This window comes from Martes martes (genome assembly GCF_963455335.1).
Source record: "Martes martes genome assembly, chromosome: 16".
In the NCBI taxonomy this organism is placed as follows: domain Eukaryota; kingdom Metazoa; phylum Chordata; class Mammalia; order Carnivora; family Mustelidae; genus Martes; species Martes martes.
In genome coordinates, this window is record NC_137904.1 from 2,896,924 (window position 1) to 2,964,530 (window position 67,607).

At 54.0% G+C, this 67,607-nt stretch overlaps 5 protein-coding genes across 10 annotated transcripts in view; 4 read left to right on the top strand and 1 right to left on the bottom strand.

The window, feature by feature from the left end:
* PFAS (phosphoribosylformylglycinamidine synthase) overlaps nt 1-4,526 on the top strand; it is an 18,163-nt gene extending 13,637 nt beyond the window's left edge. The window contains exons 21-28 of the mRNA XM_080825697.1: nt 1-140; nt 340-459; nt 790-935; nt 1,044-1,251; nt 1,410-1,501; nt 1,585-1,699; nt 2,476-2,808; nt 2,923-4,526. The exon at nt 1-140 is cut by the window's left edge and continues 16 nt beyond it. Of these exons, the coding sequence (XP_080681823.1) occupies nt 1-140; nt 340-459; nt 790-935; nt 1,044-1,251; nt 1,410-1,501; nt 1,585-1,699; nt 2,476-2,808; nt 2,923-3,233 (1,465 nt within the window). The 3' untranslated portion in view covers nt 3,234-4,526. The remainder of the gene's footprint in view (nt 141-339; nt 460-789; nt 936-1,043; nt 1,252-1,409; nt 1,502-1,584; nt 1,700-2,475; nt 2,809-2,922) is intronic.
* Nucleotides 4,527-15,720: 11,194 nt separating this feature from the next.
* Nucleotides 15,721-17,160, top strand: RANGRF (RAN guanine nucleotide release factor). 4 transcript variants are annotated; one of them, XM_080827285.1, is made up of 5 exons: nt 15,721-15,897; nt 15,988-16,104; nt 16,325-16,481; nt 16,577-16,662; nt 16,887-17,160. In XM_080827285.1, exons 1-5 carry the CDS (start codon nt 15,797-15,799, stop codon nt 17,008-17,010), a joined length of 585 nt encoding a protein of 194 aa, XP_080683411.1. In that variant the 5' UTR covers nt 15,721-15,796; the 3' UTR covers nt 17,011-17,160. The 4 variants fall into 4 exon arrangements, with proteins under 4 accessions (XP_080683411.1, XP_080683412.1, XP_080683413.1 ...); XM_080827286.1 differs by having other exon boundaries at nt 15,724-15,897; nt 16,899-17,159; XM_080827287.1 differs by having other exon boundaries at nt 15,729-15,897; nt 16,325-16,460; nt 16,887-17,159.
* SLC25A35 (solute carrier family 25 member 35) lies at nt 17,129-20,690 on the bottom strand. 2 transcript variants are annotated; one of them, XM_080827283.1, is made up of 5 exons: nt 19,778-20,685; nt 18,874-18,939; nt 18,411-18,563; nt 17,932-18,066; nt 17,131-17,747 (listed from the first exon to the last, which is right to left on the bottom strand). In XM_080827283.1, the coding sequence occupies exons 1-5, from the start codon at nt 20,150-20,152 to the stop codon at nt 17,574-17,576; spliced, it is 903 nt and encodes a 300-aa protein (XP_080683409.1). In that variant the 5' UTR covers nt 20,153-20,685; the 3' UTR covers nt 17,131-17,573. The 2 variants fall into 2 exon arrangements, with proteins under 2 accessions (XP_080683410.1, XP_080683409.1); XM_080827284.1 differs by lacking the exon at nt 18,411-18,563 and having other exon boundaries at nt 17,129-17,747; nt 19,778-20,690.
* Nucleotides 20,691-31,065: 10,375 nt separating this feature from the next.
* Nucleotides 31,066-41,355, top strand: ARHGEF15 (Rho guanine nucleotide exchange factor 15). Of its 2 annotated transcripts, none has more exons than XM_080826515.1 (16): nt 31,066-31,160; nt 33,042-33,694; nt 33,986-34,318; nt 34,526-34,580; nt 35,185-35,243; nt 35,346-35,557; nt 35,655-35,815; nt 35,976-36,128; nt 36,242-36,371; nt 37,601-37,675; nt 37,820-37,912; nt 37,990-38,150; nt 38,268-38,420; nt 38,580-38,662; nt 38,776-38,880; nt 39,730-41,350. In XM_080826515.1, the coding sequence occupies exons 2-16, from the start codon at nt 33,091-33,093 to the stop codon at nt 39,879-39,881; spliced, it is 2,529 nt and encodes an 842-aa protein (XP_080682641.1). In that variant the 5' UTR covers nt 31,066-31,160; nt 33,042-33,090; the 3' UTR covers nt 39,882-41,350. The 2 variants fall into 2 exon arrangements, with proteins under 2 accessions (XP_080682641.1, XP_080682642.1); XM_080826516.1 differs by lacking the exon at nt 31,066-31,160 and adding an exon at nt 32,059-32,172 and having other exon boundaries at nt 38,317-38,420; nt 39,730-41,355.
* Nucleotides 41,356-49,796: 8,441 nt separating this feature from the next.
* Nucleotides 49,797-52,040, top strand: ODF4 (outer dense fiber of sperm tails 4; the record flags this gene model as incomplete). The annotated part of the gene is made up of 4 exons (XM_080825606.1): nt 49,797-50,217; nt 51,066-51,239; nt 51,508-51,642; nt 51,856-52,040. The coding sequence occupies 4 exons, from the start codon at nt 49,797-49,799 to the stop codon at nt 52,038-52,040; spliced, it is 915 nt and encodes a 304-aa protein (XP_080681732.1).
* Nucleotides 52,041-67,607: the final 15,567 nt, after the last annotated feature.

Here is a 67,607-nt window from a genome sequence, read left to right on the forward strand (position 1 = left end):
GCCTCTGAGCCCTGGGCAGCACCGGCTGGGCGGCACGGCTCTGGCCCAGTGCTTCTCGCAGCTGGGCGAGCAGCCTCCCAACCTGGATGTCCCCGAGAACTTGGCGCATGCCTTTAATGTCACCCAGGGCCTGCTGAGAGGTGAGTGAGGCCTTGGGGCAGAGGGCGCATGTGACTGGCACGTGGCAGGCAGTCACCGGCGGAGCAAGTAGCGGGGGCAAGCGGGGTCCGTCACCCTGGTCTCTGGTTCTTGGAGCATGCCCACGTTCGCACATGGGACTTACCCTCTAGAAGGGGGTTTGGGCCCCGAGGCTGCTAAGCATTTTTCTCCTTCCTCCAGACCGCCTCCTCTGCTCAGGCCATGACGTCAGTGATGGGGGTCTCATCACCTGCCTGCTGGAGATGGCCTTTGCTGGGAATTGTGGGCTAGAGGTGGATGTGCCTGCCCCTGGGGTCGACGGTGAGGAGCGGGCGGTTTAGACTCGGGCCTGCGCTGCCTGCCCCACCCTGTGGGCCCCACATCCTGTGAAAAAAATGGAGCGTCCCCAACCCCATTCCCAAGTCCTTGGCTGTCTTCTCTGACCACTCAGCCCAGTGACTCACCCATCTGGACACCCCCTCCAGTAGACCCTGAGGCCGCATCCTTGGTCCCTCTGTCTCAGCCCTCCCCTCACCTCTGATCCCCGTCTCCAGTCCCTCAGCCCGGAGCCACTGCTGGCCAACCCCCGCCCCACGCCCTGCATCCGTGGTGTCCCCCAGTCACCCTTGTGCCCCCACCTTGTTCTCCCAGTGCTGCCTGTGCTGTTCGCCGAGGAGCCGGGCCTCGTGCTGGAGGTGCAGGAGCCAGACCTGGGCCAGGTGCTGGAGCGCTACCAGGCTGCTGGACTCTGCTGCCTGGAGCTGGGCCCCACGGGCGACGCTGGGCCCCACGCCCTGGTGAGGAAGGGCAGGACGGTGCACGGCGGGGAGGCCATGGCCCCCCCTCGCCAGCCCCGGGGGCAGCCTCCCGACTCTTGGCCCTGAGAGACTCGCGCCTCCCTGCAGGTGCGAGTGTCCGTGAACGGGGCGGTGGTCCTGGAGGACACCGTTGGGCAACTGCGCGCCGTCTGGGAAGAGACGAGTTTCCAGCTGGACCGGCTGCAGGCGGAGCCTTGCTGTGTGGCGGAGGAAGAGCAGGGGCTGCGGGAGCGCACGGGGCCCAGCTACTGCCTGCCCCCGACCTTCCCCGAAGCGTCCGTGCCCCGCGAGCCCGGTGAGGGAGCCTGTGCCGTCCCGGCTTCCCCGACCCTCAGCCTGGGGGGGCAGAACGCAAGGCCTGGACGCCTGGGCCTGCCCGGGAAAAGGCATGTGGGGGGACTTTGTGGTAGGGAAGGAGCCCTGTGGCCCAGGGACACTCCTCCTCCCCCCCAGGTGGTCCCGTGCCCCGAGTCGCCATCCTGCGAGAGGAGGGCAGTAACGGAGACCGCGAGATGGCGGATGCCTTCCACTTGGCCGGGTTTGAGGTGAGTGGGGTGGCTGGCAGAGCCGGGGCCAGGGCGGGGCCTCGGGCTGTGTCTGCCCATGCTGCCCCTGCCCGTCCTGCCAGGTGTGGGACGTGACCATGCAGGACCTGTGCTCTGGGGCAATCGGCTTGGACACGTTCCGTGGTGTGGCTTTTGTGGGCGGATTCAGCTACGCGGACGTCCTAGGCTCTGCCAAAGGTAGGTGTCGTGCGTCTGCCCGCTCCCTCCCCTGCACACTCCTGCAGGGGTGCCGTGGCTCCCTTCTTCCTGACCTGGAGCTGGTCTCTCACCCCCGCAGCGCCAGGGACGGGAAGTACATCCGTTCGGGGCCGGATGCCAGCAGCAGGCCCGGGGTGACTGATGTGAGGTGGGGTGGCACGGGGTGGCACAGGCCCCGTCTAAAGGCGTCTACGCCTCGTGCAGATTGTGCTCTCCGAGGGCAGGCCCAGTGTGGCCAGATCTTTCTGGTTTCCAGGAGAAGCCAAGAATCCAGGTTTTTGGGGGGGGTGGTTACTTGAGCAAGCAAAAGGAGCACAAGCAGGGGCCAAGGGAGAAGCAGGCTCCCCACTGATGCGGGGCTCGATCCCAGGACCCTGGGATCATGACCTGAGCCAAAGGCAAATCCCTAACCAAACTGAGCCACCCAGGTGCCCCCAGAATCCAGATTTTTATATGAAATCTTATTTTTAAATGTTAGGGAGTTAAATAAAGAACCTTGAAAGTGCTCTGCTGGTCAGGCGGAAAAACTAAGGGCCATCTCTGGGCCACGAATGGCAACATCTAAGCAGATAAACCTGTTCTCTTTGCATTTGCCCTGTAGAGGGTATGTGCATGTGTGCATCTGTGTGTGTGTGTGTGTGTACATGTGTGTGTGCATGCACGTGTGTTGGGGGCTGGGAGGGTCATGGCAGGGACGAAGAGCAGCCGCCCCCCTCCATGCCAGGCCCCACCCCGACGTCCCTGTTCCCTCCCAGGGTGGGCGGCTGCTGTGACCTTCCACCCGCTGGCCGGGGCCGAGCTGAGGCGCTTCCGGAAGCGGCCCGACACCTTCAGCCTGGGCGTGTGTAACGGCTGTCAGCTGCTGGCGCTGCTGGGCTGGGTGGGAGGCAGCCCCAGCGAGGAGGCCCAGGAGGCCGAGGAGCCAGGCCCCGACTCCTGGCCCGCCCCTCCCGGCCTGGTGCTGCGCCACAACCTGTCCGGCCGCTTCGAGTCTCGCTGGGCCAGCGTGCGTGTGGGGCCCGGGCCGGCCCTGATGCTACGAGGGATGGAGGGCGCCGTGCTGCCCGTGTGGAGCGCTCACGGGGAAGGTCAGGCTCCGGAAGGCGGGGGGGGGAGGTTCGGGGGCGGGGGAGAGCGGGGTGGGTGAAGGGCATGAGGGAGCTTTGCCCTCCCCCCTTTCCTCTTGCTCCCCCCCCCCGCAGGTTACATGGCATTTTCTTCCCCGGAGCTCCAAGCCCAGATCGAAGCCATGGGCCTAGCGCCACTGCACTGGGCAGACGATGCTGGGCAGCCCACGGAACAGTACCCCATGAACCCCAACGGGTCCCCCGGGGGTGTGGCTGGCGTCTGCTCCCTTGATGGCCGCCACCTGGCTCTCATGCCACACCCTGAGCGTGCTGTCAGGCCGTGGCAGTGGGCGTGGCGACCTCCCCCGTTTGACACCCTGACCGCCTCCCCCTGGCTGCAGCTCTTCATCAACGCCCGAAACTGGACCCGGGAAGGGGGCTGCTGAGCGGGCCAGGGGGGGGCTCCCCTGGGCCTGACGGTTTGTGCCTGGGGGTCTGCTGTCCCCAGCTTCAAATTCAGAAGCACCCCGCCTTCCCTCCAAATACGTCTCAGACAGACAAGGGCCAAAATGCCCCCAAAAACCTCCACTGGTTTTATTAATCTGCCTGCTTTTGCCTTACGCCGCTGGATCTGTTTGCGGTTCTGCTGGAACAGGGTTGTCCGTGGGCCTGGGAAGCAGCGTGTGGTGCTGGGGACAGAGCTGCCCTGGGAAGTGAGAATAGTCCGTTGCCCACCCCCCACCACACACAACGCACTCGCTCTACCCAGTGATCCCCGCATTGTGCCCCCCATCGCTCTGGGCTCGGAGGGGTGTTTCATGTGCCCCTTCCTCGTAGAGGGGGTTGAGGGGCTGGGGGTGTAAGACAGCACGCAAGTCAGGACCCACGTGTCCTCATCAGAGAAAGAGCAGAAGCTTTCTGGATTCCGCTTTTTAAAATGCAGTAAAGTAGTTTTGCCGACATTTCTCTGAGCGGGCCTCCCGCTGTGTCCTCGGGCTACCTTGGTCTGGGCCTCCGAACTCAGTATTTCTTCTCGATGCAGCAGCTTTCCAGAAAGAAATGGTCAGCGCCTGCTTCCCTAGACTTAAGCCTTTAGCCAGCCAGCCTGCCTTCCTCCCTCCGTCCCTCCCTCCACCCGGTCCACTCATTCATTGCTTCAGTCATTCCATTAATGTTGGATGATTAGTTACAGTGCCAGGCACTGCCACTGGCCCCAGGGGTTTTACAACCTGATAGAGTTTTAAATAACTGGGGGGTATCCGGCAGGTTCAGTCCGGCAGGTTCAGTCCAAAGAGCATGTGACTCTTGATTTCAGGATGGTGAGTTCGAGCCCCATGAGATTACTTAAATGAATAAATAAACTTAAAAACAACAACATAGCTCTGTATGCAGCTGTCGTGAACCGGGTGTGCACTTGGTATTTCATATGTGTCTAAATTATTTTTCATAAGAATTCAATAAGGTACTTGATAGGTATCCTCCCCCCCTTTTTTTTTTACAAAGGAGCAATTAAGGTGAAAGTTTACATAAATTGCCTAGGGCCACACAGCGTGTCAGGGCAGAGCCCCAGGCCCGCTCTCTCCCTCCTGCTGCTGCTGCCCACCATCCTGCAGGCCCAAATGCTGGGGCCCCACTGTCCCGTCGCTGACAGCCGCCCATGACAGCCTGTGTGTGGAACTTGTGCACAGAGTCCGTTTGTCCCCAAAATAGTTCAACATCATCATTAAAGATATTTCCCCAAGAATGAAAACGAGTCAGATCCTGGAGGGCGTGGAGGCTGGGCACAGGTTCCTGGTGGGACAGCCACAAGAGGAGACGGATTGTATCATGGGAATGATAACAATGTTAAATGATCTTGAAGAAAACCTTTTCAGGCCTCTTAAGGCTTCACAAACTGACCTACCCTGAGCAGCCGGGTGGTGGGGCAGATGGGGGGGCGCTTAGAGGTGAATTTTGGCCTTTGAATATTCCTCCCTGCTGCTGGGAAACCATGTATATAATTAAAAAGAAAACGGGGGTGCCTGGGTAGCTGAGTCCGTTGAGTTTTCGGCTCGATTTGGGCTCGGGTCATAATCTCAGGTCGTGGGATTGAGCCCCACGTCGGGCTCTGTGCTAGGTGGGGAGTCTGCTTAGGGATCTCTCTCTTCCACTGCCCCTCCCCTGCTCATGCTCGCTCGCTCTCAAAATCTTAAAAAAAAAATTGGGTGGAAAAGTAGTTTCCACACTGAAAGATGGCTTTAAAAAAATTCTTGGGGTGGCTCGGTTAAGCATCTGCTGGGGTCAGGATCCTGCAGTCCTGGGGTCGAGCCCTGCATTGGGCTTCCTGCTCAGCGGGGAGTCTGCTCCTTCCGCCCCCTCCTTGCTTGTGCTCTGTCGCTCACTCTCAGATAAAAATTCTTTCCCTATCCCTTTGCCCCTTGCCCCCACCTCTCTCTCCCAGTCTTAAAACAATAGGCCCCAAGTGACATCACTTAGGCCAAGTCCCCCAAAGGGGGCTTAATACCTAATCTCATTGCATTGTCACCCTCTCCCCTAAAATGTAGGCTTTTTTTTTTTTTTTAAGCTTTATTTATCTTAGCGTGAACCGGATGGACAGAGGGAGAGCGAATCACAAGCAGAGTCCGTGCTCAGCTTGGGCCCCACTTCGGAGCTCCGTCCCATGACCCCGACCAAGATTATGACCTGAGCTGAAACCAAGAATCGAATGCTTAACTGCACCACCCATGCACCCCCCAAAATGTAGTCTTAACTGGTCAGTTGAGTTTTCCGATGGGCACCAATGAGTCTGCCACATGGGCCTCTCCATCTTCCAAAGGAAGCTGTATTGTGCATGGTGGGGCCCCCTGTTCTCCCCGCTAAAGGAAAGTGACCTTGCCAGGAACAAATCTTTTACTAATCGCTCTCGCCCCCATCCTCCTTCCACTTGCACAACTGCTCAGAGCCCCCCTACCCTACCTCATCTGCTAGAGGGTTTGCTGCCCAATTCACGAATCATCCGGGAAGGCCAATTAGATCTTCACATGTACTCCACTGAGTTTTTTAACCATTATCTTTTAAACTCATAGATGATCCCAAATGCAGAACATTGGGACTGATACCAAGGCTTAGATGTCAAGTTTACTTAGTGCTCGAGGCAAAAAGGAGGATGTGTGAGGTGACTGGCCGACTGGCTGTGATCAGTTCATGTGTGCACCTGGAGATGGAGAGTTTTGTGCTCCAGATCACCCTGGCCAAACAAGACCCACCCTCAACCACGACCGGGACTGAGGCCATGCAGCTTCCCAGCCCTGTGTTGCCAGCCCCAGACCCAGCCTCTGCCTCTGCCCACTCCTCGCAAAGACCCCCTAGCAAACCGCCGACAGGCTGCCCGTCCTCATTTTCTTTTTTCTTTTTTAAATATTTATTTATTTGACAGAGAGACAGAGATCACAAGTAGGCAGAAAGCCAGGCAGAGAGAAAGGGGGAAGCAGGCTCCCCGCCGAACAAAGAGCCCGATGCGGGGCTCGATCCCAGGACCCTGAGATCGTGACCTGAGCTGAAGGCGGAGGCTTAACCCCCTGAGCCACCCAGGTGCCCCCCCCCGTCCTCATTTTCTTCACAGGAAACCAGTGACTCCCAAGAAGCGACTCCACCCCCCTCTCAAGTGGTGGCTTTCACTCTCAAACTTCACACACCTCCCATGGATTTGGGGTTTGGGTCCTCCCTGTACCACTTCCAGATTATTCTCCACCCCCTTTGAAGAAAATCTTGCCCCATTTTAAGCTCACACCATCCTACTAAATCACTTTCACCCTCTACTTGGTATTCTGAGGGCTTCCCACTCATTCCCTATGGGAGAGACAGCCAATTGTTCCCCAATATCTGATTCCCCCTCTACAAATATAACCTTCAAGTATCTTAGCAGGGGTTGTGTGTGCTCAAAATAAAGATGATGTCTCCTAGCTGCTCTTAACATGTGGGGCTATATTCTGACCAACAGGAGAGAAAATAATGTTTACAACTTCCAAGTGTTCTTAAAGGAAGGGTGGATGCTTCCCTTCAGCTCTTCTTGCTTCCCGCCCTCTGGACTGAAGACGTGATTGCTGGAACTCCAGGAGTCATATTGGACCAGGAGGTAGATTTTGGAATTGGCGTCACGGGGTGCAGAGTAACAAGATAGGAGGAGACTGGGTGTCTTGACCTTGAAGAAGGCGTGGGAGACAAACTTCCATCATGTTTAGCCTCGCTTTGGTGTTTTCTATCACTTGGAGCCAAACCGTATCCTATGCCACCCATGCTAACTCCCTCTCATTCTTCATGGGCATTGGTTCCCAGTTCCTAGCCTTGCTGTCCACCTCAGTCCCTCCCATTGTCCTAGATGCACATCAATGACCACTGAACACTCTAGACCTTTCTCCAATGACTCTCCATTCCACCTTGGCCAACCACTTCCCTTGGGTTTCATCGTCTCCCACATCTGCTGTACCTCCAAGCTCACTGACCCAGCACCCTTCCTGTGACCATAACTTCCCTTCCTTTTAGCTTCTTTCTTTATCTTCAGTTCTCCGAGATCTCAAAGTCATCAGGACCTCCTGCTCAGTAACACCCTCCCCCCCCAATCCACTTCTCTCTTCCGCATTCATCTGGCTTCCAGGCATAACTTATCCGATGCCCTTTAAGTTGACCAAGTATCTTTCCACATTCCCATGTGGCAAAATCCAACCCATCAGCTTTCTCTGAGAAAGCCAGACAACAGGGCTGACTGTCTCCTAAATTCATCCTGACCCACCCATGGGGGAAACAGGGAATGGGATTTAGAGATGAAAGGCAGTAAGCGGACACTCTAGTTGAGTAACAGTAATAATATGCCACAGATGGAGAGGGTACAGCGACAGCTCTCCACTTGAGCTCTAAAAAAAAGCCACCTAGGGGCACCTGGGTGGCTCAGTTGTTAAGCACCTGCCTTCGGCTCGGGTCATCATCCCAGGGTCCTGGGATTGAGCCCCGCATCAGGCTCCCTGCTCAATGGGGAGCCTGCTTCTCCCTCTCCCACCCCCCATTTGTGTTCCCTCTCTTGCTGTGTGTCTCTCTGTGTCAAATAATTCAATACAATCTTTGAAAAAAAAAATAAACAGGTAAAAAGCCACCTAGAGGCGCCTGGCTGGCTCATTCAGTGGAGCATGCAACCCTTGATCTCGGGGTTGTGTGTTTGAGCCCCACACTGGGTGCAGGGATTACTTTAAAAAATTTGTTTTAAGATTTTATGTATTTGTCAGATAGAGGAGAGAGAGTAGAAAGCAGGGGGAGCTGCAGATGGAAGGAGGAGCAGAGTCCCCGCTGAACTGGGAGCCTGATGCAGGGCTCGATCCCAGGACCCTGGGATCATGACTTGAGCCGAAGGCAGAGGCTTAACCCACTGAGCCACCCAGGCATCCCGGGATTACTTTCAAAATGTTAAAAAAAACAAAAACAAAACAAAAAACAAGCCTCTTTTAGGAACACCTGGGTGTTCCTGGGTGGTTCAGTCAGTTGAGCATCCGAATCTTGATTTCTGCTCAGGTCCTGATCTCAGGGTCGTGGAAAGGAGCCTTGTGTCAGGCTCACGCTGAGCGTGCGTGGAACCTGCTTGGGATTCTTTCTCCCTCTCCCTCTGCCTTCCCCCGACCCCCTACCCCAGCCCTAGCTCACACTTGCTTTCTCAAAAGACAGAACAAAACAAAATTTCCATGGCAACATCTAAAGCTAACCATCGAGTCCTGTCCTTTTTTGGGGTTTCATCAGTCAACAGCTCCGTACTGGGAACTCCGCACACCCTTTCCAGCCCCAGTCACTGCTGCGAGGGGCTCCCCGCATCACAGCCATACACTGAGCTGCGTGTCCCTCCGGTGATGGTCTCCTCAGTCCATGACAGCGGGAACCGCATCTCCACCCTCCCCTGTATCCTCCCACCTAGCGTGGCACCTGTCACCCACTAGGAACACAGGAATAAATCCGAATGTTAACATTAGTAAGGACCGATACACTCGGGGTTTTTTGTTTTTATTCTTTAATAGAAGAGTGAACTCAGTCTGGTTTCCGGTGGCTCGGCTTGGCAGGTCCTCTCAAGCATGCCTTCCTTCTACTTCCTTTCTCTAGGAGTTCAAAGTTACAAGCTCTTGTCATCGCATCAAATGAGGGACACTGTGTGTGTGTGTGTGTGTGTGTGTGTGTGTGCGCGTGCGCGCGCACTCAGATGGGGGTGGAGGGATGCCAGGCCACTAAATCTTACCTTTTTCTTAATTTAGCACCTGCCTGGCAGCCAGCAGGCGCCCCCGGGGGCAGGCAAGCCTATTTCCCTACCACCCAGGGTAGAGGGGCGCCTGGGTGGCTCAGTGGGTTAAGCCTCTGCCTTCGGCTCAGGTCATGATTTCAGGGTCCTGGGATCGAGCCCCGCATCGGGCTCTCTGCTCAGCAGGGGAGCCTGCTTCCCCCTCTCTCTCTGCCTGCTGCTCTGCCTACTTGTGATCTCTGTGTGTCAAATAAATAAAATCTTGGGAAAAAAAAAAAAAAAGACCCTGGGTGGAAATCAAAGAAATTTCAGCCTGTCCTTGGACACCTGAGGGCAGCACCCAGCCAGATGGTGGAAGCCCTTCCCTCTACTGTGCCCCCCCCCGACCCCCCCCCCCCACCCCCGGCCCTGCGCTGGGTTGGAGTCCTGTCTCCGGCTTCAAGAAAGACCTTCCTGTGTGAGCAGCGCACTAGGAGTGCCTGCGACCGTGAATCATTTCCTCCGGGGAAGGGGTGGGTTGGTGCAGCTTTGGGTGCCCGGTGGGGCTGGAGGAGCATCTTATGGCCACAGAATGGGATAAAGGATGTGAAACAGCCCTACTGGATCTCTCATTCAGGTAAGAAAAAGCTCAAGGGCCTCCTGCTAGGAGGGAGGGAGACTGTCGAAAGGAGCCATCTCCATGGAGGGTCATTCAGGGGAGGCTCGGGTGCCGTGGGAGCTCCCCGCAGGGACTGGGGACCCAGCTTTCAGGCTCGGGGAGGGGTCCCGGCACTAACTGAGGACTGAGGGAGGAGTTGCAGCTTGTTACAGGGAAGAGGGGAGGACAGCTGAGGAAAGCAGAATGGAAAGCCTCCCGGGCCAGTGACTTAAGGACCTGAACGAAGGTGAGAGTCTGGAACATTACCTGTAGCGGGGAGAGAGGACAGGCACAGTGAAAGACCCAGCAAAGCATGTTGGGGAATCTGGACTCCAACCCAAGAGCAATGGGGAATCTCTCTGGGAGGGGTTGATAGAGGGGTAGAGACACGACCACTCGGGCCGTACAGGAGGACGTGGGGAGTCCGGTAAGAAAGCACAGCCCTCTCCAGGCAGGAAATCCTGGCCAGACTGGGGCGGTGGAAACGTCCATGGGGAGGAATGGAAGGATTCCAGAGATGCTAGGGGCAGGATTGCCAGGACAAGAAGAGAGCAGAGCCAGTAGCGAAGCTTGGATCGCTGGGGAGGGATGATCTCACCAGCTGAGATTGGAACACGGGGAGGGCACACATTTGGGAGGAAGATAACGTGCTCAGCTTCAGACATGTCACGTCTAGTCTGAGGGATTAGTGGGATGCAGGAATGGAGGTATCCAGCAGGCAGACAGGAGAGATCTGGGATGGAGATGACTGGGGAGTCCCTGGGTGTATGTACCGAAAAGGCCATCTAGGAAGGTCCTGCTAATCTGTGTTTAAGGGACTGGCAGAAAAACAGGAGGCTGAGGGGCTGGTTTCCCATGGCCCGAGTCACTGGAGTATCCCGGGTCACCCCTGGGAAGGAATCCAGGGCAACAGAAGGAGCCAGGGAGCCAGCCCAAGTCCTTCACCGTGGAGTCCTCGCTTTGCTGACCTCCTTTTCACCCCGAGGCAAACTCTTCTGGCCCCCAGATCCTCTTCCCACAGAGTGCACGCAGCCCTCCCCACTCCCAAACACTTTCCCTGTGGCTGGTTACAAGGAAATGATCTTAGCCAAATAAACAGATGAAAAGAACGAAGTTTTATGTGGCACTTTGGGGGCTGGGGCCCCGTGGACTCCCAAGGGCACCTCCTAGGAGAATGTAGTGTACCCTCGCTCCCTGTGAGGGTCCCCCAGATTCCGAAGAGCTGTGACTAGGGGACCCCTCCCCACTCCCGCCTCCCTCAGATGCAGGCCAGGCCACCGGGGGGGTGTCTGCCACGGTGTCCCAGTTCCCCGCGTCCAGACGGCCTCCTCCTCCCGCTTCTGGAATACACGATGTGAGGTTCAGGGGGGCAAGGGTCCACGGAGAGGTCAAAAGTGAGGATTTCGCCAGGACCGAGCTGGGAGAACACGGAACTCATTCTGAGGCTGCGCGCCCTTTGCCAACTCTAGGCAGAGAGAAGGTCCTCGGGAAGGAACGTCACCGAGCACGGTCACAAGGCGCTATTGTCTCTGGGTCACTGGCTTGGACAATCCCACGCCCAGAAGCGGGGAGGACAGGAACGGCGACGCCGGACTCCACCACTGGGAAGCGTCAGGAGGTAAGAACCCAGTCTGGTGACTCAGGGCCAAGGACAGAGCCTCTCTCTCCTCTCTGCCCCACCCACAACCAACCCCTTGCCACCCTCTTTGGTCATTGGTGTTGCCACTGTTCTTGACCCGGCTTCCATCGGGGACACCGCGCTTACTTTCCGGATCACCCAGATTATGGCTTCTTACTTTATTGCTTTTCTGGCTCCATTGCTTCCTCTCCTGTCTCTTTCAGCTTTGCCCAGACCCTCATCCCCTTGAACGTGGGATATTACAGACTTCTTCTGTTGCCCCCTACCTACCTGGTCTAACATCGGCTGGAGGAACATTGGACACCATGAATTACCGGCTGTTTTCCACAAGACCACCCTCATTGCAGATGCCAGCCGTAAATCTCACGGGTCCGCGAGTCACCCACATTTCTGGCCAAGTGGCTCTAAATTCCAGGGTCCCTGCCATGCCCAGACGTTCAGTAAGTCACCGGGACAACTCGCAGAACTCGGGAGAGTGCCAGACTTGGGATTTCTGTTTCACTGTAAGGACAGGCAAAGGTAAGTTCTGGAAGGTCCTAGAAGCAGAGCTTCCAAGCCCAGTCCCCCAGGAGACAGGGTGTGTCACCTCCAGGCACATGGGTGTGTTTACCATCCAAGAAGCTCCCCTAAGCCTCAACGCTCAGCATTTTTACTGGGGCTTGGGGTTTTATTGGATTGATATCTAGTGGCTCGAAGCACCAACGCTCTCAGTCTCACAGTTGGTCTCTACAGTGTGGCCGACCCTCATCCGGATTCTTCCCTTGGCATCAACAATCAGTCATCTCATTACTGTAAACTATCAGGGCCCACCAAGAATAACAAAGAACTCCTGTCACTTGGAAAATCCCAAGGATTTAGAGTTTCCCTCCTAGGAACCAGGAACGAGGGCCAGTCAAATTCTTCCTGGTGCAACATCTCTTGACTGGTCTCGACGGGTAAGTAACCTCTTGTGTCTTAAGCAATATCCACTCAAGAAATATTTATAGGCAGCCCTCCCCTCCCCTCCTGCACAACTCAGGGGAAAGCTAAACGTGAATGATGGGTACGGTCCCTGTCCTCCTGGTGCTCAGAATCCAATGGAGATTAGAGCATTACCACACAGGGGGGAGCCTGCGGTCGGGACAGGAAGGCCGAGCCACGGGCACCCTCAGAAGGAGCAGTGAACCGCGGCAATGAGTTAGCCAGGCAGAAAGAAAGTTCTAGGTGGATGGCACAGGTGTCAAAGCTGAGAGGCACAAAGGAAGCTGGCCCAGTCAAAGGGCTGAAGGAATTTCAGAGTACTTTGCATCTAGAGCACAAGGGGAGAATGGGGAGATACAGGGCTGGAAAGTTCTGTGGGAGGTGCTGGGTGACAGCTATGGGCTCAACCCCAGTACAAGGACACACTGTGTTTTCCTCAAACACCGCATTCATGATGCCAGGCCTTTGTTTAGAAACCTACTGTGGTTACCCCCGAGCTTCTCCTGCGGCTTGGTGCTGGGCCAGGGCTCATAATTCATAGCTGGGTTTCTTAAGTTCCAATCAATCAGCTTGGATGGGAAACGGTTGCACTTGTTTCCAGTGAGCTCTTGTTTGAAATTTTGCGTCTCCTGTAAGCGCGACTGTAGATCCGAGAACCCAGCAGTATGAGCAGTAACAGAGCGTCTGTGTTACGCGTTATACTCACCAGACCTGCTGCTAGACCTCGCTAACAGGATGACAAAGAAGCACATTTTTATTCAAACAAAAATCTGGAGTTTTAATTTTGATTATTGTATTTAAATATTTTCATTTCCTGGGGCGCCTGGTGGGGCTCAGTCGATTAAGTGTCTGCCTCCGGGTCTGGTCATAATCCTGGGGTCCCAGGATCGAGTCCCGCATCAGGCTCCCTGCTCAGCGGGAAGCCCGCTTTCCTCCCTCCCTCTGCCGCTCCCCCTGCTTGGGCTCTCTCGCTCTCTCTCAAACAAATAAATAAAATCTTTAAAAAAATATTTTCATTTCCTTTGTATCCCTACATATTTTATGAATTGGAATAAACATCATCCCGAGTCGGGGGCTGTGGGTCTCGCCAAGCTGCCGAGGGGATGCATGGGAGAAACAGAGGTTCAGAACCTCCGCTTAATAGAAACATGTGTCGCCCCAAACTGATGCTTGAGTTTGGGTGTACTGAGCCATCTCCCTGGTGCAAGTGCATCCCTTCCACCTCCTGGTGCCCTCAAGGTGCTCTGGGACACGTGTCCCCAGAGAAACCAGTGACATCAACTGCAGGCGGGGCACCAGATAGGGAGTGTCCTTCAGATAAGGGGACAGAATCCATCAGCTGCAGGTCTAGTTCAACCAGTGAGCTGAGACGGGGACAAATTCTCACCCCCCTCCCCCGAGAAAAATGGCCTGGGCCACCTCAGTCTACTGAGGTTTGTCCCATCATCCTAGCCACAGCCAGCTGGACTGGGGGGGGGGGGTGTCTGGGAAGACGCCAGGCAGGAGAGCTGTCCAAACAGGTCCTTGGATTCTGTCTCTTGGGAGTTGGAATTTGAAGATACAAGAGAATCAGCAGTTGGGAGGGCCCAGAGACGTGACAGACACCAAGACAGAAGTGAAGGATGAGAGGGAGAGAAGTGAAGTCCGAGTGGAAATTTGCCAGGTTAGGGCGGCTTTCCACCCCACTCTCCCAGAGGAGGTCTGGCCCCGTGCCTGTGTCACTTCGTGGAGATCAGTTTCTTACCACTTGGAAGAGCTCAAGAACTCAAGTGCGCCAGGAGTCCCCGGCTGCACAAGGCTCATCCAAGAGCGCGGCTCCTGGCATGCCAGAGACCCCAAATCAGGAAGTGGTGGGTTTTCCTCCTCAGTCTCCCTAATCCTGTGCGACCTCCTTCTGGCTCAATAGGCCCCCAACCCTCGTGCCCGGTGCCAGGGCCCTGTTAACTGCGTCCTTGAAAGTCCCTTTCCAAGAGTTCCCTATCTGCTTGAATGCTCACAAGGCAGCTAGAGCCGGTACTGCCCTGGGGGGTTGGGGTGGGGGTGGGAGTCCCGGGCAGGCAGGCGGAAACAGGGAGGGAGGGGCAGACACCGCATCCCAGAGAGGCAGGGCACAGCCGACTTCTCTGTTCTAGCTCCCTTGGTTTCCCTTGTCTGGGCTACTTCTCTCCCTCTAGTGTCTGCAACACTCCCTCTCTAGCATTCCTCGAGGATCAAATCTAGTCCACTCTCCTTGCCCAGAAACAGACGCAGCTACATCCCCAGCTCCTTCAATCCCAACAATGTTTTAGAGATGAGGACATAAGGACCAGAGAAGTCTGAGGTTGGCAGTAAGAAGGCAACAGCCCAAGCTCTTTAGGATGCTCTGTAAAAACCCTACACAAAACCATCTCTCCAGCAGCACCGCTCATGGGTCCCACCGGACCCCCACTGCGCCCTTGCAGAGCCGATACACTTGCATTTCCCAAATCACCTTTCGGCTCCAAGTCTGTTTCCGGATGTTCTCCTGCCTAACACACTCCTAGGATGCCCTGGTGAGTTTTGGGCCAAACTTTACAACTCAAAGTGTACTCATCTGTTCCCGGTGAGGCAGGGATCCCGCCGTAATTGCCCTTGTACCCCCAGCTTTGGTATGGGGCCAAAAATTAGGTGTCCCCTGGCCCCAGTGTCCTGAAATTATTAGGGTCTGTAAAGTAGAGTCAGCACTTGGAACCCCGTGGGTGGGGTTTATTCAATCGTTCAACAATACATAATGGGTCTGTTATGTCCTGAACACGGCCGGGTGCCGGGGATCAAACATGAACGGAGAAATAAGCTGGGAGGATGTAACTGAGCCGAAACTTGAAGAAATTCTAAAAATCTATGAAAGAGCAACAACAGAGGGTTTAATCCGTGTTTTCCTCCAGGTGCGTGTGGGGGCGGCCCCCCTCGCCACCCCCAAAGCCCGCTGCGTTCTCAAGGCAAGATTTGAGGCGGATTAAAAACCTAATCCCCGGGTTGGGTCTGGCCTGAAGGAAGGCGAGAGGCCTGAATCCTAACCCGGACCCACACCTGGCCCCTGTTCCCCGAACTCCCCGCTGCCATCAAGACGCCCCAAGGGGGAGCTGAGAGACCCTCAAAGGATTCTCCCCGGACTCGGGAGACCCCACCTGGACCCCACCTCGCTCGGGCAAGGGCCCCCGAGGAGGGTCTCAGGCGACAGTCTCAGAAGATACGACCCCTTTAAAGAGGGGTCTTCTTCTCTTAAAGAGAAAAGACGGGGGCGCGACCCAGCGCGCACGACGGCGTCACAAACCCCACGCGCGAGGTCTGAACTCGCAGCCGACCCCCCAGGTCCCGCCCCGCGCCCCCGGGAGAGCCAGGCTTCCGGGCCCCGCCCCGCTGGGCCCCGCTCCCACGGCGCAGGCGCCGATTGGCCAGCGCGGCCGCAGGGCGTGGCCCATCCTTAAAGGGGCGGGAGCTAAGGGGGACCGGAGGCGGCGGCGGTGACGCCGCGTGGCCGCGCGTGGGCTTCTTCTACATCTCTCTAATGCCCGCACCTGGCCCCAAGCCCATGGAGCCCACGCGAGACCACCCGCTGTTCGGGGGCGCCTTCTCCGCCGTTCTCCCTCCCGGGGCCCTTGACGTGAGGTGAGAAGGCGTGGGCGCCGCGGGCCGGCCGGGTGGGATGCCGGCAGAAGCCGGCGGGGCTCAGCCGGGGTCCGCCTCGCCTCCCTCCAGCGACCTCCGACCGGTCCCGGACAACCAGGAAGTTTTCTGCCACCGCGTGACGGACCAGAGCCTGATCGTGGAACTTCTGGAGCTGCAGGCCCACGTGCAGGGAGAGGAGGCTGCGCGGTGAGGGAGGCGGCCGCCCGCGCGGCGGGCCAATGGGAGGGCCGGAGCCGAGGAGGTGGGCGGGGCCTGCGGCTGCACGTTTAATCAGGGCGATGAGAACCCCAAGGGCATCACCTTATCACCGGAAGTGAGCGGAGCTCAAGGGACTCAAAGATGCTGGGGGGAGAGGGGAGTTGGGGGGGGTGAGACGGCCCTCCCTGACCCTCATCCCCTACTCTAGGTACCACTTTGAGGACGTGGGCGGGGTGCAGGGGGCTAGGGCTGTGCAGGTGGACAGTGTGCAGCCCCTCCTTTTGGAGAACCTGGCTCTGAGAAGCTGCTGTCAAGAAGCCTGGGTCCTGTCTGGCAAGCAGCAGGTAGCTAAAGAAAACCACCAGGTGAGGGCAGGGGAGTGTGAGATTCCCAGACCGGTGAAGAGAGTGGCCCTGGGCAGGGGCGGGTCAGGTAAGCATCTCCACTCTGATCCCTTTAGGTAGCAAAGGATGTGACAGTGCACCAGGCTTTGCTGCGGCTGCCCCAGTACCAGACTGATCTCCTGCTGACCTTCAATGATCCCCCGTAAGGAGGACAGGAAGGACGCGTGGCTCATGACTGGGTCCCCAGGAGGATATGCTGGGAGGGGCAGAGCTGGGAGACTGGCTGGTGGGGTCCTCCAAGTAAGAGGGAGAGGGCCAGAGGTTTTGGGTCACAGATACCCAGGTCCTCCGGGGCACAGGAAGTGGGAACTTCCCCACCCGCGGCCTGGATGATGTTCTCTCTCCCTCTGTTCCCCCACCCCCAAGCCCTGACCATAGGTTATCTCTTGGTCCTGAAAATCTGTCACTTCCGCCCTGGAGCCTGGGTGACTTTGAACAGCTGGTGACCGGTCTGACCCTTCGCGACACCAACATCTTTGGTCCCCAGTAAAGATGCTGAAACACTGCGTGAAATTGCTCAAGCACACGGGCACCTCATTCTTCAAGGGAAACAAGGGGTTGGATACATACCCCTAATTCCTTCCCTGTGCATAAACATGAGACACCTCCTGTCTGCAGAAATAAACTCACTTTATAACCAAGATAGTATCTCGTGCCTTTGCATCTAACAAAACACCTTTCATCCCCTCAGTTCCCTTTGGTCTTGGAGCGGGGAGTTAAAGAAGTTTGTGCATAGGATCAGAAGGGACCCAAGGCTGTCCAAACAAAAGGAGGGAAAACTTTGGAGTGATTGGTTCAGCCCTGAGGAAGGGGAGGAGGGGTGTGATGTGTCCAGGAGGAGGGGGAGGAAAGGTTTAAAGGGACACCCGAGGAAAGGAGGGAGACTGTCCCTTGTAGTGATTCAACCCTGAGAAAAATCAGACGGGGAGTGGAGTTGGCTGTCCGCCTTGGAGGGACAAAGGGTCACCTGGTCAGAAGTTGCCAGGACACAGGAGTGGAGGCGGAAGTGTCCAAGGAGTGCTGATTTGGTGGTGTGTGAAAGAGTGCCTGGTGTCATTTGGTGTACGTGTTGTAGAGGGTGCGTAACTGGTCCCAGAAGAAGAGGGAAAGGATGGTGTGGGGGCCAAGGCGGAAGTAGGAGGCACCTATACCCTTGTACATGCCAAAGACGCCCTCTGTCCGAGCGGTCTGTAGAAGGGCATCCAGTATCCCCCGGTACATCAGGCCCTGAGAGCAGGTTGAGAGGGGGGGAGAGCACAGGGAAGGCGTTTGTCAGAGCCCGCCAGGGGACTCCTCTCAGCGGGCTGCATTCTAGGCTGTCCCCACCGGCACCCACCATTTGCTTTCACCCATCACCTGCTCTGGTCTGCCCAGCCAGCCAGCCGGCCGGCCCTTCAGAACGTTCCCTTACCTTGCCCCGGGCATCAGTCGGCTGGTTGTAGAGCCTCGTGCTGACCACATCAAAGGGTGTCATGGCCAGGACCACTGCGATGCCACTCACCATGGCAGCCACCAGAGCCACCTTCCAGCTCTGGGGCGGAAATATCTAAGGGTGGAGGGGGGAGAGGTGTGTCAGCTCATCACTGGACCCCTCGGAAAGGACAGGCCCTGCCCTGGGGAGAGAGTAGAGAGCGGGTAACTCAGGGAGTTTCCATGCAGCCGGTTAGAAGACCGTGAAGGAGGAAGGGCAGGATGCACCATCTGGGAGGAAGTGACAAGAGGACCGTGGGGAGGGTGTAAAGTCAGTGACCCCTAAGGCTTCCTGCTGTTCCTTGATGTTGACCATGAGCACGGTCCCTCTGGGGTCCCCTTCAGTGTGTCCACCCCTTGCCGGAAGTCCAAGGGAGGCCCCGCCCTCTCCCCCCACCCACCCCCGCCCCGGGGTAGTACCTCCCACTGAGTGATGAGGTCCTTGGTGGATGAGAAGGTGCACAGCTGGGTGGAGGAACCGATGATAACTCGGGGCAGGCCGCCCAGGGCCCCACGCCACAACCCCACCAGCCCATGTTTCTGGCCAATCTCGCTTAGCGCCTGAAACATGCCCTGGTAGGGGGAAGACCATGGGCGCGGGCTTCAGTCCCCCCAGCATCAGGGGCTGCCACCTCACACTGCCAATGATGGGTCCTCCGCGGGCACCCGGAGTCGGGACAACCGGTTCCGTGTGGACTTAGAATCGGAATGGGTCTACTACCCGCCATTGTTCCCTTCCTCCCTGCTCCAGAAGAGGGGCGGGGGGGGGGATGGTGGGGCTGGGTTGGAGCTGTAGGGGGCAGGCAGGGAGCTGGGGAGGGGAGGCAGTGCGGGGGATGGGAAAGAATGGGCAGGGACTCCAGCAGGGTTGGAGAACCCTCACCTGATGCTTATACTGGTGACCCACGGCGATTTCTGAGGCTGCCTGTGCCTGTAGGTGTGTCTTCACCTGGGAACAAAAGAGTATCACAGCCTGTGGCCCAGGGGCCAGCCTCCCACCTCAAAGACCCAAAGGCCTGACCCCGTAATACTTCCGCTAGGGTGTTCAGCAAGGAATATCCTTTTAATCTGATAATTATTGTTGTTCCCATTAACACACTGGTCATGAGACTCTGCGTCCCTTGGCTCCAGTCCCAGGGGATGGATCTCCTAGCACTGGGAGACACCCCCACCCCCTCTCCATCCTCCTTCCCTTGGTGGTTGGGGTGGGGGATGGGGAGGTTAGAGCATGGCAACATTTCCTAAGATTGTTCCCGCAACTCTCGGGTGTCTGGCCTTCCCAGACTGGATCTCCAGTCACCCCCGTGACCAGGCTCAGCCATCCGACCCTGGGGAGTGTTGCAAGGGGTATCTGTCAGCCAAGCTCCGGGGAGGCATGTGGAGGCTGACTCTGGGGGGTCACTGTCCCTGAGTGTCCCACGCAGGGAGTGAGACCACACTGCCTGTCTTACAGAACTGCCTGCCTCCCAGTTTCTTCCAGGAGGAGCACTAAACAGGACCTAGTCCTAGCAACAAGTAGCTGTGTGACTTTGGGCTGGTCACTTCCCGTCTCTGGCCCTCTGACCCTTCACCTATTCTAGAAGACTCTAAGGAGGAGACCTTGGGATTCTAATTTTGTGGTGCCCAGGACTTTCCCTGAACCCCACACCTGCCGATGTACGGGACTCGAATTCCTCTTCGACTCCAACACAAACCCGCTCCCAGTCTCAGGATCAGGTCCTGAAGGCCCAGGCCCCACCCTACACCACGGTCTGCTGGAAGGTCCCAGGCAAGACCCTTCCTCTCACCATGTAGATGGGGCTCCCCAAGTAGGCTCCCATGACCCCAGCCAGGGCCCCAGCTGCGGCGCTGCGGGGACGGCTGAGGGCGCCTTCGGCCGTGTGCAGGTAGCCCCCAGCCTCAGCCAGCCCGTAGGTGCCCAACCGGATGCCATTCATCAGGAACTGGTATAAGAGAGCAGGCGCCAGTCCCTTCTGCAGCGCAGCGGGGCCATCCACCTTGCCGATGGTGATGAAGGCATGGAAGACGTTTCGGTAGTGCCGCTGGTAGGTGCCGGGGGCCCGCAGTTCCCCCTGCAACTGCATCCTGGTCTTTACCACTTCCAGGGGGTTGGTGAACAAGCAGGCCCCGCAGGCCGCCAGGCCACTCATCAAGAAGTCCATGGTGGGGTAGCGGTAACAGGAAGTGGCCCAGGAATCAGAAAGTGAAAAACAAGCTTCAGAAACGGGGGGCAGAACTCGGGGGCAGGCCTCCGTGTCAGCAGTCCTCACCGCTGCAGGAGATAGCCATTGAGAAGGTCGGGGTCGGAGGTCAAGGGGTCAAGGGTAGCTGGAATTTGGAGTGGGGAGCTGGCAGAGAGAGGAGGAAAAGGAATTTAGGAGAGTCTGGTGAGGTTATGACGGGGCTCCGTGGGTCACGGGACCTGAGGTCAAGGAAGGGCAAGAAGCCAGGAGGATGGCAGGTGGATGCTGGGGATGCTCGGCTCCGGGGGGCCCTGGAGCAGGGGAGGGAAGCGCGGATTCGGGAGATGGGAGCCGGGAGGAAGGAAAAAGGAAAGCAGCAGGTTACGGAGGAAGAGGATCCGGGAGAAGATCGGCGGCGTCTGTATCGGGGAAGGAGGTCGGAGCTCCGGCCCAGGAGCAGCGTCCCCCGGCAGCCGCCCCGCGAACCCGCAGCAGCTAGTCCGGCCCCGCGCAGCCTGCGGAGGCCGGGCCGCCACACTCCAGCCACCGGAGGGCGGCGCCCAATCGGGAGCCGAGGCGAGCCGGAGCCCGCAGCGCCAGCCAATCAGCGCCGAGCCGGCTCCGCGGCCAATGGGAGGTGCTCTCGGCGACCCGGCCCCCGGACTCCGCGGGGCGGGGGCGGTTGGGATTAACCCTCCGCGCGCCGGCGCCGGCGCCGGCGCCGCAGACTCGGGGCTCGGGAGCGGCGCCCCGGGAGCGGAGCTCGTATCTCTCGCCGGGAGGGAGCTTGGGCGCGGGGCTGCAGGGCGGGCGCGGAGGCCGAGCGCGGAGGCAGCCGCTCCCTACGGGATGGGCCAGGGAGTGGGGTTGGCGCGGCTCCCGGGGCGGGCGGAGGGCGCCCCTCCCTTCACCTCCTGTCCGGGTTCGCGGCGGACGGGGACTGCCAAGCAGCAGATCCGCTCCCCCGCGGGCTCTGGCGCCAGGTGAGCCCGGGAGCTGGGGCTCCGCCCGCAGGTGCGGAGGGGACACACCTGCTGGACCGGACGGATCTCCCGAGGCTGAGGGCGGGATTCGTAGGTCCCAGCGCCGGGGTGTGGCTGGCTGCGGGCCCCGAAGGACGGCGTGGGAGTTCAGCCGCGGCCCCGAGCTCTTGATCCTCGCGGCAATCCAGAGAAGGGCGGGCGGGGAGAGGCAGGGGGGTGGATCGCAGGGCTTAGCTTTCCACGGTCAGCTAGTGGTGGGAGAGCGCCTGGGTTTTTGCTCATGAGTCTGCTAACGGTTAATCACGGGAGACCTGAGAAAAGAGACTGGGAAAGCTAGCAACCTCGGGAAGGGGTTGAAGGAGAAAGAAGGTTTGGAGAAAGAAAGCAGGATGGGGGATGTCAGCTGGGGCGGGTGCGGAGGGGAGGAGGAGGAGACAGGCTGCCCGCCTGCGTGTGAGGCAGCCTCCAGATTTAGACTCACAGCGGCTTTGGAGCTCCAGCGTGTAACTCGCTTACCAGCAGGATGACCTTAGGGAAGTTACTTAACGTTTCAGGGCTTCTTTTGGGCAACGGGAATGCTAATTATCTAGTGCACTTACCTGAGTGAAAAGTGTTGGACTCCTACCAAGTGTCCAGTTATCAGGGTTCCAGAAAAGTCAAGAGCTGTCGACCCCTGTGCCCTCCTGTATCCTGTTCTCACTGCTGGGAATGCCCTTCCCCCTTCTTTTGGTGATTCCCAAATCATTCCTCACCTTGAGCTTTATCACTCCTGACCCTTGAAGCTTTCTAAGGTTTTCCATGTTGCTTTGCTCCTCAAGCAGTGAATTAGCAGTTGTTTACTCTCTGGCTCCCTTCACTACCCTGGGAGTTCTTGGATGCCCCACCGGGAGTGTGTCTGAGCCATCTCTCTGTCGCCCTCCTCCTACTGCCATCCCACTGAGCCTTAGGGAGGCAGGAGGGCTGGAAGGCGAAGTAGAGCAGACAGTGGGTTTCTCCCCCAGTTCTCAAGACTGGCTCTTAAAGAGTACCCTGAAAATTTCCAGTGGATGCTCCCAGATTTCTCCACCTGGTGGATGGGATGAGAATTAATCAGTATTTTAATCATTTTAATCCTAGAGTTAACACCAGTTGTTCTCAAAGTGGGGTCCCTGGAGGAGCACCAGCAGCACGGGGCGAGGTGGGGGGGGGGGAGAAATGCAAATTCTCTAGTCCTGCCCTAGGCTTCCTTCATCAGGAGGTAAGCAGGAGGTGAAAGATTGACTGAACAAACCCTCCAGGTTATTATGGTGTGTGCGTAGGTTTTGGAACCATTGGAAGAGCGCAAGTGGGGGGAGAGGGGGAAGCAGACTCCCCACTGAGCCAGGAGCCCCACGCAAGGCTCGATCCCAGGACCCTGGGATCTTGAGTTGAAATCAAGCGTCAGCCATTTAACAGATGGAGTTACCTAGGTGCCCCTGGCTTAAGCCATTTATCTTTACTATCTAGATGCCCTAGAAAGAGACTATTTTAAAACATTTTTGTTTTAAGATTTTATTTATTTATTTGACAGACAGAGAAGCAGTCAGAGAGAGAGGAGGAAGCAGGCTCCCCGCTGAGCAGAGAGCCTGATGCGGGGCTCGATCCCAGGACCTGGGGATCATGACCTGAGCCGAAGGCAGAGGCTTTAACCCACTGAGCCACCCAGGCGCCCAGGCGCCCCTAAAAACATGATTTTAAAGATTTATTTATTTGGGGGGAGGGATCAAGCCTGAGATCATGACCTGAGCCAAAACCAAAAGTCAGACTGCAGCTGACTCAGGCCACCCAGACGCCTACCCCGTTCTTTGAAAGGAAGTGACTATGCTCAGCCCACACTTAGGAGTGGACAGTTAGACTCTGCCTCCTCGAGGGAGAAGTATCCGCACAACTTATTTGGAATTCTTTTTCTTTTTCTTTTTTAAAAGATTTTATTTATTTATTTGGCACAGAGAGAGAGAGAAAGAGATCACAAGTAGGCAGAGCAGCAGGTGGTGGGGGGTGGTGGGGAGCAGGCCAGAGGGGCTCAATCCCAGGACCCTGAGATCAAGACCGGAGCTGAAGGCAGAGGTGTAACCCATTGAACCACCCAGGCGCCGCCTTATTTGGAATTCTTCATGGGAAGTTTGTCTCCCTCATTTATTTGTTTATTCACCTATGGATTTCTATCAGTATGGACTGAACAGATATTTATTCTATACTTTGGGTTGTAATCTGGTATACTTTATTTTGTTGCCCCAAGTGCTCCAACTTTAGCCCTGGGAGCTCTTTTACTTGCTTTCTGTATTTCCTTGACACATCACCATCAAAAAAAAATTTTTTTTAATTCAAACATTTTTTAAAAGCATTTCTCTATTTTCTGACCCAATATGATGCTCCCGGCTGTCTTGTATATTCCCTGTCCCAGTGCTAGAATCAGCCATTTCTCCAAGAAGCTCTAGTTCCTTCTATTGAAGAATGTATCAAAAACCAATGTCTGGGCCCCACCCTGGTTGTAGAGATTGCTTTTAAAAAATCTTTAAAAAGGAAGGAAAGGAAAAGACCAAAATCTGGGCACTGAGTGTGCTTGTTGCCAATGGGGTATCCTGGGAGAGCAAGTAAATGTTCGTGTAGAGTAAGTGGTGTATGTATTTCTGTGTTTAACAATCTGTATCTCCTTTAAGCTGAATGTGAGTTCGTACTGATGTCTCCAGCGCTAATCCATTCCTACAGGGATCATTGTAACCTCCTCTGGGTGCTTCTCTGTGAACCTCTCACTCCAACAGTGAGCAACCTGACTCCTCTCTCTCTCTCTCTCTCTCTTTTTTTTTAAAGATTTTATTTATTGGGGCACCCGGGTGGCTCAGTGGGTTAAAGCCTCTGCCTTCCACTTGGGTCGTGGTCCTGGGGTCCTGGGGTCCTGGAGTCCTGGGATCGAGCCCCCCATTGGGCTCTCTGCTCAGCGGGGAGCCTGCTTCCCCACCCTCCCCCCTGCCTGCCTCTCTGCCTACTTGTGATCTCTCTCTGTCAAATAAATAAATAAAATCATTTTATTTATTTATTTGACAGAGAGACACAGCAAGAGAGGGAACACAAGCAGGGGGAGTGGGAGAGGGAGAAGCAGGCTCCCCGCTGAGCAGGGAGCCCAATGCAGGACTCGATCCCAGGACCCTGGGGTCACAACCAGGGCCGAAGGCAGACGCTTGATGACTGAGCCACCCAGGCACCCCAACCCGACTCCTTTCTTATCACCATCCACTTACTTAATTGTTCAGTTCCAGTGTACGTGTGCAGGACTTGTCAGAACTGTGAACCCACAGCCCCATGGGAATCCACCTGATCGACTCCAGTACAGGGCAGTTTCCTTCTGCCTGTCATCACAGAGACTCCACTCATTTCTGAAGTGACCGGGTCGGCACCTCCCCCGCTCGCCCGCCCTGTTTGGTTAAGTTGTAGCATACACTTGTCCTACAGTTAGGTTCAGTTACATTCTGTATTCCTCCCTGGGAGCCCTTGGCTTCCTAAGGGATTAAAAAAAAATATTTTTCTTTCTAAGATTGATTTATTTGAGAGAGAGAGAAAACACAGGGTGGGAGGAGCAGAGGGAGGGGGAGAGACAGTCCTTATCAGGCTCTACACTTAGCGGACGTGGGGCTTGATCCCAGGACCCTGAGACTACAACCTGGGCTGAAACCAAGAGTCAGACACTCAACCGACTATGCCCCCCAGACACCCCAATTTGTGTCTGTTCTTTTGCTAATGCCATGTCATCTTGGTTACTGTCAACTGTTACCACCTTCTTCTGAGTACAAATGTCCCGAAACAGATTTGAGAGGAGGGGAGGGAGAACTCAAATGTGGGCCCCAGGTGTCTGAGAGAAGGGGAGGGGGGAGGATGCTGGGGGTGGAGGGCACTGGGCTGTGCTTCTGCTGGGGTGAGCCGGATGCTGATGGGTTCATTTTGGCAGCCAGGTCCGGCGCCTGAAGGGCTCAGGCTCCCCCTGGTGACAGTGGGACAGGATCCTCTGTCCTCACTGAGAGCAGAACCTGTGTGGATTCCCAGAACTGGCAGTCCTTTCCTCACTGCCCACTTCTGATTCATCCCATACCCGGGGGAGTCTGGACTCCCAGAAGATTCTACTGGAGTTCAAGGTCTTGGCCCGCTCAGAGATCAGTCAGACTCAACATTTCTTTCATTGTCAGCTCCTCTCCCCTCATAAGGGGCTGTCTTTTGGGTCGCAAGTGACAGACACCCAACCCAAACCAGCTTGCAGAATGGGAATTTACTGACCCACCTAACCGAGAAGGGGAAACACAGCTACGATTTCAGGCCAGCGACATCAGGGACTCCAGTTGGTGTCTCTCCGCCTCTCCCTTGCGTTGGTGTTATTCTCAGGTCACCTCACTAATGGCCCCCAGCAGCTCGAGCCCTGTGTCCCCCCAGCCTCGCAGACCCAGTGGAAAGACAGCGCTTTGCTCGTCCAGAGCTGCGTCATGAATCAACCCCAAGTTGAGTGGCTTGAGACACAAACCATTTCACTGCTCATGAACCTGTGGATCAAGAATTGGAACCAAAGGGGGGAAAAAAAAAAAAAAGAAAGAAAGAATTTGGCCAGGGCTCAGTGTGGATGCCCTTGCGTGGCATCAGATGGGCTGGAGTTGGAGGAGCCAAGATGGGCTTGTCACGTGTCCTAAGACCACCCTCCCAGCCGGTGTCTGGAGCATCCTGGTTCTTTGAGTGGCTTCTCCCTCCGTGTGCCCTCCCAGCACCCAGTGGAGTCTACATTTCTGCACCCCATGGCCGGCTCCCAAGAGGACAAAGCAGAAGCTACCGTCCTCTTCTGGCGCTAAACAGGCACAGCGTGGGTTTGTCCCCAATTCTCTAGATCAAAGCAAGCCACCGCGGTGCCAGCCCAGGTTGACTTGGAGGGAAAATCAAGTCTTCCTCTTGATGAGAGGGGTGGCGGTCACACTGCAAGAGGGCATTTGGGATGGGAGGGATTGCGGCAGCTGTCTTTGGGAATGAGCTACCAGCGGGACTCGAGTCCCTTCTTCAATGAGTGGAGCCCGGATCCTGCGTGGGTTAGGCTTTGGCCCAGCTGGTGTCCCACGCTCAGCCCCAGAACCCATCTCAGCAGCTAGAGGAGGCAGAATGTGTTGACTCGCTGCTTCTGGGCCATGCATCACCCCCAGGATGGGCCATCTGGACGAGAATGATGGGAGCAGGAAGCGGTGGGGGAAACAGTTCCCCAAAGGAAAACCAGGTACCAGAAGGGGGGGACCGGGCATGGTACCAATTAAAATTATTGCTGTCCACTTCCCTCATCCCGGCTCAACCTTCAGTGCCTGTTCTGTCCCATCTGGTTGCCCACCATGTGGCTTCTCCTTCCTTCAGCATCCTATCCCTCTTTCCATTTTGAAAAGCTAAGATTCCCTTTAAAAAAAAAAAAAAGATTTTATTTATTTGAGAGAGGGAGAGAGAGCACAAGCAGGGGAAGGGGAGAGGCGATGGAGAGAATGTTAAGCAGTTCTCCACACTCAGTGGGGAGCCTGATGCAGGGCCCGATCCCAGGACCCTGAGATCATGACCGGAGCCAAAACCAAGAGTCAGGTGCTTAACCAACTGAGCCACCCGGGTGCCCCTAAGCTTCCCGTTCACTGTTCTCCAGATAGGCCCATTTCCTCTTCACTATGTCTATGCTTCCGTGGTCTCCCCAGATGGGCACCCGTCCTGGCCAAGCCCTACCTGATTTTCAAGGAACACTCGAGGCTGCCTGATGTGGGGGTGAAGAGCTGGGAGATGAGACCCGAGGGCTCCTGGGTCCTTCCAGAAAAGAAGCTTCAAGCAGAATCGAAACCGATCACATGGAAACTCCTTGATTACTTCGTTAATCATATTTCAAATTGAAAGCGTTTTGGACCAAAAAAAAAAAAAAAAAAAGTCCATTGCAGCGCTCATCGTAATGGCAAAACCTGAAATGCTACCCACAAGGCTTGCACGCGGAAATGGGTTGTTATCATTGATTCTTTCAGCAATAAGGCACGGAAACCCAGCTCCCCACTAACCCAACCACAAAAGGGAATTCAGTGGCTCAGGAAATGGGGCCATCCAAGGGACTCCCTTGAGTTGTCAGGCCCCCTCCAACCCTTGGCTCTGCTTCCCTTGGGTATGGGGCTCATTTTCTCCCACTATTGACTAGTTTCCTCCATCGCAGGGGGGTGGGGGGGGTGGAAGGGAGGCCGGGTCTGATGGCTCTGGACTTACATTGTTCCTGCTTTCGTGACCTTGGAGGAAAGAGAAAGCAACTCTTTCCCAGGGGCCCAGAGAAGGAGGCTGTCCCGGCTGGGGTGACTTGTGCATTCCTGGGCCAGTCGCTGTGGCCAGAGGAATGGGAACCCGCGACTGACCAAACCTGGGTCGGGTGGCCAGGAGGAGGCTCTTGTGGTTGGTCGGAACCAGATGGAGTGGGGAGGGTTGCGGGGGGAGGCGACAAATTTCCTAGAAGGTTGTTACTGCTCTTACCAAGACGGTAAAACCTAGTTGATGGGATATTATAGTCCAGGAAAAGGTAGGGACAAAAACCATGTAGCAACATGATCAGTGGTCATTAAGCATTGCTAAGAGAAGGAGGCAGAATACAGACTTGAAACCATGCCGGTCCCTTTGGAATGCGGTATCACAGAAAGCCTTTACCTCGCGGGGGTGGTGGGAGACTGTATGACTGCATTCAAAACGCTCACTTGTACAACACAATATGTGTGTGCGAAAGAAAATAATCTGGCGTGTATCGCATGATCGGATTTTCAGAGCTCAGTTTCCTTTTGGAAGGAGATGGGGCAGATGTACAAAGAAACAGACGGTGATTTTTATAGCTCTGCAAAGTCTCACGGTCTGGGTCTTTGGGGTTGCTTTGAGCAGTGAGCCTGGTAGATCCTCTTTGTCGGGAATGTAAGAACATTCGGAGCATTGTTTCAAGGAACTTCCATTCCCCTAAAACATGCTGTCCTGCCTCTGGGAGTGGGAAATGTGTCTCGCCAACAGTCAGGCCGATGAGAAGCCTCCAGGTGGGTCTGTCGGGACAGAGAGAGGAAAGAGGAAGTTCGGGGAGCCCAGGGTGGTCCAGGTGACTCCAGTCCTCTGCTGCCTACTTTCCCACTCACACTGCCTGGCATGGTTTATGGGACGCCAGATGCCACTCATGCTCGCAGCTAATAACCTTCACTTTGGGGATACCTTGTCTTTGTTTTTGAAAAAAAATTTTAAGATTTTATTTTTTTATTTGACAGACAGAAATCACAAGTAGGCAGAGAGGCTGCCAGAGAGAGGAGGAAGCAGGCTCCCCGCTGAGCAGAGAGCCTGATGCGGGGCTCGATCCCAGCACCCCGGGATCATGACCTGAGCTGAAGGCAGAGGGTTTAACCCACTGAGCCACCCAGGGGCCCCTGAAAATTTTTTTAAAGTAATCTCTACACCCAGCTGGGCCTTGAGCTCACAACCCCAAGTTCAAGAGTCACACGCTCTACTGACTGAGCCAGCCAAACACCCCTTGGGTTATTTTTTTAATGTTATTTTTTAGAAAAGATTATTTGAGAGAGGGAGAGAGAGCACAAGCAGAGGTGGAGATCAGAGGGAGAGAGAGAAGCAGGCGTCCCACCGAGCAGGGAGCCCGATGCCGGGCTCGATCCCAGGACCCCGGGATCATGACCTGAGCTGAAGGCAGAGGCTTAACCTTGGTCACTTGGGTGACTGAGCCACCCAAGTGCCCCTAACGTTTATTTTTATAAGTAGCAAAATGAATAAGATATTCCTATTTCAAAACAAAGCAGGATTCGTTTGGCTACATATGTCTATCTGGCTTTCTTGAGTGGGTCTGTGAGGTGATCTTGGAGAGATTTCCTCTTTCAGAAAGCCCAAAAGGATCTAGGGGTGAGGGCTGGGAGGTTGGATTTCTGGTCCTGGTGTGTGTGTGTGTGTGTGTGAGAGAGAGAGAGAGAGAGAGAGAGAGATGGAAAACCGGTGGGATCAACAGAGTTGTGGAAATTGTCTGTAGGGAAGGTGAGTCAGGGGACTAGTGGGCTATGTGGGGGGGATTCAATTCAATTTGGTTTCATTTTTAAAATATTAAACACCTATTATATGCCTGACCCTGTTCCAGAATTTTAGGATACATCAGGGAACAAAACATAAAGATTCTGCCACCAGGAATCTTACTTTTTTTTTTTTTAAGATTTTATTTATTTATTTGACAGAGATCACAACTAGGCAGAGAGGCAGGGAGAGAGAGAGAGAGGAGGAAGCAGGCTCCCCGCTGAGCAGAGAGCCTGATGCGGGATTTGATCCCAGGACCACGGGATGGTGACCCGAGCCAAAGGCAGAGGGTTTAACCCACTGAGCCACCCAGGCGCCCCGGAAGCTTACTTTTTAACATGAAAACATAATTAACTATAAACATAATCTATCAATTTAATAGTAAACGCTGTGGGTTTTTTTGTTTTTATTTTTGTTTTTTTAAAAGATTTATTTATTCTGGGATGCCTGGGTGGCTCAGTGGGTTAAGCCTCTGCCTTCAGCTCAGGTCATGATCTGGGGGTCCTTATGATGTGGGAAACAAAGGCAGAAGAATTGTCAAATTTCCTTACTACCTACAGCCCATTGACTGGTCCCTGAAACATGCAGAGTGACTTTCCTCTAGGGACTCAACTGCCTCAGTGTTAACACTTTGCTAAGGGCAAACGGCAATCCTAGCCTGAGCCCCCCACATCCCCCCTTCCTGTAAGTCTACTTTAGCGTATAAAAATTCCTTTGGAAACTTCCTTGATGTCTAACCACCCCCCCAGATACATTTTGGCAATCATCCCCCAAGCATATAACCCACCGATTTACCTCTGAAGGGTCTCATATCTCAGGTTTGATTACACAGTAATAAATGACATTTTCCCAACCACAGCTAGCCCCCTCAAGGTCCTGGAAACCTTGCTTCCAAAATTTCTTAGAGACTTACACTCTCCCTAGCCCCCTCCCGACTTGGAAGTATATAATGGGCCACGGCTAATGACCCCAGTCAGCTCTTCCTGCCCACGGGACCTGTCCCTGTGCTTTAATAAAATCACCTTTTTGCACCAAAGACGTCTCAAGAATTCTTTCTTGGCCGTGGGCTTTGAATCCTAACGTCTTTCCTACATCACTTGGATGGAGCCCCAGGCTCAGTGGGGAGCCTGCTTCTCCCTCTCCCTCTGCCCCTGGCCACCCCCCTCCCCTGCGAGCAGAGGGCAGGGCGGAGGGTAGATCCTGTAGTACCTGGTTGATCACTGAGAAAAATTTGCCTTTCATTTGCAGGAGAAAGGGGTTCAAACATTTCTATCCCAGTTTTCTGGCTTTTCTTTCCAGTGTCTCGTTTGGGGGGGTGTGTGCACGCACGGATCTAGAAAGAGACGCACCTGGGCATGGGCAGAGGCCCCGGGATTTCAAAACTGCCCTTGTATCTTCCTCCCCGACACCTGCAGCCAGGCCTCTCAGCTGTTTTTACGGCGCACCCCCTGCCCTCTGGACTCAGCTCCCTAAGCACAGAGCAAACTGGAGGTGAGAGGGTCCCCTGCCCACCCAGCCCCAGGGGTGCTGACTGTCCAGCGCGCATGCACACCAAAGCCTCCCACTGGGAGAGGGAGAGTCAGGGCCTGGACCCAGAGAGAGGCAGACTGAGAACCGGGGGCAGGCAGGGGTCCCAGCAAATGTCTGGCACCCACCTGGAGGAGACGGTCTCAGCTCTCCTGCCAGTCCTGGGCCCTCTCCCCCTGCTTCCCTCCCCGCCCCCCCCCCATATACACATGCACACACGCTTGACACAATGGCCGGGTGGGGCTGAGGAACTGGCTTCCTCTGTGGAGATCTCAATCTGGGCCCTCGGTTCCCGTCCCAGAAACACAAGCATTCAGAGACTGGGCCCCACATTCCTCACTCCAAGGGGTCGGCAGGACCCGCTGAAAGTAGACACTGCTTCCAGAAAGATAAAGGTAAGTTCAGGGGGCACTATCACAGAGTTGGGGGGCAGAATCCTGGATGGGGTGCCTTGGTGTGAATAATAGACTGTAGCACCCCGTGGGACAGGTTAGCAGTTAAAGGGACAGGCTATGGTGTGAGGTGCGGCACAGAGGCTCAGACAGTAGTGGAGGGACTCACACACCATCCCTTAGCTGACAGAGAGGAGTTTAGACCCTGGACCCTCCCTCCGGCCCAGCCCTGTGCTACTGCTACCCTGTCCTCACCGCAGCCCCTGGGAGACCCCAGTCTACACAGCAGGGCAAACCGAACGGTTGGTACAGCAGAGACCACCCTCTGGGCCTGAGATTCAGCCTTTCCCGGGACCCTCGGGATCCTGGGTCCCTCGCATCTTCCAGACCCTAGTGTGCGCATGTGGAGTGCGGGGTGGTTGGGGGGGGGTTGTCCGGTTGGGAGGAGGATCCGATTCCTGTTTCCTGCCCCTACTCACTCAGCCCTGGGAGGTGACAGAGGGGACAGGACTGAAGGGTGAGTGCGTGGGGCCCGAGTACCTGGGTCCTGCCAGAGGCCCGAGTGGGGGGGGGGCGGGAAAGGAAGTAAACGCAGGTACCTGGGGGTGGGGAGGGATCCCTGAGAGGGCCAAGGCTGGGGAGGAGCCGGCGGGCTAGTGAGGCCACTGGCCAGGCCACCTAAGGAACTTCCTGCCAGAACACAGAGGCCATTGAGCTGTAAGACTACAGCCTCCCGCCCGCAGCCGCCACCCGGCATCATTTCTCCAGAACCCAGCCTGGGGCTTGGAGGGCTCTGACTCTCCTACCGACTCCTGTCCGGAGTTTGGGGGCACCGCCCTAGCCCCCCGCAGCCTGCTCAGGATTGCTGCCGCCTGCACGCAGGAGGAGGTGAAGCCCAGATGCGGGTATCCCGGCCCCACTGGTCCTCATCTTCAGTCTGGTCTCCTGCCCACCCACCAGGCCTCCTGGCAGGACCCAGGCTGCCGCCGGGGCCTCTCGGACCAGACTGGAGGGGGTAGGTGGGGGGGGGGGCAGGGCAGGCAGGGATGGGGACGGGGCAGGACAGACCATGCCCGGGGCCTCCTGGTCTCTTGGGGTCAGAGGCTCCAGGAATCTTCAGGGCAGGAAAAGGAGACTAAAAATAATCCGGAAAGGGAGAGTCCGGAGAGAGGAACTGGGAAATGGGGGGCGGAGGGCCGGCTGGAGCAGGGAAATAGTGATGCATCCCTGGCTGCCCGGGCTCGTGCGGCGCGCCTGCGCACACAGCGGCCCAGGCCCCCCCCAACCCCCCACCCCCGTAGACGGCGCCAGGCACAGGCGACCCCAGCGCACCCCACGTCGCCCCCGCACATGCCCAGCAGCCTCCGCTCGCCGCGCCTGTCAGCACAGAGCGGTGCGCTCTCAGCGTCTCACCGCAGCCGCGTAAATGGCACACGAGCGCGCGCGCACACACACACACACACTGCACACGCAATCACACACGTGCGCACACGTGCACACACACAGAGCTCAGCAGCTGGATGCATCTGGCCACAGGGCAATCCGAGCGTCCCTTACATTTCCAGTTCTCATGTACACCCGCCCCCCCCCCACCGCCCCCGCTGGGTCTCTAACTGGGCGCCCCCAAGCCCGCTCACTGTCTCCTCTGGCCTGACTCTGGCACCAGAAGCCAAAAAAACAGAAATGCAGGCGGGGAGGCAAGGAGAGGTGAGCGGTGAAGACAGGAGACAGCGAGATGAGAAGGAAGCCGAGGGCGGGCACCAGCCTTCCCTCCGGACCCTGACATCCTGCCCCTTTTGTTGGCCCCCAGTTTCTGCTAGAAGGCCTCAGTCTACCCGCGGGCTGGGGGCACTAAGGGTCTCTTTCTCCCTCCCTCTTCCTCAGGGGATGACTCCAGCAGAGCACCCCACTCTTTTGAAGAGCCCAGAGGGAGATGTCAGCCCAGTCTCTTCCCGCAGCAACACCCCCTACCCAGAAGCCCCCTCGGATCATCCGCCCCCGCCCCCCTTCTCGACCCCGGGCTGCCCAGTCCCCAGGGGCCCACCACAACGGCTCATCTCCCCAAGAACCTGCCCTCACCTCCAATGATGCACCAACCCCAGTGTCCACCCCTATCCACTGGGACCCCCCTGCCTCCTCCCTCAAGCCCCCCGCCCTCCTGCCTCCATCAGCTTCTAAAGCCAGCCTGGACTCCCAGACTTCCCCAGACTCGCCTTCTAGCACCCCCAGTCCCGCGTCCAGGCGCTCCATCACCCCAGAGCCTGCTCCCCGGTCTCCTGTCCCCCCACCCAAGCCCTCGGGGTCACACACTCTGCCCCTGCTCCCCACGCCTGGGGTCCCCGCCCAGGGCGGCTCTGCCTCAGCGCCGGGCACTGTGCGGAGACTGGCTGGCAGGTTTGAATGGGGGACTGAGAGCAGGGTCCAGGCTGCGGAGGTCCTGGAGCCGGGTCCCCAAGGGGCAGCGGATGTGAACGGGGAGAGAGAGGCTCCACAGGGCAACCTTGCTGGGAGTGGATCCCAGGAGAACGGCACTCCGGGTAAGTGTGTCGTGGGGCCCCGGGTGGGCTCCTTCTAGCCCATCTTCTTTGATCTCGGTGCTTTAAGACTGGGTGCTTTCAGAGGCTACGGTCTTAAAAATGGATTTCACGTTTGGAAAATCTGGTTTGCATATTTGCTGGGGTCTGAAGACAGGCAGGCGGAGGAGAGAGAGACTTGAGGCTGGACCGTCAATGTCCCCCTGCTGGACGGGTTCAGGGGAGGGGGGGTCCTGGGCAGCGTGGGGCCAGGCCCCAGGGGCCTCCACCTTAGGACACCCGTGTCTCCCACAGATGCTGGCCTGGCCTGCCCTCCTTGCTGCCCGTGTGTCTGTCACATAGGCCGGCCTGGCCTCGAGCTCCGCTGGGTGCCTGTGGGGGGCTACGAGGATGGCCCCAGGGCTTTCTGCCGCACCTCCCCACTGAGGGCCTCCCGCTCTCGCCCCAGCCCTCCAAGCATCGGTCTCCCCCCAGTGGTCCTTACGTCCTACCGCTCCACGGCCGAGCACAAACTCCTCCCGCCCCTCAAAGCCCCCAAACCAACTTGGGTCAGGCAGGACACCACCATCCCCGGGGACCCCCCCAAGCCAGATCTCGATCCGCCCTCCGAAGATGGAATCCATACAGGTACGGGGCCTGGGGGAGGGGGCTTCCGGGCTGGGAAGGGAAGGGACCCAAGTAGAGAGGTCTAAACGCCTACAGACTGCCACCCTCAACAGGCTGTGGGGGCTTTGGTTCCTCCGCCAGTAAGTGTCTCTGCTGGGTCTGGACTCAGGTGTCCTGGGCTGGGGACCTGGAGGTCTGCTCTCTTCACTGTGGGCAATCTCTCTCCAGGGGACAATCCTGATGAAACTCCTCAGAACACTCCTCCAGCAACAACGGAGGGCAGGTACCAAACCCCTGCACCCTTACTCCCTACCCCAGAGCAGACGAGGCATCAGGCCCCGCTCAACCCCCGCCCTGCCCGAATGTGGGGTGAAGCACATCTCGGGCTCTGGAGACAAGCAGCTCTGTCCCTTGCCGTGTGACCTGAGACAAGTCACTTCGACTTTCCAGGTCTCAGGGTCCTCATCTGGGGGCAGGGGTAAGCCCGCCGGCGACCTCACCCAGGCGCTGAGGGTGGTCTTGGGGGTCCGTTTGACGGTCCCCCACCTCCAGCCTCCCTCTGCGGCCACCGGCCACAGATCCGTCTGGCACCGGGAACATCTCTTGTGTGTCCTCCGGGCTTGTCATTCATTTTAGATTCAGGACCCCCAGCTGGCATGAATTCTCCTGGGCGGGTTGCTCGGTTGCATGGGACAGAGCAGGGAGGCATGAGCTTAGGCTGATCGCGCGGAATGTCACTGAGGCACAAACAGGCCATCGCAGACAATGGTTCACCCTGAAACAGCTGAGAGAGACGCTTTACACTAGCGTGTGAATAGCACCTACCCCCCACTCGCAGGTGGGTCCCAGTGGGGGCTCTGGGGCACTCTATCCCTTTCTCTCCACAGAGACAAGGAGGGGCTGGAGGAGCTGAAGGAACAAAACTGGGAGCTGCCCCTGCAGGATGGTGAGGGCCTCTGGATGTGGGGGTCCCTGTTGTGACCAGCAAGCTGCGGGAGAAGGGTCCCGGGGGGCTGGCTTTCCCTGATGTGCTCTGTCTGCTCCGCAGAGCCCCTGTACCAGAACTATCGAGCAGCTGTGCTGTCCGAGGAGCTCTGGGGGGTCAGCGAGGACGGGTGTCCCTCCCCCACAACCCCCGGCGAAGGTCCCACCTTCGCCCGGCCCCCTGGACCTCGCAACACACTGTGGCAGGAGCTTCCGGCCGTCCGGGCCAGCGGCCTCCTGGACACGCTGAGCGCCCAGGAGAGACGCATGCAGGAGGTGGGCACGCCTGGGCTCGGGCAGCGCTGGCGCAGGGGATGGGGGTGTGGGACCTGGGAGCTGGGCTTTGCACTACGGCCCAGTTCTGCCTCCTCAGAGCCTGTTCGAGGTGGTGACATCGGAGGCCTCCTACCTGCGCTCGCTGAGGCTGCTGACGGACACCTTCGTGCTGAGCCAGGCTCTCCGGGACACGCTCACCCCCCGGGACCACCACACCCTCTTCTCCAATGTGCAGCGCGTCCAGGGAGTCAGCGAGCGGTCAGTGGGTTCCCGTCCCCGCAGCCGCAGCAGGCCTCGGGCGGCTGAGCGCTCCCTTAGCTTTCTGCTTGTCCCAGGTCTTCCTTTCCTCGCGCCCACTTAGTGCCCAGCTCTTGCGCAAACACCTGGGAGACTTGGCTCTCTGCCCCCTCCCCTTCAGGTTTCTAGGGACGCTCCTGTCCCGTGTGCGCTCTTCCCCCCACATCAGCGACCTTTGTGATGTGGTGCACGACCACGCCGTGGGTCCCTTCTCCGTGTATGTGGATTACGTTCGGAACCAGCAATACCAGGAGGAGACCTACAGCCGCCTTATGTGAGTGTGCGGGAGGCGGAAAGCGGGGCCGTTGCGCGCGTGGGAGAGGAAGCTGGGGAGCGGGTTTCGGGACCCGGGCCTGGAGGTGGCCTGCAGGTGGCCTGCTTTCGCAGGGACACGAACGTGCGCTTCTCCGCGGAGCTGAGGCGCCTGCAGAGCCTCCCGAAATGTGAGCGGCTGCCCCTGCCGTCCTTCCTGCTGCTGCCTTTCCAGCGTATCACCAGGCTCCGCATGCTGCTGCAGGTGCCTGGGGAGGGGGGAGGGGGAAGGGAGGGCGGAGGGGGGGCCCGGTGGTCAGGAGGGGGCCAGGGGAAGAGGTCCTCTGCTCCTCTGCCCCTCTGCCCTCGCACCGGCCCAGCCCCCTTGGGGAATTCTCCCCAGGCTTCTCTATCCAGGACACACCAAGCTTTCCCTAGAGGTGAAAAGGGCCCCTGGCTAGAGACGTGAGTTCTAGACCTAGCTCTGCTGAGAACTGGCTGAGTGACCTTGGACAGGTCCCTTCCTTTCTCTCGGTTTCAGGGGGAATGGGGGGGGTGGTCTTTGGGATCTCCCACCGCATGCCTTCCCGATGGCAGTGATGTCACTCCCAAAGAGGCAAAAATCAGTTCTTCTGGGGGCAAAATCTTCGCCATGCCAATGTTGGTGGTACTCCCAAGGGCTCGTAAATAGACACACAGTGTATCTGGGGTATTAAAATGTCGTGATGGGTGGGACACTTAGTGAAAAGGTGTCTAAAAAGGCTCCCCCTCGGAGAGAAAGGTAGAGTGGGGAGTGGGGGTGGAATCAGGTTGAGAGAGTAGAAACTTCTCCTAAACCAGGTGATGCGATGGGGGTGCCTGGGTGTGAGGAGTCCCCATCTAGATTATCGGCATTTTCATATCCTGTTCAGCTTTGTGTATCCCCAGTGTAGACAACCTAATAATTGTAACACTGACGTAGCCGCTAAAGGGCTACGGAGTGCCCCGTCCTCAACACGGTTCTAAGTGCTCTGTACCTGTTTACCCTTACCAACAACTGTGGGTAGGAGCTGTTATTGACCCCACTTTATAGATGGGGAAACTGAGGCACAGAAAATAATTGAGAGAGGCAAAAGGTGAATCTGGGCACTCTTAGTCACTCTGCTACATTGTTGGTGCTAAGAGTTGTGGTTGATAATGATTAAAACGGTAGCAACCCTCTCTTTTGCATTTGCCACGTACCCAGGACTATGCTGAGCCCTTTATGTCTTCTTACCTCACTGAATCCTCACGGTGGGGCTATTGGTGGTATGCTAGGTGTGTATTCTCCCCATTTGACAGACGGGGAAAACTGAGGCTCAGGGAGGTAACCCGAGGTGCTCAGGGTTGTGCAGACAGTGAGAGGTGAGGTCTCTTGGCCTGATTGAGGTTGGTTCCCCAACCCTGTGAACCCGGACTAAGCATTTTGTCAAGCCAGGTGGGGTCCTCTTAACTGAAGCTCTGCCTTGTCCCCAGAATATTCTGCGCCAGACAGAGGAGGGGTCCAGCCGCCAGGAGAATGCGCAGAAAGCCCTGGGTGCTGTCAGCAAGGTGGGCAGCGGGATGCTGGGGCGTGTTGGGGGAGCCGGGGCCGGGGATGGGGGGCAGGGGGTGGGCGGGGAGTGCAGGTGCCTTGGCGGTAGGGAGAAGAGGTAGGGGTGCGTAGGGGTGGGTGACACGTCTCCCTAACCCCAGATCATTGAGCGTTGCAGCGCTGAGGTAGGGCGCATGAAGCAGACGGAGGAGCTGATCCGTCTCACCCAGAGGCTGCGCTTTCATAAAGTCAAGGTGGGTCCCTGCCCTGGTTCCCACCTTCCCTTTCCCGACCCCCACCCCCAGTGCTGCAACAAGCCCCCCCCCCCCAGGCCCTGCCCCTGGTGTCCTGGTCCCGGCGCCTGGAGCTGCAGGGGGAGCTGACGGAGCTCGGCTGCCGGAGGGGCGGAGTGCTGTTCACCTCGCGCCCCCGCTTCACCCCCCTCTGCCTGCTGCTGTTCAGCGACCTGCTGCTCATCACTCAGCCCAAGAGGTGGGTCCCAGGGGGACGGAGGGCGCCCGGGCAGGGGCAGGGAGGAGGGGTCCGGCTGGATCTCTGTCCTCCCTCTGAACCGCCTCTCCTCCCCACCCCACCCCCTCCGCCGGGCAGCGGGCAGCGGCTACAAGTTCTGGACTATGCCCATCGCTCCCTGGTCCAGGCCCAGCAGGTTCCAGACCCCTCCGGACCCCCCACATTCCGCCTCTCCCTTCTCAGCAACCACCAGGGCCGCCCCACCCACCGGCTCCTGCAAGCCTCGTCCCTGTGAGTTGTGTCTCCTTCAGAAAACACCCCAGGGACCCTCGCTAGGCTTCTCAGAGCCCACCACCCTCCTCCTCCTCAGTCTCCCTCCTCTGCAGCCCTTGTCTATCCCCAAGAAGGACCTCTTCGTTCAAACGTGACTCCTCCCTCTGTCCCCACCAGATCAGACATGCAGCGATGGCTGGGAGCCTTCCCAACCCCGGGCCCCCTACCCTGCTCCCCGGATACTGTCTATGAGGACTGTGGTGAGTGTCCCCCAGAGGGGAGGAGGGAAGGAAACGTGAGGCTCCAGGGGAAGACGGGGGGGAGAAGCTAAAAAGAGTCTCGATCCCACTATGTGTCACTCGTCCCCAACCAGACTGCTCCCAGGAACTGTGTTCAGAGCCTTCTGCAGTGGCCAGGACGGAGGGACGAAGTCTGGAGTCCAGGGCTCCCCCCAAGCACCCACACAAGAGCCCCGAAGGTGAGACATTCTTGTAGTTATTATTTGTTCAGTGAGTTTTTACTAAGCACCTCCCGGGGTGCTGCTTGCTGTCCCAGGCCCCAAGATTCTTGCCCTGCTGGAATGCACATTCCAGTGGAGGAGAAACAACAAAGAATTAACAAGATATAAAAGTAAATGATACGGGAGCCCCTGATTGGAATATCCGACTCTTGATCTCAGGGTCAAAGTTCGAGCCCTACTCTGGGTGTAGAGATTACAATGCTACAGTGTGTCTGACGGTTATAAGTGCTGTGGGAAAACACAAGTGGAACACAGTCAAGGAGGTCAGGAGTCCCAGGGTGGGGTAGGATTACAATTTAAAATAGGGAGGTCGAGATGTGTCTCCATGAGGAGGCTCGTGTGAGCCGTGACTTGATAGAGGTGAAGAACGTAGGTACATGGTATCTGGAGGAAGAGTGTCGAGGAGCCCGGACCGGAGTCAGCGCAAAGGCCCTGTGGCCAGTGCCTGCGAGCAACAGTAAGGAGGCCAATGTGGTAGAGGGAGTGAGAAAAGGGGAGGGGGCAGATGAGGTCGCAGAGGTAATGGGGACCGGGCCATGGGGGTCCTCTTAGGTTCCCCTGAGAAACCCGGCTCTCCCTCTGAGTGAGATGAGCGGCCATTGCAGGGCTGGACAGCAGGGACTCCCATCCTCTGTTGCTGCTGTGGCCTCCGCCTCTAATGTCATTTCTCGTGATGCTCCAGGCTTCTCCACTAATCCCTGCACTCACTGGGACCCTCGGGCATTAGACCCCGTGGGACCTCTTCCTTTCCTTCCCGACCTCTCCCCTGCCTTGGTTCCACTTGGGCCCCTGTCTCTCTTTCCCCAGGCTGGCTGAAGGGGTTTCCGGGGGCCTTCCCTGCCCAGTTGGTGTGTGAAGTCACAGGGGAACACGAGAGGAGGAAGCACCTTCGCCAGCACCAGAGGCTCCTCGAGGCCGTTGGGCCCTCTTCGGGCTCCCCCAGTGCCCCCCCACCCTAATGCAGGCTGGGCGGCGGCGGTGCACGGGCTGGGACAGCTGGCGGCTGGGCGCGGAGAGGACAAAGCTCATCCATCCATCGGATTCGCTGTCAGTGGAAACGCTACCTCTATTGGCAACCAATAGGGACCGAGCTTCGGGAGGAGGCAGCCAATGAAAACAAGGCCGTCGGAGCCCACCGGCGAAGGATGGCTTGAGTGGGTGGCCAATGGAGACAGAGGCCTGGTGCAGAGCAGCCAATGGGTCCTGAGCTGGCTGAGCCGCTGGCCAATGAGTATCCCTGCTCCGCTCACAGCCAAGCAAGACTGATAAACTAAGTCAATAAAGTTTTTAAAAAGGGCTGCGTTGGAAATGAAGTCCCGGGATGAAATAGCCAACAGCAGTGAGCAGGGACGTCCAGCCACGGAAGACGGTGGTCCGGGCCACAGAGACCTGTGCTGCCCCTGCTTGGTTCTGTAGCAATGACTGTCCTGCCCTTTGAGTGTGGGAAGCGCTTGGTTCCATTCCTGGGGTGCCTCCTGTGCCCTCTGAAGCCACTTCCTCGATTCTAGAAGAATCCAGAGTGGGTGTCTCAGACAATCGGCGCGTGTGTCCCTGTGTCTCTGTGTGTGTCAGGGGAGGTGTCCTAGTGAAGGCGGTGTGTGGGGGGGGTCCCGCCTCCTCCCCGGGGACTGAGCGCTCCATTTCTCCCCTCACCCCCTGCTTTTCCTGTTATTTTCTCCAAGAAGACAGGAGGTCTGGGCTCCCCCGGAGATGATGTGCTGGGTGTGGCTTGGCGGCCAGAGGCCAGAGTGGGGGAGGAGAAGCCTGAGCTCTGGGCCAGGGGTCCATGGCAGCTGGAGGGTGATGCTGGGGCTCCGCCACACAGCCTGGTAGAGGAGCCCGAGGGACTGAAGACGGCCAGTAGCCATGGCCTGAAGCCCCCTGAGGCTTTCTTGCCCCAACCTTGGCTTCCAACCTGAACTGTAACCAGCCATCCATCCAGCCCGGCTTCGGGCTTCACACTGGCTCTGGGCCCCAGATTTGGGGGAAGAAACGGGAGCTGTGGATCTCGGGCCGGTCGGGGAGCCTCTCCAGCTTTCCTGCCTTCATCCTGGACCTCTCATGGAAACTCTGGGCTCACCAGTGGGGAGGGAACAAAGAGCCAGTGTGGCGTCCCAGCCCTACCCCAGCATCTCCTTCCAGGGGAGAAAGTGCCCCGGGGGATGCCAGAAGGAGGTGAGGGATGGAGACAGAGCAGAGCACACAGTTGCTGGTGACTCAGCCTGGCACCAGGCCTTCCCTGAGCTGGGCCCGTCATACTGTCCCTTCAGCTCACATATGGCAGCTGGCCCAGGACGGCAACTACCCCCCAACCGCAGGAGGGGCAAGGACTCTGGGAGGCTGGGAGGGAGAAGGGGACTGGCCTTTGGCCACCCAGGACTTTGCACAGTGCCTGGCTTATGAGAAACCCTCAATAAATGTTGGTGGGCCTGTACTGGGGAGAGCGTGTGCTTAAAGGAACAATAGTCTGCAAATTTGGCTTTGTAAGGGGATGAGGCTGCTTGGAACGAGATTCTTTGAGAGCCGGGGTCAGTTGGGCTGGGACTGGGCCTTGGAGACCCGGAGCATGGCCCGAGTGTGTTGGCCCACTCCTCGTTTCCGAGGGATCTAGGGGTCTAGGTGGCGGTGGGTCTGCAGAGGGAGGCCAGAACAGAGGGCTGGTGTGGGCTGGGGAGGAGCACAGGGCCGGGCCAGGTATGGCTGGGGCTCCAGCAGGGGACGAAGCTCCGAGCGAGGACAGAAAGGACAGTAAGTCAGCAGCAAATGTCCTTTACCGACCAGCCAAGCATCTCTGTTCAATGCAATTCAATTCGCCACGTGTTTATCCAGTGCCTTCTAGAACATAGGGATGCGGAGGTGAAAAAGACAAGGGTTTTGCCCTCTAGGAGCCTACGTTCTGGGAATGATAAGAAGGAAGCAGCCCTGGGACCATCTGGGCAAAGAGCCTTCTAGGGGTGGCCACAGGGGGCCTGAAGTCCAGGAAGAGGAGGTAGTGGTCATGCGAGGGAGCTGGCGCACATGCTCCTTCAAGTTACCTGGTGGGGGAGCCCCTCCCCACCCCCTACTCTACTCCCCTCTTCCTCTGAGATACTGAGACATGCAGAGGCTGACCCAAAGCTACACAGGTACCCTCTATACACTCCCTCCCAGCTCCTCACTCCTTCCCCCATCCCTGTCCCTACAGATGCCTCCATTCTCCAGTTCAGAAGTCCTGATACTGGGATAATGGGGAGATGGGGCAGACAAGAGTCGTTCTGGGGACATAAAGCACATAAAATGCAGCCACATGTCCCTAAAGGGACAGAAAAGGCAGGGAGGGAAGGGGTTGTCATGTTTCTGTTACCTTGGAGGTCTCTTTATGTTGGGGGTGGGGGTGACCTGGGTGTGTCTGTGCAGTCCCGGAGGCGTTTGCCTTCTGCGGGCCTGTGGGTGGGGGGGCGGGGCACGCAGCACCAACCCTAGGGGGAAGAGGTGGGGGCAGGAATGAGGGCCACCGTGCATGCAGAGAGAGTGGATGAGGGAAGGAATGGCACCCGGTAAGGAAGACAGAGGAGGCGGAACAGCGGGGAGGCGGTAGAGGTGGTACTTGGGGGCTGCGGGTCACATGTCCCATATTGCATTCCTTCCCTCCCCCTCCCGCACACGCCCAGGCGTCCATCAGCCTCTCCGTCTTTGTGCAGCTCCTTCCTGCCCCTCTGGGTGCCTTGGGCAACTTTCTTGGAGGTGTGGTAGGAGGGTCCAGGGGAGAAGACGCCTTTCAGGGCTGCCCAGTCTGCCACTCCAGGCACGGCGGTGGGGGTAGCAGGGACGCATGTCCCACTACTCCAATCCTTCCCATTCTGCCATGCTGGGGGGATGGAAGAAACAAATATTGTCACAGGCTTAGGAAAGGTGCAGGAGAGGACAGAGTGGGGAAGCTGGGCCCCTGTTGGGAGTCTCTCTCTGTGAGTCAGTAAGCCCTTTCTCCACCCACAGCCCTGCCCCTCATGTCTGTGGTCTTCGTGTTTGGCGAGTGGATGATCAATGATCATAAAGATGGGACAGGGCACTGAAGGGTCTTTGCACGGGCCCTTTTACGGCTCTGGGTCAACGCCGTCGTGGCGGAGGGGGGTACAGCCGCGACCACAAGCGGCAGGTGGGTGAGAAGAGCTGTCACCCCCTCCTCACAGCCTGCTCGCTAGCTCTCCCCCCTCTCCTAACCCCACTGAGCCCTCCCACCTCCCTGAGATCCTTTCCAGAACCCTTCAGCCTGGCTCTCTGTCCAACCCCGAAAGCTGGTCTCTCTCTCCCCGCCCCCCTTCCTTGCAGGGCTCCCTCTCTCTTCAGGCACAGGGGTATGTGATGGTGATGGTTCCTGCTGTCAGGCTCGGCCGGGTCACCAGGGAGGCACCCCCATCGGGGCAAAAGGTAGTGTCCTCCGAGCGCTCCTCCGCCTACCCGGCGAACCCCGGACCTCGGTCCCCAGCGCGCCCGATCCAAACTGCGGGGTCCCCACCCCGCGGCCCCAGAGCGCCTCTGGCCAGGCCTAGGGAGCGCAGAGGGGCAGAACTCCCCTTTCGACAGCGCGCTGAAGGCAGGCAGCCCCGGGGGCGCGGCGTGGCGGGGACCCTTTGGGCTCCGAGCTCACGGACTAGCCCCGCCCCCAGTCCTGGCCCCGCCCCTCCGCGCCCGGCTCCGCCCCCCTCTCCGCGCCGACCTGCACCTGCGGCGCTGGGAAGGCTGCCTTCCAGCCTCCGGGCCCTGTCGGGTTCTCCCGCCGGGCTCCGGCTCCGGGTTCGCTGCATCTGCCCCAGCGCATGGCAGGGACTGGGAGGTGGCCCGCCCCCGCCGAGGAGCCCCTGAGAGGTTGAGGCGCAAACTGCGGGCGAGTGCGGGTCACCTGATCCCCGGGCTCCCGGGCTGTCCCCAGCGACCGCCCGGCTCTCGCCCCTGCCCTGTGTCCATCTCCCACTGTGGTTCTGGGGCCTGCAAGAAGCTCGACCGGTCAGCTCCTCCTCCATCGCGATCGAGCTCTTGGGCGTGGCTCCCTGCCCCACTCTCCTGCGAAGAACCAGCATCGGTCTTGATGGGAATTAGGCCTCCCGCCCTCCGGAGAGCGCAGAAGTCACTTTTGCTATTTGTAAAATACAGTATTTTTTTCTGCCCTTTAAAAATATATACATATATATTACATAATATATATATTACGTATATATTACATAATATATATTGCATTTTTCATTTTTGTTTATTTACATTTTAATTTCATTTTAGGGGACGCCTGGGTGGCTCAGTGGGTTAAAGCCTCTGCCTTTGGCTCAGGTCATGATCTCAGGGTCCTGGGATAGAGCCCTGCATCGGCTCTCTGCTCCACAGGGAGCCTGCTTCCTCCCTGCCTCTCTGCCTGCCTCCCTGTCTACTTGTGATCTCTGTCTGCCAAATAAATAAATAAAATCTTTCAAAAAAAATAATTTTAGGGGCCTGAGTGGCTCAGTGGGTTAAAGCCTCTGCCTTCAGCTCAGGTCAATGATCCCAGGGTCCTGGGATCAAGCCCCGCATCCGGCTCTCTGCGCAGCAGGGAGCCTGCTTCCTCCTCTTTCCTCTCTGCCTGCCTCTCTGCCTTACTTGTGATCTGTCAAATAAATAAATAAAATCTTTTAAAAATTTTTTAATTTTAGTTAACATACAGCGTTAGTTTCAGGTGTACAATATAGTGATTCAAAAATTCTATACACAGCGTCTATTTTTAGGGTACAACTTACATTCAGAGAAATTCACCCCTTCCAGTGTAAAAGTCAGAGATTTTTGGCAAACAGCTAGTCATGGAACCACCATCACAACTGAGAAACGAAGGACTTCCTTCCATCACACTGGTGAATTCCCCTGTGCCTTTGTAGTGAACCTCTTCCTCAATTCCAGCCTCTGGCAACCCCGATCTGTTTTCTGTCTCCTGTAATTTTGCCTTTCCTGTAAAGTCATGTAAGCGGAATCATAGGGCAGGTAGACTTTCAAGTTCGTAGTCTTTCACTTAGCTTAATGTATTTAGGGTTCATCCATGTACATCGTCACTTTTTACTGTTGAGTAATATTGCGTTGTATGGATATATCAGTTTTAGTGGGGGGGACATTTGGGTTGTTTCTAATTTTTTAAAAAAGATTTTATTTATTTATTTGACAGACAAAGATCACAAGTAGGCAGAGAGGCAGGCAGAGAGAGAGAGGAAGGGAAGCAGGCTCCCCGCTGAGCAGAGAGCCCGATGCGATGCGATGTGGGGCTCGATCCCAGGACCCCGGGATCATGACCTGAGCTGAAGGCAGAGGCTTACTGAGCCACCCAGGCACCCCTGTTTCTAATTTTTTAAAAAAGATTTTCTTTATTTGAGAGAGAGCTTGTGAGCACGAGCAGAGGGAGAGGGAGGGGGAGGAGGGAGGGGGAGGGGGATCCCAGGACTCTGGGGTCACAATCTGAGAAGATGCTTAACTGAGCCACCTAGGAGTCCCTTCTTATGGTTTTAATCTCTGATTCTCTAATAGCTAATGATTCTGGTTTTGTTTTTTTTTTTAAGATTTTATTTATTTACTCGTGAGAGAGAGAGACAGAGAGAACAAGCAGGAGGGGAGCAGCAGGCAGAGGGAGAAGCAGGCTCCCTGCTGAGCAAGGAGCCTGATCCAGGAACCCGGGGATCATGACCTGAGTGTAGGCAGATGCTCAACTGACTGAGCCACACAGGCCTGGGGGTTACTGTCTTATAAGGGACGTCAGGGGCCCACGCCATCAGTGGGACAGTGGCCACTTTCCTTTTTGGAAAACTTCCAGCCTTGTACGCCATTCTGGCTTCCACTCTGTTCGTGTGTCAGCAAGTTATCCTTATTTTTATTTTTTATTTTTTTTAAGTAATGTCTACACCCGCGGGCACTGGGGTGGCTCAGTCGCTTAAGCGTCTGTCTTTGGCTCAAGTCATGATCCTGGGGTCCTGGGATGAGCCCCCGTGGGACTCCCTGCTCAGTAGGGAGCCCGCTTCTCCCTCTACCTCTGCCCCCCTTCCCCATACCTCATGAATAAATAAATAAAATCTTTAAAAAAAAAAGTAATCTCTATATCCAATGTGGGGCTTAGTCTCACAACCCTGAAACCAAGAGTCGAGATTTCCACGGACTGAGCCAGCCAGGCGCCCCCACATTATCATTATTTTTTGAGTGCTCGGCTTCCTTTCTTTTGGGGAACTGTCCCTCTCCAAGTCCGTGTGGCTCTTGGTGGGCTGTTGGTCAGGGCATCCACCTTCCCATCTCAGAGGTGGGCAGGTGACACAGTTGAGGCCATGCAGACTCTGAGATGTGGAATCCTGATCAGAGATAGACAAGGGTAGAGGGGGTTTAGTGGGGAATTCTATGGGGAAGCAGTAAGCGGGGGAGGGGGCAGCTCCTGCCAAGGATTCGCCTGTGCTCCCCTGGCTCCTGCTAGCCTGTTCAGGACATCCGGCTTCCTGTCTGAGTCTGCGTTCGCTCACTACTGCCCCAAGACATTCCTTTTCGCCTAACTTAGCCTGGCTCGGTGCTTGCAACCGGAGAACGCCCACTGATACGCAGTCATGTCATTGGCTGGACCGCTGCTGCTTGTGCCTCTAACCTTGTGGTTAAAAGGCAGCCCCTCTGAATGGACGCTGAGGTGGTTGTCTTGCGGGGAGTGGCACCTTTACGTGATAGTGAACAAAGCACTTCTTCCTGCCACACAGTGGAGCCCCCTTGGAGGGCCCTCAATTATTGAGCAGAGTGCAGACTGGACTTCAGTTCTCACTCACCCCCCCCCCCAACCCCCAGCTGTGTGCTCTTGTGCAGTGCACATCCTGCACATCCTTCTGTGGAGACCCTGTTGTCAGGTCCCCCCACCCTTCCCTTCAGTTCTCTTCTCCTTCCACCTGCCAGTTTACCTCTTCTAAGCGTTTGCTTGGACGGCATCAAGGCTGATAACAGCTATGTTTACTTTTATAGCCATAGTTCAGTCTTCCGTGCTTTGTCCATCTGTTGATTCTGAAAGTTGAAACTCAATTAACAGTGTTTACCTTATATATTGTGACTACATAAATAGCTTTCATTGCAGACCTAGTAATCACTAAGATTGCATTTCCTTTCTTAGACTATTTTTAATTACCTTTCGAAAAACAGGACCTGATACATTCACGGGATCATATGAATTACACATTCGTTATAAGAGATAATTATATAATGAATATCTGTGCACCTATCCTAACTCAGGAACCAATAACCTATTACCAATAACATGTATGTACCAGGGCCATCCTCCTGGTCCTGTTCCCTTGCCTCCCCTGGGGAATAAAATAACCACTATTCTACATTTTGCATTTATCATCCTGTTGATTTTTATTTTTAGTCTTGTTTACATTTTTACTTATTTTAAGTAATCTCCACACCTAATATGGGGCTTGAACTCACAACCCCAAGATCATGAGTTGCACGCCTTTCCAACTGAGCCAGCCAGGTGCCCCTCTGCTGATTTTTAAAAACTTACCATGCCATCATAGTAGTATGTGTGCTTAAATAGTGTTTTGTTTCGCTGTGTTTGTTTACGAGCTCTATAAAAATGGTATCATGTTGGGGCACCTGGGTGGCTCAGTGGGTTAAAGCGTCTGCCTTCGGCTCAGGTCATGATCTCAGGGTCCTGGGATCGAGCCCCATATTAGGCTCTCTGCTTGGTGGGAAGCCTGCTTCCCCCTCTCTCTGCCTGCCTCTCTGCCTACTTGTGATCGCTCTCTGTGTGTCAAATAAATAAAATCTTTAAAAAAAATGGAATCATGTTTACAGCATAGTCTTCTGGGATTTAATGTTTTTCGGGAGATATTATATTTCCAAGATTCTCCCGTATTGTTTTGTGTTACCGTTAGAACTGCTTGTTAGGATGAGAAACTCTTAGAAATTCCAGGAAAATAAAAACGGATCCAAGGAAGGAAATGAAATCCTGGGATCACCAGCTCTGCTCAGCCTCCTGACCTGGATGCCCCTGACCATGGCCGAGGGTTCTAAGGATGGTGCTTGTCCTTGGCAGGGCCAGACCGTGTACAGACTTGGGATGGAGAGGTCTCCACTCTGGTGATTGAAGGAGTAAGACGGACAGCTTGAGGTGTGAGGGTCACGTTTCTCATCGTGTGGACCAGAGGAGAAGAGGAGGTTGGTCTGGTGAGGAGGAGAAGGACGCTCAGGGATGAGCGGGCACAGAGCCAGACTGTCTGTGTCTCCAAAATTCCCGCATTGGCAAGCTGACCCCAAGGTGATGCTTTTAGGAACTGGGGCCTTTGGGAGGGTGATTAGGGGCTTTTGGGAGTCTGTCCTCACAAATGGAATCAGTGTCTTATAAAAAAGACCCCACAGGGCTCCTTGGTCCCACAGGAGCATGACAGCAAGAAGTCCGAGACCTTCAGCGGGCCCTCCCTGGCCCAGGCTGGCACCATGAACTTGGACTTTCAACCTCTGAAAATGCGAGGACTACATTTCTGTCGCTTACAAGCTACCCTGTGTGTGGTGTTTTGTCGTAGCCTCTGGATGGACCAAGAAACCGAAGAAAGAGCTCCCACAGGATTTGAATTCCTAATTCCAACTGTTCCTCGGGTCCGGCGAGCCCATGACCTTGGGATTCACGATGAACTCCCCTTTCTGCTTAGGCTAATTTGGGTTCTCTTGCTATCTCTGTCTCTCTCTCTCTCTCAAATATATAAATCAAATCTTTTAAAAAATTAATAATGTAACAGTCACCACTCTCACTTTCTGGGAATTTACTATGAAGCAATGAATGCTTACTGTTTCTTTACCTTATTCGATATTCAAACCAAGTCTGAGACAAGTCTCATTGTCCCAGTGTTACAGATCAGTAAACTGAGGTACATAGAAGCTAGAGGGTACATGGGGGTTCACAAGCCCGTACTCCTCTCTCAAAGGACCCCAGGCCCCCAAAGCCTGTGTTCTTAAACACACGTATCACTCCCTCCACAGAGTAAACCAGCTCTGGTGGGATTCAAACTCACATCCCAAATCCAAAAGCCTTTTTCCTTGGGGGAGTTCCCAGGGTCTCTCTTCTCCCAGGAGATCAGGTGACTCAGTTCTATTTTCCTGTAACTTAAAAAGGAAGTTAGGAAAAAAAAAAAATCTCAGCTTGTGGGGCTCCTGGCTGACTTAGTGGGTGGGGCGTGCGACGCTTGATCTCGGCCTTATGGGTTCGAGCCCCACGGTGGGTGTAGAGATTACTGAAAAAAATGAAATCTTAAAAAAAAGAAAGATCTCAGGTTGTGCGATGCCCGCCCACGCCTCCTTATCGTTTGTCCCTCCCCTTCTAGTACTGAGGGGAAAAAGAAGGGAAGAAAGTACAGAGAATGGGGAGGCGAATGGCAAGGGTTCACCGGAAGCAAGTGGGGGTGGGAGGGAGGGGAAGAGGGTGGGGGAGGCAGCGAGAGGGTGGGCCACCCCGGCCCCCCTCTTTGGAAGACAGTTCCAAAGAACAATGGAGGGAGGCTGTTTCCCTGAGGACAAGCACCTTCTCCCTCCTGCTCTTCACACAGGACGAGAAGGGGACACCCTCAGAAACCATAGCTCTTAGGAGTGGGGCTGCCCCCTGGGCCCCTCCCCCACTTGATGAACCACCCCCCCCTTCAAGAATATTCCATGGCAGTTAGGGGCCCTGTCTTACTGAATGGGTTGTGCTTTCCCAGACCCCAGGCCCTGTGGTGCAAAGAGCTCTGCTGCATAAAACTATTTACAAGATGAGGGACGACTGAGTCCAACCAAGGAGAGGGGGGATGGGGTGGATGGGAGAGGGGGAGACAGGGGGTGCGCAAGATGCGGGCAGGGGACTTTAGGGATGAGTTCCCTGCGTCGGGGAAAAGAAAGGGATGAACACCGGAAACTTGGAAGGGAAGGGGGGTGCTGAGAAACAGGATGGGGTGGCGGAGAGTCGGGGACAAGAAGCCAGGGGACGGAACTCGTTCTCTGAGCCCAGCGGGAGCAGGCAGGGGCTCGAGGATAAGCGCTCAGAGCCCCGGAGGGTCTCTGTGTTGCCCCTGCGGTGGAGAATTACCCACAGCTCCCGCTGGATAGCGCAGGTGCTGGCCTCCGAGCTCAGCCTGGTCGCCTTCGCCCTGCTGCTGGTCATGGTCTTCTCCAAGAAATGGCTGGACCCCTCTAGAAGCCGCTTCTACCAGCGCTGGCCCACCAACGTCAGTGCCGGAATCCACACGGCCACCCACGTCATGTCCATGGGGCTCCTGCAGATCTGCAGATCCAACGGCTGTTTCCACTCAGGAAACTGGAAAGGTGAGACCCTCCACAGCCCCATCCCACCCCAGGGCTCCAGTCTGTCTTGGTCACTCTGGGTCACCCCGTGCCCTTGTCCCCTCCTCCTGGTCATCCGCAGTGATCTGGCCCGCAAGATGGTTTCACCGGGGGAGACCACCAAGGATCGGTCTTCCCGTCCCCATCTATCCTGGCCACATCACTTTGCCTGACCCAAACCACTGCTTTCGGGAAGGTTCTGAGCCTCGTCTGAGGCTATCATCATGTTGCGAGGGGCACAGATTCTCAGTGCCGGTGAATCACTCCTTAATCACACAACTCTCCCTGTTATATGGGGAGAAGAGCCCCAGGGAGGTGGGGATTGCCTTCCTCTAGGCTTGTGTGCCCCGAGGGTCCAGCTTTGGGAGGAGTCCCCAGGATGCTCTCCCTCCCCGGCCCTGGCCCCAGCCTCTTTTCCCTTCTGTCTCAGGCCCTGCTTGTTCCTTCCTTCCCAGCCTCTCGTAGCCCTTCACTGCCAGTTCCTGTACTTAGAACACCACGTCTCCCTTCACTGTTGCATGTTGCTTTCAAAAAGCGTGATAGTGGGGCGCCTGGGTGGCTCAGTGGGTTAAAGCCTCTGCCTTCGGCTCAGGTCATGATCCCAGGGTCCTGGGATCAAGTCCCGCAGTGGGCTCCTTGCTCTGCAGGGAGCCTGCTTCTCTCTCTGCCTCTGCCTGCTTGTGCTCTCTCTCTCTCTGAATAAATAAATAATAAATAAAATCTTTTTAAAAATGTGCATTTCTTTAGTTAACCTTTTCTCATGTCATTCGATTATATATTTGTTTCCCTTTGTGACTCTTATGTTCATCCTGTTTCGTCATTTTCTCCAGATAGTTATGAGCTGTGGACAAGTCACCCGATCTTCGGGGCGGCCGTGGTAACTTTCTGCCTGACGCTGGTGCTGGGCCTTCTCTTCACCATCTGGTTGCACCTGCCGTACCTACCCGGTCTTCAAAGACTGCCCTGCTTCAGCTGGGTTGGGACTATCATGAGCTTCTTTGAAGGTACCCCGTGGCTCTGGAAATGGTCATTGGTTTCTCCCCAAACACATCTTTCTGGGCACTTCTCCGTCTTTCTTCCTTTGGGGGTAGGGCAGGGGTTTGGCCAAACAGAACTGATCGTCCTTGAGAACCGAGCTCTGCCATTTCCTTGTCCCGGGAGAGGTGGGGTTGGAGGGCGATGGTGGTTTGTGGGTGCATCCCAGCAGGTGAAGGAAAAATCCCTGTGGGGTCCTCGGGTAAGAATAAGGTCTCTCCGGTTCCTGTCTCCTAGTTTTCCTTATTTTCTTCACCATGATGTTGTTCCCTATTAACCTCTGGATCTTTGAGTTGAAGAAGAATTTATCAATCCCCATTGGCTGGAGCTATTTCATAGGCTGGCTGGTGTTTGTCCTCTATGTCACCTGTGGTGAGTGGCCTGAGGGCCCCGGGAAGGAGGGGACACTGGGTGGCTGGGACAGAGGAAGTGTACAAGGAGGCAGTTGGTTGAGGTGGGGGGGAGCGGCTGGCAATTTCCAGGGACAAGTTCTTAAGGATTACCCTTGCCTTTGGCCTCACCTCGCTGGCCACATTCTTCCAGTTCTCCAAATTTCCTCTCCCCCGTCCCTTTGTGATTTCCCAGCGGCCCTGTGCTACTTCAACCATAAACATTTCTGGAGGGTGATTTTGAACCGTCCCTTTGGCACCGTGCTCTGTAGCAACTTCTCCAGCCGCAAACAAAACTTGGAGACGAAGCCGGTTGCCTCACACAGCTCGGTCGACCAGGGGGACGTCCGGGATCCTGAGCAAAAGGAGGCATCTCCGTAAACTTGTCGGAAATACTGGCGCCACGTTCTGCCCATTCATCCGAATCCCTGTCCTCATCCTTTTCTCACAACCTTGGCGGGGGGTGGGGGGGCGTGGTGGGGTTTGGCCTCCCATCACTGCAAGGAATTAGAGCGGAGGATATTACTTCTCCTCCTTGTTCCTGCTTGCTTATAGCTTGGGCAATATGGAATAAATGGTCTCTTGTTATCATGTCTGGCCATTGTTGAGATAAGACAACAACTTGAAGGAGAGGAAGGGAGAAAGAACAACTTCGTTTCCCAATCGTTCCTGCCTAGGAGCCTTTTGGCACCCTTGGGTTCCCAGAATTGCCCAATTTCTCCCGTAGCGCACTTGGACACAGGTGAAACTCCTCTCAGGAGCTAAGCCTCTTTCAACTTTGTCCCCACTATTCCGACATGTTTAGTGGGTCGAGAGGCAGGTCGTCTGGGGGGTGTGGCTGTACTGCGTGCACGGGGCAGCCATCCCACCTTCTGTGTCCAGATCAGGTGACAGAGAAGTCCTAGAACCCTGTGCCTGGGTACCACCATTTCTGCCTTCGCCTCTGTCACAACTTCACCTTGCCCTCTATCTCTACCACCACCTTCACCTCCACCAACCCTACCACCTCCATGACTCCCTGGTTGCTACCGCTCCCCACCTAAGCCTCCCTTGTTCTCCATCCTGTAACAGCAGGACAAAACATGACAAGAAGGAAAACATTAGAGTCGGGCCCTAAGCCCAAGAGACAGGCTGCCCCTTTGGGTTATAACCTGAGTCTCACGAACACGTGCAACACCCGTTGTTGGCAGCACTGGTGATGATTATTGGGATTCAGACATCCTGCCCAGAAAGGCTGGCCTCCCAAGAGAGCAGCCGTAACTGATCTTTGTCATAGCTCTGCACATGCCAGTCAGCTAGAGGAGGGAAGGGACAAATCATGAGTGGACTGGATATGTTGAAACTACATTATTAGGTTGAACCACATGATACTGCTGTTCTAGCAGTTAAATGCCATCCACTTCGTAGAGTTCAACCTAATCTATATGAACAATTTCTCTTTGGTTTTGGGGCTCCTTTAAAATTATTTTTTTTGGGGGGGGGCTCCTTTAAAATTCTTATTTTTATCAGACCTGACCAGCAGTAGTGGGATTCCTAACTTAGCTCCAAGCAAACATCCTGAGCAAAGAATCGGATACAATGGCTTGAAATTTGGGCAGAACAGGCATTCCGCAAATCCCTACTCATGGTCCCCCTTATGCTCCTTTCCCCCAGTAGCAAGGATATATCAAGGGACTTATTGAATTAATCATCCTTGGGGAAGGGACATCAAACAGAGGGATGTCATGACCTCAGATATATATATATAGAGAGAGAGAGAAAGGGAATTTGTAATTTGTTTTTTTTTTAAGATTTTTTATTTATTTGACAGAGATCACAAGTAGGCAGAGAGGCAGGCAGAGAGAAGAGGAAGCAGGCTCCCCGTGGAGCAGAGAGCCTGATGTGGGGCTCGATCCCAGGACTCTGGGATCATGATCCGAGCTGAAGGCAGAGGCTTCAACCCACTGAGCCACCCAGACGCCCAGGAATTTGTAATTTGGAAGAAGTCATAAACTCAAATGCCTACAGAGGATAGGCAGGTAGCATAAATACATAAAGGGAGCTATGCTTCCTGTCTATAGTTTCTCTCTTTTGATAAAGACTTAGTATATTATCTATTGCTGGATAACAAATTATCCCAAACTTAGTTGCTTAAAATAATAAACATTACGTTATCTCACATAGTTTCTGGGATCAGGAATCCTGGAAGAGTTTTGCTGAGTGGTTTTTTTTTTTTTTTTAAGAGTTTATTTATTTGACAGATGGAGATCACAAGTAGGCAGAGAGGCAGGCAGAGAGAGAGAGGGGGAAACAGGCTCCCCGCTGAGCAGAGAGCCCGATGCGGGGCTTGATCCCAGGATCCTGGGTGACCTGAGTGGAAGGCAGAGGCTTTAACCCACTGAGCCACCCAGGCGCCCCAGCTGAATGGTTCTTGCTCAGGGTCTCATGAGGTCACAGTCAAGATGTCAGCTGGGGCTAGAGTCATCTGAAGGCTGGACTGGGGCTGGAGGACCTACTTCCTTGCTATGACTGTTGGCAGTTCCTTGCCACAAGGGCCTCTTCATGGGCTGTTAGGTTGTTGAAGATAATGCCCCCCCACCCCACCCCCAAAGTGAGCAATCTAAGAGCAAGGAAGGTGGAAGAGGTGGAGGAAGAGGAGAAGCACCAATGTCCTTTATGACATAGTCTTGGAAGAAATACATTTACTTTCACCACATTCTACTTGTTGGAAACCAGTCATTAAGTTCACCCTACACTCAAGAGGAAGGGAATTAAGTTTCACCTCTGGAGGGGAAACGTATCAAGAATCTGTAGATTACATTAAAACCACCATATTCAACCTTCTGTCCACAAATTATTTACATTTCCCCTCTTGCAACACACATACACCTCTCTCAAGGCCCTGAAAATCCGCATCCCAGCAGAGCACCAATCAGCTAAAAGTTCAAAATTCTACTGTGTTGTGAGGAGCTAAGTCCTCATGGGGTCTTTAAGGATTTCTCCAATAAGACTGTGGAATTTGCACTCAGAGAGGTGTATGGAAGTGAAGGATTCATTACATCCACGGGTCCTAGAAGAAGGAGGCGTGATATTCCACATGGAGGCCACATAGGAGGGGTGCCCAGAGAGTAGGCTCAACCATGGGGAGCTGAGAGAGTGAGGACCCATAGCCAAGTATCTTTATTGGGGTCAGGGCGGAGCACACAGGCAAATGTGTGAGGGAGTTTCATTAGTGCATTTAAAGGTTACTAGGTTATAGTCAGGGGAGGGCAAGAAGGGGAGCTTGTGGCAGGATCCAGACTCATCACACTGGTGCACCTGCTTGCATGCCCCCAGGAAGGACCACGCGAAAAGGTGCTCAACTGCAAGCCAGGTAAGAGAGGTTTCAAAAGAAACCAAACCTATTATACGTGATCTTGGACTTCTAGCCTCTAGAATTGTGAGAAAATAAATTTCTGTTGCTTGAACTACCTAGTCTATGGTACGTTGTTACTGCAGCCTTAGCAAACTCATATATCACCTAAATTAGGTCCAGATGCAAGATGAGACTTTGTATGTAATGCCTGAAGCACAGTTGTTCTCACTTTGAATGTCTGTGAACTATGGAGACACGTGACCATCTTCCCACATATCCAGAAAACAACAGTGGGACAGTCAAGGGATAATCATTACAGACGTTACTGCTTAAAAAGGGCCACAATGATGTATAATGAACACTGAGTAATGTAGAGAATTGTCAAATCATTATGTTGTACACTTGAAGCGGATATAACACTGTATGTTAATTATAATTCAATAACAACAGCTGGGGTGGGGGAGGAATGAGAGACACACAGGGGTCACTGGTCCATAGCAGTTTTGAAATCCAGCTGGGAAGATGTTGAAATTTCCTTGATTCAGTCCTGGTGCACCTGAGTGACTTAGTCACTAAGCGTCTGCCTTGGGCTCAGGTTACGATCCCAGGGCCCTGGGATCGAGCCCCATGTCAGGCTCCCTGCTTGGCGAGAAGCCTGCTTCTTCCTCTCCCACTCCCAATGCTTGTGTTCCCTCTCTTGATGTCTCTCTTTGTCAAATAAATTAAAAAAAAAAAAAAGATTCAGTCCTATTTCTGTCCAGGTGTAAGTTTCCATGGTTGTTGTTATTGTTTTAGATATAATGCATATGCGATAAAATTTACCATTTTAAGGTACATAATTCAGACGTTCTGGTATATGCACAATGTGCAATCATCACCACTGCCCAATTCCAGAACACTTCACTTCTCTAATTATTCCCCACTCCCCATTGCCTTCAGCCCTTGGATACTACTAGTTCACCTTCTTTCTATGCATTTGCTTTTTTTGGATGTTTCATATAAATGGCATCATATGAATACCGGTTTTTGTGCCTGGCTTCTTTTCTTAGCGTCATGTTTTCAAGGTTCATTCCTGTTGTAAAACATATCAGTACCGAATAGTATCTCATTGTATGGATATGTCGTATTTAAAAAATCCGTTGGTAAGTGCATGGACATTGGGGTCGCATCCACCCTTGGGCTATTATGAATAATGCTATTGTGAAGATTTCTTTCTTTCTTTCTTTTTTAAAAAGATTTTATTTATTTATTTGACAGACAGAGATCACAAGTAGGCAGAGAGAGAGAGGAGGAAGCAGGCTCCCTGCAGTGCAGAGAGCTCGATGTGGGGCTCAATCCCAGGACCCTGGGATCATGACCTGAGCCAAAGGCAGAGGCTTTAACCCACTGAGCCACCCAGGCACCCATGTTGTGAAGATTTCTGTCCGAGTTTTCATACATATGTTTTCAATTCTCCAGGGTGTATAACGAGGTGTGGGATCACTGGATCACATGGTAGCTCTATGTTAAACTTCTTGGGGGAACTGCCAGGTTGTTCCTCAAAGCAGCTGTGCCACTTTACCTTCCCACCAGTAACATGTAAGTGTTCCAAACTCCACATCCTGGTCAACACTTTTGTTGTTTATTGTTTGGATTCTTGCCATTTTAGTCAATGGAAAGTGGTATCTCATTGTGGTTTTGATTTGGATTTTCCTAACACATTTCCCCAAGACGTGTCTCCTGTGCCTTTTGGCCATTTGTATGTTCTCCAGAGCTCCACCTGTGAGACATTGGGCACTATCTTCTGAATCATGTTTCCTTTCCACAAAAGGCAGCCTGTGTTTGTAGCTGTATAATTTTCTCAGCCTACATTCTGCTGGTAGAATTTTGGGGTCCAAAGCCCTCTCTTTTCTTTTTGTATTGTCTCTATCATTTGCAGACTGTGCCGCAGACCACATGTCTGTCAAACTTACTCTGTGGCCTCTTGAGATTCTTTTTTTTTTTTTTTAATTGACAGAGAGAGAGATCACAAGTAGGCAGAGAGACAGGCAGAGAGAGAGAGGAAGCAGGCTCCCTGCTGAGCAGAGAGCCCGATGCAGGACTCGATCCCAGAACCCTGAGATCATGACCTGAGCCGAAGGCAGCGGCCTAACCCACTGAGCCACCCAGGCACCCCGGCCTCTTGAGATTCTTACTGAGATTGACTCCATTGGACAAACGTGGCTCCCAGGCGAAGATTGAGGGACAAAATGTGGGCGCTGCAGCTCAGCATCCCTCATGAATTTGCAGTCAAAGTATTGGCGGGGTCACACTTGTCTCCCTTCTAGGAGACTGACGCATATAGGACTGTTTGCTGGAGGTCGAACAGTCTTGCCATGTGGACCCAGGGACTGTTTAAGAGTTCTCGTGACATAGGGCACCTGGGTGGCTCAGTTGGTTAAGCGACTGCCTTCGGCTCAGGTCATGATCCCAGCGTCCTGGGATCGAGTCCCACGTCGGGCTCCTTGCTCAGCAGGGAGCCTGCTTCTCCCTCTGCCTCTGCCTGCCTCTCTGTCTGCCTGTGCTCACTCTCTCTGACAAATAAATAAATAAAATCTTTAAAAAAAAATCTACAAGAAAGAGGCGAGAGCAGCCATCTTTAATGATGTAGTGTCAAAGTCATACATCATCACTTCCACTGCATTCTGTTTGTTACAAGAGAGTCGCTAAGTCCCAGCCCAAACTCAAGAAGAGGCAAATTAAGCCTTTCTTGAAGGGGGCGTGTTAAAGGATTTGTGGACATAATACCATTAAACTTATAACAGGACAGCATGATTGGAAATGACAAGGCGCTATTTCAACCCATGTACATTACTGCCTATTTGCTGGGTCACCTAGCTGGCTTGGGGCAGCCCCCAGACCCGAAGTTCTTCCAATTCCTGCCAAATTCTCCTTCCACCTCTCCAGTTCCTGGGCCAAGGTTCTGTTCAACTCCATGATGATAGACAGGGCCCTCTCATTGTCAAAATTGGAGGCTTGGAGGCAGTAGGAGACCAGCACAGGTCTCAACCCATCCTCAGGAGTCTTGTCTCAGCCTTGTAGGTTCTAGTTTAATTCTTGAACTCACTTTCACATCTTTCCTTCCCGACTGCCTACTCTGACAACTTCAGTTTCCAGAATTAGGCACAGAAACATCACTCTTACATGGAGTATTTAACTGACTCCCCACCTGCAAAAAATAAATCCCTTAGTGGTTCTGCTTCAATGGTTGAACCTTGACCAGTAACCAGTAACACCAGTAATACCAGTAACACCATCTGGGCCTGCTATTCAGTCCAACCTCTGAGTTTTCAGTTCAGCTATTGCATTTTTCAGTTCTAAAATTTCCATTTAGTCATTCTACATATTTTCTATTTCTTTGCAGAGACCTATTTTTTCATTTGGTTCAAGCATGCTTCTAAGTGCTTGTTGAAGCATGTTTGTGATGCTTCTTAAAATCCTTATTGGAAAATCCCAATCCCAAGGGCTGTGTCATCTCAGTGTTGTCATCTGCTGGGTATTTTTTCTCATTCAACTTGAGATTTCCAGGTACGCTGCAGGATTTTGTATTGTATCCTGGACATTTTTTTTAATTACATCATAAGACTCTGGATAGTATTTAAATCTGTTTTCACAGTCCCTCTCTGACATTGTGCCATGGAGAAAAGGAGCGTTTCCTTGCTAGAGCGTGGTGGGAGTAAAGGTCCTGGTTCTCCACTCCTGCCTATCTTGGACAGGGAAAGGGGTACTTCATTAGTGCTGGTCAAAGGTGGGATTTCAGGTTCCCCACTAGACTCCCCTAGGTGGGAGGGGGAAGGGTGCCTTGATAATTGCTCTACAGGTGGCTTCTATTTGGGGTGAGGTGGGGGCCTTTTTTTTTTTTTTTTTTTTTGACCACTGGATGATAATGAAAGTTCCAGCTTCCCACTCAGCCTCCTCTGACAGAGGAGAAGATCCACGTCATTACCAGGGGGGTGGGGTGGAAGTCCAGGATGCACATGTGGTCTCTGTTCTTACTGTGTGTATGGGGTGGAGGGTTGTTACCAACTGGTCAAAATGTACATCTCGGTTGCCCACTAGATCTTGTCTGTTACCACCTCTGCTGGAGGGGGGAAGGGAGGGTAAAAGATCCTGTTAAGGGTGGAAGTCCGGGCTCCCCCATTCAGCCTCTGCTGGAGAATGGCAAAAGAGCCATGGTTTTCTCCACGGTATTTGGCTGGAATAAAGCAGGCAGTTTCTACAAGTTTTCTGTCTTGCTAGGCTGCCTCTTTCCTGATCCTTTGGCTAAAGAGAGCAGACTGTCTCTCTCTCTTTCTCTCTCTTTTGCCTTGCTCCCATTGGCATTTCCAAGTTGCTGGCTTGGCCACCACTCAGTCTGTGATACTCTGGGGCAAAAAGAAAACCTGGCAAGCTCACTGTAGTGTTGTTCTTAGGATCCAAGATCCCTAGCCAGACTGTCTCGACTCCATCCATCAGAACCTTCTTGTATTTGTTTTATATTTAATGATCAGGGTTTAAGCTGCATAAAAAAATCTGTCTATTCCAGCCCGGTCTGGGCCAGAAGTTCAGCTATTTTTTCCCCCCTTTTACTACTTACTTTTTCTAGCCTCTTAAAATAGAAGCTTTGATTATTGATTTTACATCCTTTTTAAAAATTTGAGTTAAAAATATAAAGATAAATTTCTTATAAGAATTAGTCAATAAATTCTCCTTAAGTACTGCTTTCCCTGCATCCCACAAATTTTGGTATATTGCGTTTATATTACAAAATGTTTTCTAATTTCCCTTGTGATTTTTTTTTTTTCCCTTTGACCCATGGGTTATTTAGAAGTGTGTTGTTTGATGTTCAAATACTGGGGCATGTTCTCAAGGTCTTACTATTGATTTCTAATTTAATACCATCGTGGTCAAATAATATCCATTGTATGATAATAATCTTTTAAAATTTGTTTAGACTTGCTTTATGGCCCAGCATATGGTCTATTTTGATGAATGTTCATGTGCACTTAGAAAGAATGTGTGTTTTGCAGTTGCTGGGTACAGTGTTGTTTAAGTGTCAATTTTAAAAATTATTTTTAAATTTTAATTAATAAAATTTTATTTTATTTTATTTTAATAAAAATAATAAAAATAAATCTAATTAATAAATTAAATAAATAATGATTATAATATAATAATTAAATAAATAATAATTAAATAATAAATAATAAATAATAATAATAAATAAATAATAAATAAATAATAATTATTAATAAATAACTAATAAGTACATAATCACTTATTTATCTGAGAGAGAGAGAGAGAGCAAACAGAGGGCTCCCCACTGAGCAAGGAGCCCCATCTGGAACTGGATCCCAGGACCCTGGGATCATGACCTGAGTTGAAGGCAGCTGCTTAACTGACTGAGCCATGCAGGTGCTCTGTTTAGGTGTCAGTTAAGCCAAGTTGGTTGATGATGTTGTTTAAATCTGTATCTGTACTGGTTTTCGGGGGTGGGAGGTGACTTGTTCTATTAATTTTTGAGAATTTTTGAGAAGCGTGTTAAAATCTCTAGATTTATTATTATTATTTATTAATTTGTTATTATTGTACATTTACTTGCTTTTCCCTTTGGTTCAATTTTTGCCTTAAGCATTTTGAAGCTTATATATACATATATATATATACATATATATGTGTATATATATACACACACATATATATACATATATATACATATATATGTATACATATATACATATATTCATTTAAAAAATTTTAAATTTAGATTCAGTACAGTTCAATATAGTGTACTATTTAGTTTCAAAGGTAGAATTCTGTGTGTACATACACATTTTAAAAAATATTTTATTTATTTATTTGACAGAGACACATTTTAAAAAATATTTTATTTATTTATTTGACAGAGAGTGACCACAAGCAGGGGGAGTGGGAGAGGGAGAAGCAGGCTCCCCGCTGAGCAAGGAGCCCCATGTGGTGCTGGATCCCAGGACCCCAGAATCAGGACCTGAGTTGAAGACAGACGCTTAACCCACTGAGCCACCCAGGTGCCCCTATACAAATTTTTAAAAAAGATTTTATTTATTGGAGAGAGAGAGAGGGAGGGAAGGAAAGAGGGCAAGCAGGGGGAGGGGCAGAAGGGGAAGGGAGAGGGACAAGTAGACTCCAAGCTGAGTGCAGAGCCTAACCTGGGCTCAGGGGCCTCAGATCATGACCCCAAGATCACGACCCGAGCTGAAATCAAGAGTTAGACGCTAAACCCACCGCGCCAGCCAAGCGCCGCAAGAATTCTACTTTTCTAGAGGCTGAGTAAGATTCCATTGTATGGGTATATCTCATTTTGCTTATCTACTCATCCGTTGATGGACAGGTGGGTCGTTTCCACCCTTTGACTACTGTGAATACTGTTGCTGCGAATGAATCTCATATATGTGACTTTAAGCCAAAGAGTCTGCTGGCTTCAGTAGTAGCCATTTATTTTCCTGCAGTGGCCATTAACGCTGTTCCCCAAATATCTCCAGCTCTTTGCCTTCTGGGGATATGCTAAAATGGCGCCCTCTGGCTCCCCTGTGATTGGATGGGGTCATGTGACTCGATCCGGCCAATAGCTTGCGAGACACATTTCTACTTCCGGTTCAGAGCCTTTAACTGCCTGTGGGAGGTCCTCTAGCGATCTTATTGCCGCGGTCTCCGTCGAGATGGTGGCTTCTCCGTCTCCTTGGACCCCAGAATGAGGGAACGCAGAGCCGACTCCGCGCTGCGCTGTGGACTGAATTGTGTCACCCCCTCCCCAAATTCATATGCTGAAGCCCTAACCCCAGTGTGGCTGTATCTGGAGGTGGGGCTTTGGGAAGTAATTAAAGCTAAATGAAGTCACAGAATAGGTTCCCTGAAGGGGTAGGATTCAACGCCTTCATGAGAGACGGCGGAGAGCTCCTCCCTCGCTCAGCCGCTGCTGCTGCGCACGCGCACCAAGGGAAGAAAGGCCTCGTGAGGGCGGAGCCGGGTGGCAGCCGCCTGCCGACCCGGAAGAGAGCTCCCGCCGGAGGCCCAGCTTGGCCGCACCTTGACCTTGGACGTCCAGCCTCCAGCGCTGAGTACATACGCGTCTGTTGTGTGAGCCTCCAGCCTGTGGAATTCCGTTATGGGGCCCGTGTAGACTACGCTGTGTGGTGTGAGTGAGAGTTTGGCTTGGTCGTTACCAGATTGGCGGATTTTAAGATTTTCGGGTCTCCGTCCCCTCTGCAGATCGGAGACTGTCCAGATCGTACAATCCCTTTGGCTGAAAGGGAAAGACAAGTGACGGGACGCCTGGGTGTCGAGTTGGTTAAGTGGGTGCAGCGTCTGCCTTCGGCTCCGGTGGTGATCCCGGGGTCCCGGGATCGAGGCCCCCGTCGGGCTCCCTGCTCGGTGGGGAGTCTCCTTCCCCCTCTGCCGGTCCCTGCCCCTGCTTGTGGGCGCGCGCTCTGCCCCTTTCTCTCGGTCAAATAAATAAAATCTTTTAGAGAAAGACAGAGACCGTGAAGTCGAAGCCACTCCCCTTACAGAGACACCGCCCACGGAGCTGGGGCTTTCGACCTCGGTTCAGAGGACGATCAGATGGCGAGGCTTGAAGAAGCTGCCGATACTGCGTAAGGGACACCAACCCATGTATGACTAAAGAAACGTTTAACAAAAAAAAAAAAAAAAAAAAAAAAAAAAAAGTTTTATTTTTAAGCAATCTCTGTGCCCAAGGTGGAGATTGAACTCGCGACCCCTGAGGTCAGGAGTTGGGGCTCCAGGGACTGAGTCAGCCAGGTGCCCTGCGAGAGAAACTTTTACAATAATCCTGACAGAAAAATAATAGAAATATTTTACCACACAAGTATATACGTCTTGCTTTGGGGCCCTTTTTCCTCGATACAGTTTAGGATTCACAGTCTTTGTATCTTTGATCTAATGTTTTAATACTCTGCAGCTTTGTTATCGTTTTCTACATTGACTCACTGCGGGGGCTCCTGGTTGGGTCAGTCCTTGAGTGGGTGACGTTCCATCTCGGGTCGTGAGTTCGAGCCCTACCTTGGGTGTAGAGATTACTTTAAAAGAAAAATAAATGGAGGACACCTGGGTGGCTTAGTTCGTTAAGTGTCTGCCTTTGGCTCTGGTCATGATCTCAGGGTCCTGGGTTTGAGTCTCTCATCGGGCTCTCTGCTCAGTGGGGGCCTGCTGCTGCTTCTCCCTCTGCTCCTCCCCCTGCTTCTGCTTTCTCTCTCTCTGTGTGTCAAATAATAAAATCTTTTTAAAAATCTTTTTAAAAAGAAAAAAATAAAGATTCATCTATTTGAGAGAGAGAGGGAGTGCACATGCGCAGGGGAAGGGACACAGGGAGAGAATCTCAAGCAGACTCCCTGGTGAGCACAGAGCCCGACATGGGGCTTGATGCCGCAACCCTGAGATCACCACCTGGGTGAGACCGAGGGTTGGATGATTAACCAACTGAACCACCCAGGGTCCCCTAAACATTTTTTTCTAGACATTTCTGACTTATAGAAAGGTTGGAAGGACAGTATTAATCATTCCTTTATGGTCTTCACCCAGATTTCCCCAGATGTTACCACGACTACATTTGCTTCATCTCCCCTGGCCTCTCTCTCTCTCTCTCCACACACACACACACACACACACACACTTTTTCCCCCTCTACTACCGTTTGAGAACAAATTACAGACTCGATGTCCCTTTACCCTCAGATACTCCCATGTGTATTTCCTAAAAACTCCTACATAACGGTAGCACAGCTCTCAAGATCAGGACATTAACACTGACGGAACAACACCACAGTCTGCAGGCAATACTCAGATTTGCCAACTGTCCCAGCAACATCCATTATGACAAAAGAAAGTTCGGGATCATGCCCCACGTTCGGTTGCCATGTCTTTTTAGCCCACTTTTCCTGGGGCAGTTCCTTAGTCTTTCTTTTCTTTCCTTCAGTCTTTTGTCTTTCACACCTTTGACCTTTTTGAAGAGCACAGGTCAGCTGTCTGGTAGGGTGGCCCTCAATCTGGGTTTATCTCTCGTTTCGTTGTAATTAGACCCACGTAACGCATTTTGGGTATAAATGTCGCAGAAGCGTTGGGTCGGACAAATGCTGGAGGTGTTCATTTGATCACTGGGTTAAGGTGACGTCTGGTCGGGTTTTCTGCGGACGATCCCGCCTGCGAGAAGTCCTCTGATACACAGTAGGTGGGATGGGGCATGTTCAAAGGTGAGCCGAAGACCCTCTTTCAGTACTCCGCTCAGTGGCCTTCGTGCGGGGCCTTCACAGAGCCCCTGATATGGCTGAGAAGGCTCTGCCAGGTCCCTGTGTCAGCATGTGGTACGCTACCATGGTCCCCGGCTTGGTGGTGCCTCCACAGGCCAGCGCACCTGGCACACAGCAGGTGTCTGTAGGCATTGAATGGATGGATGGAAGTGAGGGGCGGAGGATTGGGGGTGTGGAGGCGCTCTTCCAGGTACAGAAAGTGTCTGCAACAGGGGAGGCAGCCCTCAGGTGTCTAGCCTGGCCCAACCCTAGTTCAGGTAGAGGGCTCTGCGACTGGGTTATTACTGGTGATCTGGGTTACTCTTGGAAGGAAGATCCTGGTGGGGTCCCTGCACGTAAGGGGGCCATTTCCAGGATTCCTGCCTCACGGAAAGGCAGAAGGAAAGGTGCTCTCCTTCAGGGCACAGCACACTCTGGGCTCGAGGTAGAGCGGAGAGGGGAGAAAAGCAAACATCTGGTTGCTGAATGACTCACCAAAGTTAGGAGGGACCCGTCTGTGCAAAATGCCAAGAGGCAAGGCTCCCCAGAGCTCATCTGCTGCTAACGCACACGGTCCTGTCAAGGGAAGTGCCTAGAAGTGAGAAGAGATCTGCAGCCAGAGTTCCAGGTGTGGAGAAGGAGCTGGAGAAGTTCCTGGTCTGAGCGAGGAGCTGGTCAACAAAAAGGATGTCACAGTTGACATTAAACAGAACAGTGGATTCTACGAAAGAGACTCAGGGAAGCAAAAGGCAAAATATGAGGACTACTTGTGAATTGGGAGGAGGTAAAATCTAATTAGATCCAAATGAAAAAAATCTTTAATCAATAATTAATAGAAGAAGTAGACATGAAAGAAGCAAGCTTCTGAAAGGCAAAGTCTCATACTAAAACGGAAGGCCGATTTGCTCAGGAAACTCTTATTTCCTGCCCACTTTGTTTGCTTGGAAAACACAGGAGAGCAGACCATCTGGGGTAATTAATTCTGGGGTAAAAATGTCAGAACCTGGGTAAACAAAGATTAGCGCCAAGATAAAAACAATAAAAGGAACCAGGAACTAAAAGAGAAACCACGTTTCAATACATTCAAAGGGATAGGATTCTGGACAAAATTCAGAAGAAGATTCCAAGGACAAACATTCTGCCATTGGTTAACTTTTGGAACAAGAGTCCTGGGAAGGACTCTTTCTCTTTCATATTTAAAAGTATCTCGGGTTTTAAATTGATTTCTGTAAAATGTCCACAATCAAGTGGGAATATTTGTAAATAACATTTAAAAACAAACTCAAAACCTCCCCCTTCAAATACTACAACCCAAAGCTATGGGACTGGAAAAGGTTAAGGTAACTGGGCAGAGGTAATTGACCTGCACAGTGATTGAACTTGGCCTTGGCAAACCATGATTTAATGGTCTGTTGCCCTCATGTCCAAAAAGCTTGCAACATAATTGGGAAGCAAGTGTGTAAGTCAGGTTCTCAGGTACCTTCCCTCCCTTCTCTCAGTGCTAAGGCCACTCCAGTGCTAAGCTTCACAAAACCACTGGGAACAGCATCTCACAAATATCAGAAGAAGGTGTCCCTCTTCTCTGAGAGCTGCAGAAAAGCAGGTTTTATCCCACAACAGAAAGCTAGTTCTGATAAAGTGGCAGATGGAGAACAAAGCATCTATCTCTGGGTCTGCCATCTTCTGTCGCCTTCTCGGAAGCAGGGACACGAGCTCTGATGGGGAGCTTCGGCATGGGGATCTAGGGAGAGGCAGGAAGCACAAAAGTACGAGAGGACAGTTTCCACATGACACAGAGCAGGAAGAACGCTCATCTGGGCCGGTTCAGTCATCTGGTCTGGGTTGAGGGAACCAAGTCTTGGCAAGTATAAGCGACTCTAGCAGGACCTAGACTGGCTGGTGGCCTCTCTCCCTACGGCGAGGGCAGTGGAAAAACTCACATGCCTAGCCCAGAGGCCACACACGGAACCGAAGCTGCTTATCGTGCCCAAGTCAGGACCGCTCTGTGTGCCAGTTTACACATCAAGTTGGGCATCAGGTTTAAGCCATCTTCCCATGAGCAACGGGCACCCCTAGAAATTCATGAGCAAGAGGGGTGGTTGTAAGAGCTGACCTCGGACTTGGAAAGACTTGGGAATGAATCTTGGGCTAGATGCCCTTTCTGAGCAACATTTCCTCTTCTGCCTCATTGTTCAATTCAATGATGGGGTCCTTATTAGAAGGGGACCCTTGAACACAGAGACAGACAGACAGACACACAGATGTGAAGGCATAGGGAGAATGTCATCTAGAAGCCCAGGGACACCTGAGGCTACCAGAAGCTAGGAGAGGCACCGACGTCTCCCCAGTGCCCTGGCAAGGAGCCAAACCTGCGGACACCTTGATCTCAGACTTCTGGCTTCCAGAACTGTGACACGATACGTTTCTGTTGTTTCAGCCCCCCAGTTCATTGTGGGGTGGCAGCCGTGGGAAACGAATACAGCGGTCTTGAAAATAACCTAGTAATCACTGTAGCTCCTTATCGGTAAGGTTTGTCCAATCAAGACAGCATCACTAGGCCCGTGTCTCTTGTCCCACCTGCACAGTGGAGAACATTAAGATTCTCAAATAATTTGAGTCTGTTTTCTGAAACGAGTAGCCTCGGGGTTCTTCAAACACACCGCAGGTGCACGCAGACACGCGAAGCATTAACTACCCGTTTCTTTTCCTTCTGTTAGCCTCTGCTCGTTCACTATTGGCTCCTCTTTTCAATATTCATTTGTAAGCAAACTTTTTAAATATGAGGATGTTTTAGGTGTCGCAAGCATTTCCTCCCAATGTCGCTTATCTTTGTTCACTTTTTAAACCAGGATTTTCCATAGATGTTTGAGATTTTCCCGAGGGGCAAGTGTATTAGCTCTTTCTTTTACGGATTTTCCATTTGCTGTAGTGCTTAGGAAGGTTTTCTCCATTTCAGGATCACGACAATCCCCCACTTGCCCCCAACACTTTGTAGTTTCCTTTCCTGTTTCGGAATCAGACTTCATGTGTTCCCCGCTAGCTAGCTAACTGATTGAGCACCATTAGCGGAGTAATACCACCCCTCCCGCTGATGTGGAATGCCACTTTTATCATAAATTCTTAAAGCAAACAGAGGTCGGTTTCTGCCCTTGGTTCATATTCTGACTTCACATACCTTTCTTCAGCAACGGCCACAGAAATGCACCTGCCCGGGTTTTGCGGGGGGGGGGGGGGTGCTGACCGTGGCCGCCTGGAGGACGCATACGCAGACTGCCCCCTGGGGGCTGCCACCGAGCTCCACTCCGCTGTGATGCAAAGACGCAGGCCTGGTGTGGCC

Coding starts and splice junctions, on each gene's coding strand:
- RANGRF (XM_080827285.1), top strand. CDS start 15,797: ATGCCCGCACCTGGCCCCAAGCCCATGGAGCCCACGCGAGACCACCCG. Junction 15,898..15,987: donor CCCGGGGCCCTTGACGTGAG/GTGAGAAGGCGT, acceptor GCCTCCCTCCAG/CGACCTCCGACCGGTCCCGG. Junction 16,482..16,576: donor TAGCTAAAGAAAACCACCAG/GTGAGGGCAGGG, acceptor TGATCCCTTTAG/GTAGCAAAGGATGTGACAGT.
- SLC25A35 (XM_080827283.1), bottom strand. CDS start 20,152: ATGGACTTCTTGATGAGTGGCCTGGCGGCCTGCGGGGCCTGCTTGTTC. Junction 18,940..19,777: donor TGGGGAGCCCCATCTACATG/GTGAGAGGAAGG, acceptor TTTTGTTCCCAG/GTGAAGACACACCTACAGGC. Junction 18,067..18,410: donor ACCTCATCACTCAGTGGGAG/GTACTACCCCGG, acceptor CTCCACCCTTAG/ATATTTCCGCCCCAGAGCTG.
- ARHGEF15 (XM_080826515.1), top strand. CDS start 33,091: ATGTCAGCCCAGTCTCTTCCCGCAGCAACACCCCCTACCCAGAAGCCC. Junction 34,581..35,184: donor CCAGCAACAACGGAGGGCAG/GTACCAAACCCC, acceptor TTCTCTCCACAG/AGACAAGGAGGGGCTGGAGG. Junction 35,558..35,654: donor AGGAGAGACGCATGCAGGAG/GTGGGCACGCCT, acceptor CTGCCTCCTCAG/AGCCTGTTCGAGGTGGTGAC.